This window comes from Microcebus murinus, chromosome 8 (assembly GCF_040939455.1).
Source record: "Microcebus murinus isolate Inina chromosome 8, M.murinus_Inina_mat1.0, whole genome shotgun sequence".
In the NCBI taxonomy this organism is placed as follows: Eukaryota; Metazoa; Chordata; class Mammalia; order Primates; family Cheirogaleidae; genus Microcebus; species Microcebus murinus.
In genome coordinates this window covers 1,167,494-1,238,630 of record NC_134111.1, presented here as the reverse complement: position 1 = coordinate 1,238,630, position 71,137 = coordinate 1,167,494, and the positions used below count along the sequence as shown (strand labels likewise).

At 46.8% G+C, this 71,137-nt stretch overlaps 2 protein-coding genes across 5 annotated transcripts; one reads left to right on the top strand and one right to left on the bottom strand.

Moving 5' to 3' along the window:
• Positions 1-20,443: 20,443 nt before the first annotated feature.
• Positions 20,444-26,622, bottom strand: GPR148 (G protein-coupled receptor 148). The gene is given in 6 exon segments (XM_012761048.2): positions 20,444-23,519; positions 23,522-23,788; positions 23,791-23,974; positions 23,976-24,160; positions 24,163-24,297; positions 24,300-26,622. Coding segments are annotated over 6 exon segments (1,059 nt in total). The 5' UTR covers positions 24,502-26,622; the 3' UTR covers positions 20,444-23,433.
• A 6,145-nt stretch (positions 26,623-32,767) lies between these two features.
• Positions 32,768-63,803, top strand: LOC105869343 (serine protease 40). Of its 4 annotated transcripts, XM_076005411.1 has the most exons (6): positions 37,663-37,972; positions 53,182-53,302; positions 56,711-56,905; positions 58,640-58,914; positions 60,249-60,424; positions 63,407-63,803. In XM_076005411.1, the coding sequence occupies exons 1-6, from the start codon at positions 37,939-37,941 to the stop codon at positions 63,722-63,724; spliced, it is 1,119 nt and encodes a 372-aa protein (XP_075861526.1). In that variant the 5' UTR covers positions 37,663-37,938; the 3' UTR covers positions 63,725-63,803. The 4 variants fall into 4 exon arrangements, with proteins under 4 accessions (XP_075861527.1, XP_075861526.1, XP_075861530.1 ...); XM_076005412.1 differs by lacking the exons at positions 37,663-37,972; positions 56,711-56,905 and adding an exon at positions 32,768-32,990; XM_076005415.1 differs by lacking the exon at positions 53,182-53,302 and having other exon boundaries at positions 37,665-37,972; positions 56,731-56,905.
• The last annotated feature ends 7,334 nt before the right edge of the window (positions 63,804-71,137 follow it).

The following is a 71,137-nucleotide window of genomic DNA, read 5'->3' as shown; positions in this document are numbered from 1 at the left end:
GGGTTTAAGTCTCCTTCCAGCCCTAGGTCCTGCTAAGGTTGAAATGTTTGTGTCTCCTCCCAAATTCCTGCTGAAACTCAATCTCCAGTCCCACAGTATGGAGAGTGGGACCCTTGGGGGTAATGAGGTTTCAAGGACCTTCCTTTGTGAATGGGACTAAAGCTTTAATAAAAAAGGCTTCACACATCATCACCCCTTTTGTCTTTCCATCTCTTCTTCCTTGTGTAGACACAGCACTTGTCCCCTCCAGAGGATGCAGTGACAAGGGGCCAGCTTGGACACAGAGACGGAGCCCCTCACCAGACACAGGACCTGTTGGCGCCCTAATTGTGGCCTTCCCAGCCTCCAAAACTGTGAGAGAGAGATTTCTGTTCTCACTGGTTCCCCGTCTCAGGTATTTTGCCACAGCAGCAGGATGTGCCAATGTTCCCTCCCAGACTCCTCACCTGGAGGGCCTGGGCTCTGTCCTTTCTCTCCAGTGTCCCTCACACTGGGTGATCTTCAGGTTTTACACATTGCCTTAGGGCAAAAACTGGTACCTGCTGACTTCCCAGGAATCCATCTTTCTCTTCAGTTTTGGTCTTACTCATAAGTGATCAATGACTCATTTAAATGTTTTGTAATATTGGACCTTGCTATTTAAATTGTTTTCAGAGGGAGGGTGGCTTATGTCACCATCTCTCAGAGTGAATGCACACTCTCTCTTCTTAAAACCGCCCTCCATGCCCACAGCCAGCTCTCCAGAGAGAGCTGCCTGCGCGCCCAGTAGGGTGCTGGTGTGTGCGCGCACGACTCCTTCTGTTGTGTGTCCTCAGGCCTTCACTCAGCAGCATCACTTGAGAACTTCACAACTTCAGTTGGCCCAGCTGAGCTGCAATCCAGGGAGCCTTCTGGCTCAGCAGCTCTTTAAGCTTAAAGAGGGCAGAGCCCCTGAGCCCCTGAGCTGCCAGCTGGAAAACAGCAACAACAGGGAGAACTCCAGTCTTTTCAATAGGTGTGTAGAGACATCGTTTTCACATCGCTAGGGAAATGTAAATTAGAAACATGTGAGGTAAATACCTCTATAGTCTATTAATAGATGCCCCTACATACCTATTAGAAAGACTGAGGCTTCTTGTTGTTGTTTTGGGTTTTGGCCGGCTGCTCAAGGATTCCTTCTTTGTCTTTGAAATACAATAACCACCCATCCTCAATTTCCATAATTTTCTCTTTATTTCTTTTAAAACCTTTGTTTATATCCACATCTTTTTTTTTTTTTTTTTTTTTTTGGTGTTTGTTCTGAGATGGGGTCTCACTACAATTGCCCAGGCTGGCCTCGAACTCCTGGGCTCAAGCAACCCTCCCACCTCGGCTGCCCGAGGAGGCGGCATTATAGGCGTGTGTCAGCATGCCCAGCATTTCCACTTCCTGCTCATGTTTCTTTCAATGTTCTTCTCCAGTGGTGTGTGGAGTCGTTTTGGAGCCTGAGGTAAAAGGAAAAAATCAGTAATACTGATCTTATCCTCATTTAAAATTTTGATATTTTGTTCTTTTTTTTTCATTTTCTTTTTCTTTTTTTTTTTTCACAGTGGTGTCACCATAGTTTACTGCAGCCGCCAACTCCTGGGCTCAAGTGATCCTCCTGCCTCAGCCTCCCGAGTAGCTGGGACTGTAGGCATATGCCACCATGCCTGACTAATTTTTCTATTTTTAGTAGAGGCTAATTTTTTTTCTAGTTTTAATAGAGACAGGCTCTTGCTCTTGCTCAGGCTGGTTGATATTTTGTTAATCATGGACTTTTGCATTAATTTTGATTTTAAAGAATATTTCATTAAAATATGATCTGTCTGGATGCCTGGGTGTTCTCGTGCCCTGCAGTTTCCTCCTGCCTTGCCTGTCTCATTCCCCATCCCCTTCCTTCCTTATCAGGAATGGCAGAGTATATCTGTGCAGCCTCCTATTTAATTTTTTTATGATTATTTAAATCTTCTATTTTTTTAAATCTCTGCCAGTTTCATACTCCTTCTTTTGTTATTTCACCATAATTTCCATGAGCTCATTTTTTTTGTTTTTGCTATTGTTTCACAGAGATTATTGCTTCACTTAACACTTTTTGGTTGTTTTTGTTTTTGCTTGTTTTAAGTTGACATTGAAATGTTTGACCACAATTTGCCTCTGATCCAGGGCCGTATTTTTCTGATACAAGATCTCATCTGCTTCTTATTTCTCCTCCTCTTCTTCTTTTGTTTTTTCACGAGGCTGCGGCTGGCCTATAGACTGCACTTGTGCAGGGAGGACTTGGAGAATAGTGCAAGAGACAAACCAGACCCACTGCTCCCCTTTCCTTCCTTCACCCTTACCTTCCCAGCCCGGGCCTTACAGGCTCAGCTTCCTGGGCACTTGGGGCTCAGATGCCTGTTTTACACACCTTCCTGCCTGTGCATGGTCAATATTCCTTTAGACCTGTCTTGTAGCTTGCCCAAATTTTCTCGAACAATGTGGATGGCTTATAGAGAAATTGATCAGGACTTCCCTGGAGGATGTGCAGAAAGGGCCCAAAGGTCCACAATTGTAGGTTGTGCTCTCAGACCACGGTGTCCTTTGGAGAGTTAGAAGGGACAATTGTGAGATCATCTAGTCCAGCAACTACCCCCTGACCTAAGGGAGACCGGATTCCCCTCAAGGAAATACACCTGGGCTACAAACTCACCTTTGAATTCATTGCTTTGAACCTGAAATTGGAATGGTATAGAGTTTGGGTTAATTTCCAGGTGATTTGTAACTTATTTATGTTTGGCAGAACATCTTAAAAATAACATTTTATTTATAATTTACATACACATAAATGCATACATTTATTGTGTACAACATGTCATTCTGGAATATGTATATACATCATGGAATGGCTAAATTGAGGTAATTAGCTTAAGCGCTGCTTTGCATACTTACCATTTTTCTGTTCATGTCTGTCCTCTTCTTCCCCCACCCCCTTTAGCAGTAACTTCTTCCCAGGACTCCTTTGCTGGCTTCCTCCTGACTCAGCTCTCCCCGCCGCAGCTGCTGGCAGAGGCGCTGTGGAGAGAGGCCCTGGGCTGTCCTCCAGGCTTGTGGGGTGGGGGTGGGGTCTCCAGCGACTTGTGAGCCTTCACTTCCTTCAGCCTTTTTGTTCCCTCTGGGCTTCAGACCTCCACTCAAAGGCAGCTCTGTCCTCCCCCACCACAACCCACAGTCTTTTCCTGACAAACGTGGCTTCTCTGCCGACTTCAGCATAGGCCATCACTGTCTCCCCACCCACACAGAACCCAGGAAGCCTTGCCACCATCCGGAGCTCTGGGTTTCTGTTGGCACTGACTGGCCTCATCAGTTTTGCCATTCAAGGTGTGCCTTCATGCTAGAAAAATGTGTCCTGCTGGCTGTCTCCAAGCCCAAAACTTCAGGGCTCATCCTCCAAGTCCCCCCATCTCCAGGTCAGTGTGCCCACCTGGTGGGCCTCCTTTTTGTTTTGTGGTGTGGAATTTTAGGTGTCTCTTCAATTTATCTAAGGTAGCAGCTTTGTCTCTGTACCTCTTTTACCTGGTTACTTGTGGGTGCTTTCTTAGAGAAGTTGGAAACATCCTGGCATTTTAAAATTAGAGGTTTTACAAAGGCTTTTGAACACGAGATACTGCTGAGAACGGTGTACTGCTGGGTAGGCCTTTCTGCCTTAGGTTGGAAGGAGAAATCAGGGAGAAGGGATTATAGTTGCTTCCGTTGTTTCATGTGTGGGACAGGAGAAACAATAGCATCTCATGTACAGGGTCATTGAGAGAACTAGATGAGGTGCATGTGTATAGAATCTGACATGTAGTAAGTGCTCAGTCATTGTCACCTGGTGTTATAGTTAATTGCTTTCACAACGACCTGGTGAGGTCCATGATCTAGCATCATCATATTCATTTGAGAGATACAGAAACTGAGTCCCAGAGTTGAATGACTTACCCAAAGTAACACAACTTGTTCTTAGCAGAGCAGAAGCCAGAACCCAAATCTTCTACCACTGCACCCCAAACTTACGTATTTCCACTGTACCACTCCCTAAGCAGTGAGCAGGCTATTCATGAGGATATGCAGACAGCCTTGGTTGTGCCTCCAGAACTCAGATTCTGGCCACTTAGGCCTGGGCCATTGGTCAGATTTGTAACTATATTTGCAGATGTTTTTAATAGAGCCAGACTGAGCTGCCCACCCTGGTGAGAATTGACCCGCCTGGCATTAGTTCATAAGGAAGGAGAGTCAGTGAGTGCAGACTCTAGGTAAATCCATCCCTTCCCCAGTCAAGACACCTCTAGATGCCTTTGGGTATGAGGAATGAGGTCTATTTTTATCACTTTTATTCTGTTAAATCAATACTGCATTCACATTATGATGATGTCATTATTATCCACTGATGAGCTCAACAGTGTACAATGATCATGTTTCGTTCCTTGTACAACTTTTCATTTTTCCTGGAATTAATCATTCCTTTTTAGTTTGTTTAATTTTCTATGTATCTGTCACTACTCAAACTCTTCAAGGAATATGTAAATAAACTCTCCATATATTTTCCATGTGGTCAGATGCATTGTTAATCTGTCAATTTCTGTCCTTTTTTCTTTTCGGATCTTTTCCTCCAACTCCCTCCTCTCATGCTCATGTGGCCTGGCTTGTCCTTGGGCCAGCTGGGTAGCCCGAGGCCTGGGGTTTCTCCTCATCATCTGGGGAATTCTCTTGGCTTTTCTCTTGTATTGGGTCATTTTCCTCTTTCTTGATAAATTCACTCTATTCTATCAGCTTCCTTAGGTAAATTTCTGGAGCCCTTCAATGTCTAGGATAATTCTGTCCTACTCTTGGGGTTGACTGACAGTGTGACTGAGAATTCAATCCTAGGCTGGGAATAATGTCCTTCCACAGTGATGAAGACACTGTTCCTGTTTTTTCCATTTTCATAACCTTTGTCATGTCACTTATTGACTTTGTTTCTTTCTGGAAACTTTTAGCATTATTCCTGCTGTTCTGAAATTTGCTAATAACTGTGGGGTTTGTTTTCATTTAATTTACTGAACACTCAGTGGGTTCTTTAAATCTGGATACTAAAATTTGGAAAATTTTATTGCTTTTAATAATAGTTCCTTTCCTCCTCTCTCCTTCTGGAACTTCTAGTATTTATAAGTTGGACTTTCTGAATTGATCCCTTAATTTTATTATTTTCTCTACTCCTTGATAAATTTTCTCAAATTTATCTTCCTATTCTATTTGAACTTTTAATATCTCTTGTCATAATTTTTCATTTCCAAGAGCTCCAAATAGATATTTGGAACGTTCATGGCACAACTGGTTTCTTTTCTTACAGCACCTCTTCCTCACGTCATGGGTTCTGTATCTTCAAATTTCCTTTTGCCCCAACATTATCTGTTTCCTTTCTGGGGTCCTATTTTCTCCAAAGTATTTCATTTGATCTCTGCATTTCACATTGAAGTCTCCACCCAAATATTTGGAGATTCTCAGGTTGTTGTTTTATTTAAGGGTGAGGCCTTGGACTCAGGGAGGGCCTGTGTATTAGGGGCTCTGGGCCTCTGGTGGCGCCCCCTGCAGGGGACCATGCAGCATGCCCTCCTCATCTGCACAGCAGTCTCTCCGGAGAACCTGGGGCTCCTGCCCTAAGGCTCATGGAGGCCTGGCGGGGCAGGCAGCAGCCTCAGGGGAAGCGGGTCTGCTGAGTCAGCCTTCTGCCACCAACACACTGTGATGTCTCCCTCTGTGTTGTCCTCGCTTCTGTTCTCTTTTTCCCTGTGGGTTCATCCCTTTTTTAAGTCCACTATTGCATTTTGTGGAGTATTTGAAGGGCAACGAGGTAAATGTGAGTGTTCAATCTGCTGTTTTTTTTTTTTGTTTTTTTTTTTTTTTTTGAGACAGAGTCTCACTTTGTTGTCCAGGCTAGAGTGAGTGCCGTGGCATCAGCCTAGCTCACAGCAACCTCAAACTCCTGGGCTTGAGTGATCCTTCTGCCTCAGCCTCCCGAGTAGCTGGGACTACAGGCATGCGCCACCATGCCCGGCTAATTTTATATATATATATCAGTTGGCCAATTAATTTCTTTCTATTTATAGTAGAGACGGGGTCTTGCTCTTGCTCAGGCTGGTTTTGAACTCCTGACCTTGAGCAATCCACCCGCCTCGGCCTCCCAAGAGCTAGGATTACAGGCGTGAGCCACAGCGCCCGGCCCAATCTGCTGTTTTAATTATGCGTGTGTCTCTTCCTATCCCTTGGAGAACTCGCCTCTCCCCTTCTCTGTTCCCATGATAGAGGTGTCCACCGAGAGAGGCTGAAACCATGCACCTGCCCCTGGGCACATCCTGCTGCCCTATGTGTAAGGGCTGGGGTTAATGCCTAAGAGGTCAAGGGACTTGGGCTTGTCCTGGGGTCCCCAGCTGGCATCACCTGCTGTTTCTTGTGTGACTGTGCCGGAGGGGACAAGCCCCCTCTGCCCAGAAGAATGGGTAGCAGGAGCCCTCTGGCCACCCAGCCAGGGTCTTTTGCCCCACTCAGAAGTGAGGAGCGAGAACTGGCCAACAGGTAGGAGGCTGGGTCGCTGTGGCCGAGGCTCTGTGTCCCCACAACCTGACTCCAGGCATCAGGGCACAGCCTGTGAAATTTGGGTCAGACAGCTCAAGCTGAGGCCCCTGTCAGTTGGAAGTGAGCTCACAGAATCTGGAGGACACACAGCATTATAGCCTCCCAGGCAAGTGACCCATTCCTCTCAGCTCCTGCTGGGGAGAAAAGACAAACCATTCAGGTCTATAGATTCAAGAGCAGATGACTTTCTTCAAGTGTCCTCTGACCCCTGCTAGCTTTGGCACTTCTGAGACAATCCCTGAGGCCTCTTGCCTCTTATCTCTCCGCCTGTGTTTGGCCAAACCCACCATCTGTCTGTTGCCCTGCAGGGTGCTGGTGACAGGAAGAGTCCTGGGTGGTTGTCAGGGAAGGACTCGTTGGGGAGCACGCCAAGGGAGGCATCCTTTCTCCCATCTCTGCACCTTACGGGGAAAGACCTTTTCCTGGGAAGGGGTCCTGGGCCCTCGCCACCTGTGCTGACAGGTTGGCAGGTGACACATGCAGGTTATCCTACCGGCAGGGTTGCCTACCAGGTCTGAGGGGTTGGACTTGGCTCCCTGCAGCTCCCAGCTGGGACCCTGGAATGGACACATGCAGAAGCCCCTAGAGATGAGGGGATGAACCCGGCAAACTCTGTGTTCAAGTTGCTCACAGGTAAAAGGCACAGTGCCCTTCCAAGGGGCTCGGCTGGTTCTGGAGACCAGCTTAACTCTCAAGAGACAGAGCTGGTTGCCCTGTGGCACCAGGTGTGGGGCTGGCTGCAGGGCTCAGGGCAATGTCTGCCAGCAGGTGTGGGAAGATCTCTCCAGAGGCTGGGCTTGAGAGAGGGCACAAGCAAAGACAGGGGACAGGTTAGAACTTGCGTTTTAGTTGCAGCTGCGCAGCATGGCCTCTCTCCTAGAGCGTCATCTCGCGCAGTCCACTGCAGACAAGCGTTGCTATTTGTGCATGCAGTTACATTTTCAGAGACCGGTTTCAGTTTCTCCTCAGATGTTTTCTACTCATTTGGATATTTGCACTCTCTGAACAATGGCCTGGATTTTCCTCTTTTCACCTGTGCGTCCCTGGGGTTCCTTAGAGAGCAGGGCCCAAGAAGCAATGTGTGTGAACAGCCAGGCAGGAGAGCAAGCGCGGGCAGCGGGAGGAGGGCGGCCACACGTGCGCCTCTGCGGCCTGTGGAAGGGAGTGCGGCTCAGGCGACCCTTGCGTCCTCTCAAAGACCTGACCTTGCTAGTCTCACGGGAGAAGAGCTGATCTGCTGGCTAAAGTTCATTCACCCCAAAGAGCATTAACACTCCAGTTTCCAGACTGTGCTGATGAGTCCTCAGGCTCTCAGGAAACCGTCCTGTGGCTGGGACTAGCAGGTGGTTGGGACCACTGGGGACAGCTAAGTCGTGTCTACGCAGCCCACCCTGGACCCCCGATCCCGTCCATTCGTCTCCGCGGCTACAGGTCTGCATTGCGGTGGGAACCAACGTCCTCACTGCCTACCTGAGAGCGAAGAGGCAAAGCCAGCAAGCCACACAGCCCGTAAGGCGGTAAATCCACGGTTTCCGAAGGGAACTGAGACAAGAGGGTACTTACAGAAACAAAACAAAACAAAAACTACAATCCCTGCTGCTGCACCTGGTCCCAGGACTGCAGACGACATTAATCATGTGCCTCCGCCCATGGCCTCCAGACCCCTCACGCTTGCCGGGTGGGGAGGACCCTTGCCCGGGCTCTGGCTGCCCCATCGTTCTGCGTCCCTGTATTTCATGCTGTGCTTTGCAAATGGCACGAAGTTGGACTTTATTTTTTAAATCCAGTCTGGAAATATTTCTCTTTTAATTGGAGTGTTTAGTTCATTTCATTTAATGTAATTACTACTATTTTGTCTCTCTGTGTATTTTAAGCCCTAAAGACAGTATTTTAGGTAGACAATGTTTGTATTTACCACTTGTCTTTTCTGGTTTCCTCCGTTTCTTTCTGTCTTCATGCATCCTGGAGAGCCCCTTTCTTCCAGGCTACATTTTTTTCACTACTTGTTCAGGTTTCTCGACAGACACCTCTGTTAATTTTTTAAAAATAAAATCTGCTTCATTTCTCTTTTGCTTTTAAAGCATGTTTTCACTAGATGTAAAGCTCTAGGTTTGCCTTTTTCCTTCTGCCAGAGCTTTGTGATATTACTTTATCTTCTCCTGGCCTCCGTTATTTTTCACATCTTTTTTTTGCTCCTTTTAAGGTAACATGTCTTTTTTCCTCCAGTTACTTTCAATGTTTTATTTGTCTTCCATTCTCTGCAGTTTTAGTATAGTGCGCTCTTGTTTGTCCCCATCCCCTTTGGTATTCACAGGGCTTCTTAATCTGTGGTTGGATGTCTTTCATGGATTTTGAAAATTCTTGCCTAGTATTTCTTTAGATAATGCTTCTTTCCAAATCTCCTAGTTCTGCTTCTGGGATTCCAGATACAGATATATTGGATTTTTCTTTTTTTTACTATGTCCCACATATCTCCCGTACCCTTTCTATACTTTCCATTTTTTTCTCTCACTGTGCTTCAACCTGTATGTTTTGCTGCCTACTGGGGCAGGCCACTATAACTTACCCTTACCCTTTGAGTATGCCCTGCTGCCCGCCTGCCCTGCCTGTGGTCTCAGCTGAGAGCTGAGATGGTTAGCAAGTCTCCTCCTCCTTGGTAGGGCTTGACGACAACTCTTTTTCTCCAGCACTGTGGCCACAGCAACTTCTGATCAGCTCTTTTCCTTCCAACAGTTCATTTTTTGCTTAGTTTCTTGGAATCTAGCTCTGCCCCTTGCATAACTTATGAGTTAGACCACACCTTGAAGAGGATGTGTCTGTAGACTTTGGGGCTCCCTTCTTTGTAATTCCCTTGTGTCTGCAATGTGGGTCTTTAGGCTGTTCTTTTATGCTTGGGCGCTGTTCCCTGGGGGCCATGGAAGAACCCACAGGAGATGAGCTGCACTAACTGTAGAACACACCTCATGAATTTTCCTTTTTCAAGGATTTGTAGCCCTTAATTTCTGCCTGCTTTGGTTGCTCTTGCCAATGCATTCTATGATTGTTTTATAGGATTTGTCCAGCTTGGATCAATTTTATGCCATGAGGGATAGACCTATGTAAGCTGCTCCATCACTACCAGAACCAAGTCCTCTGCATCTTGTTTTTTGCACTCAACAATATATCTTGGTTATTTTTGTATATAAGCCTCAGTTATTTTTAATGGCTTTATTATATTCCATTGTATGGATGTAGTGTGATTTATTTAAGCATTTCTCTTTTGGAGGGAAATGGGTTATTTTCCAGTATTCTGGTACAATGAATATCCTTGATCGTATTTAATTTGGACATGTGTGATTATACCTGTAGGATGAAGAGGCAGGAATGGAATCCCTGAGTCATATATATGAGTGAAATACTCACATGGTGTATATTTCTGAGCATGGTATTTAGTGCCAGACTGTCTGAATTTGAATCTCAATTCTACTTTTTATTATATCTGTGGCTCTAGAGAAGGTAGTTAACCTCTGTGTGCCTCAGTTTCCTAATCTGCAAAATGGGCAAGATGGTATGGCAAATATCATCAAGGATTATCATTATGTATATTTAAAATGTTGCTAGTTATTGCAAATTGCCCTCCCTAGAGGTTTGAACAATTTATATGCTCTCAAGGCAGGTTTATCATACTCTTGCCAACAGAAGGTGTTATTAATTTATTGAATTTTTACCAAACAAAGAAGTGAGAAATGGCATATCATTGTGGTTTTATCTTACATCTCTGTTGTTTGAGATCAATCTCCTTTTCATATGAGCCATGACTAGTTCCTTTTATGTGGACTGTGTGTATGTTCTTTGACATTTTTTAATTGGGTTATTAGTATTAAACTTACTGACTTTATATTTTAAGGAAATTAGCCCTTTTGGATATCAGTAGCAAATATTTTGTCACAATTTTTGATTTGTCTTTTTAGTTCACTTATGGTATTTTTCCCTTCTATATAATTATATAGTTTTACATAGATAAATCAATTAATATTTCCTTGTAACACTACTGGGTTCCATTCAGAAAGAGCTTCCACTATGTGACAGTATAATACATTCTACCTTTTTATGTTTAAATATTTGATTAATCTGGAATTTGTCTTTATCTGGATGGCTTCCCAGGTACCATGCTTGATTGATAATCCATCATTCCCCACGGAGATGGGAGGTGCTGTTACTATCTATGTATCATCTGTGTATCTATCTAGCATCTCTCTAATTATAGCACTCAGGGACCAGTCAGAAGAACAAAGCCACACTAATCATTTTAATAGGAAGAATTGAAAACAGGATTGTTTGAACATGTTTAAACCCATGGAAAGGACCCTGAGAGTAACACAGTGAACAGCTCTTCCCCAAGTGCTGTGGACAAAGGGAAAAGGTTGGAGCTACCAGAACGCAGGGGCTCACAGAAGGGCTTCATGTCACCGAAGTCCTGACCTGGAGGGGCAGGGGGCTGTGGGCTGATGCTGCCACAGTGGGAGAATCTGGAAGGGTGGAAACTGGAGCCAGCCATTCCTGCTAGGGAAGGGCTGTTGTCAAGCAATGACACAAGAACAGGGACCAAAACAGGAAGGATCAGTATCTTAGCACCCCTGCTGTCCTCCAGGTCTCTGTAGTGGCCCTCCTGCAGAGCCTAACAGGAGAGCAGCTAGTCAAAGAGAGTCTGCAGAGCCCCAGCTCCACACGGCGAAGAGTCCTGTAGAGACTGGGTTTTGCCAAGAGACAGTGGCTTGGTACCTGTGTGCCATGTGTCTTGGAACTATTTCTCATTCTGTGCGTCTAGCTGTTCCTGTGCCAGCACCACGTTGCTTTCTGGATCTGGTAGGGCCAGTGCCTACTCATAACTCATCTTTTTCATAATATTCCTGCTTGTCCTTGTTCATTACTTTTTTGTAAGAGCTAAACTGTTGCAAGTATTGATTGTGATTGTTTTAAATTTATAAGTTGCTAGGGAGCATTGTCCTATTTAATCTTTGGGACAGGGCTTCCTGTGAGTTCAAGTCTTCTTTTGCTACAATATTATTTAAATCCATAACTTGTAAGGACCCTGTTTCCTGGTACCAAGTTCTGTGTAAATCCATGTTCTTAGTCACAGCAACAGAATCTTCCCCTGGCTGGTTTAACCAGAGAGAAAGTGGACCAAGTGACTGAATGGGGGTTCCCAGGAGGCAGCATTGCAGAGGCCACCATGGTGCCCGCTCTGGGGTCACTGGCTCCTGATTCCATGTCCAGGTGGGGCCTCTCACTGGTCACTTGTGAGTCGTGTGCCCACTGCCAGCAGGACCAGCTGCAAGGGAGGGGAGAGCAGGATCTAGTTGCTTCAGCTTCAAACGTATCAGGAGAACCCACAGCTCACTCTCCCAGTGGCCACAGCTGGCTGCCATGAGTCCCTTGTGAGAGAGGGAGACTGGCACCAGCACCCAAGCTTCTCTGTCCCTGGACAGATGACTTAGATACATGCTACCTGTGCACCAATGGTGGCCACTGGAGAAATGCTCTCGAAAGTGGCCTGGGCTGGCTCCTCACCAGGACTGAGGGGACAAGTGGGGAAGTAGGAGCAGTCCCCCCAACCCACCCCCAAGAGCTGGCTGCAGGCCCCTAAAACTGGCAGGGTGTGTGGTCAGGAGCCAGAAGGCTGGCCCGTCAATAAACAGCTGTGGGACCTTGGGCACATCCTTCCCTCTGAGGTCCCACCTTCTGCACACTGGACAGAGGGGAGGTCATTTAGTAATTCTCTTATTGGGAACACATACGGTGAACAGTGTATGTAAACTCTTTATGCAGTTCTTAATATAACAAATCAAACAAACACCGTGCACCCACCACCCTGCTTAAGACACAGAGGAACCATAGTTCAGAACTCCCCATCACATCTTCCTTCCTCCTACGTATTAATAACCGTTTTTCAGTTATGTTAATCATTCGCTCTTCTTTTTTATATTTTCCCCACCAAATTAGTCAGCTTAGGCTGCCATAACAAATACCACAGACTGGGCAGCTAAAACAGAAATTTATTTCTCATAGCCCTGGTGCTGTGCCCTGCTTTGGCAACATGCAACAGAAGCAACGGTGCGCCAGTTCTGAGCCACGGGACCCGTCTGCTCTCTTGGAAACCTGCCATTGCCATTGCCTGTGAGCTCAGGGTTAACCTACTGGGAGCAGTGACTCCCTGTGGGGAACAGAGAAGAAAGTCCAAACCAAGGCCACTGGATTAGTATCTTGTTGCTACTATAACAAATTACCAAAAACTTAGTGGTTTAAAATAACACAAATTTATTATAGTTCTGAAGATCAGAAGTAAAAACTGGGTCTTACTGAGTAAAACTCAAAATATTGGCAGAACTATGTTCCTTCTGGGGGCTGGACAGGACAATCCATCTCCTTGCCTTTTCCAGCTTCTAGAGGCTGCTGGCATTCCTGGCTGTGTGGTGTAGGGGACTGACATATATTTTCCTAGTTTAAGAATTAAAGTTAGTGAGTAATGTACGTGTTCTGCCCAGAGTGTTTGAAAGTAATCTGTTCCGGACAAGGTCCTTGTGATAAACAAGGTTGTTGCCTAGAGGCATAACAAAGGACCTGAGCTGCAAGTAAGCAAGCTGAGCTACCCTGCCCCATGGCATTGGGGGGTCTGGTGGCCACACGATAAACACATTGTTCCTGCGATTGCTGCGTACACCCCATAAGATGGCAGGTTAGTCAATGACGGGTAAGACCCCTCAAGGGAGGGGCCACCTAAGCCAGGCACAGCTGCCGGGGTTCAGCTGAGGATCTTAGGGGATCACCCTAAGAGAAGCTTGGGATGAGAAATATGCCCCCTGCGGCTCACCTTGACCATCCTTGCTAATATCGGTCCGTGATCTATGCCTAGTGCCTAGAGCAACCACCTTGAAATTCTGAGTCAGGGGATATCTGCCTCCCTAAGGCTACACATTCTGGATTTTATGGCTATCACTGCCACGCCTGGGTGGTTTTGTACAAGGAACTAACTTTAATCTTTTAGAGTATAAAAATAAAACTGATGCGGTGTATTATTACTAGAGTTCTTGCTGTCTCAGGGATGACAGAGGTGGGAGAAAATCCGTGACCAATGCAGATCAAACCTGTATTGTTAAGGGTCACCTGTATTATGTATTCTCCGATTGCCAAGTGCCATATTTTAAATTTGTCCTCTAAAAGATTTGTTCCAAGAAGAAGGTGGATTAGAAACACCGCCAGACAGAGAGTCTCTGCAGAAAAGACAGATTCTAGCAGAAATTAGAAGAAAAAAGCAAGAAGACGAGCATACAGCAGATGAGGGTCAGAAGGAGGAGTACCTGAGACCACAGGAGACTCCACAGGAGGAGGTCACGGAGGAGAACTGGAAGCTGGGACCCCGGGAGCAGCCCGGAGACCAAGGGGAAGTGTAGGTGTATCGGCCGTTTCCCCTCCCCTGCATCCCGGACTGCTGGTGGGCTCCCCAGTGAGTGGAGAGACCTGCGGACACCAGCCTAGTGACGACCGCTGCCAGTGAGCTGTAAGCCAGTAGCGGATGAGGCACCAGGCTCCCAAATCCCTCGGGGCACTTCCGTGTGCACAGACCCAAGCTGTGCGGCAGACGCCATATTGCCTCCTCCTTCCCCCCCCCCGACCCTACCCCCAGCTGCCCAGAGAGACAATAGAGCCACAAGCCGGAGGCAACTAAAGGGAATGGGACCTTCCCTTTTGAGGCCCTACAGATGACTAAGGGGAACTCAGACTGTGAGCTTCCTACCCGCCAGCCCTCCCAGGTGCTGCTAGCATGGTGATCCCAGGAGAACGGGGCAGACCCTGAGGTTGAGACACATAGACCCAGTGTGGGCTCCCTGTGGGTGAAATGGGACCAGAACTCCTCTTCCTGCTGGAGATATATTTTGAACTCTGGGACCCAGAGGTCAGACCTGCAGACCAGATCCTGTGCACCCAGGTCTCGCATTGCCTGGGGCACAGAAGGGATATACGTGTACAGCCTACTGAGGTGTGTGTGACTTCGGAGGCAGATCAGCATCCTAGAGGGCAACCCTGCCCCCAAAGGGAGGCCGTGCACCCAGCCCAGGTGGCGTTCCTGAGCAGGGAACCTCCCCGACGGCAGCACAGCCAGGGGAGGCCTGGTGGCGTGTGGTCTGGCCTGCTGGCAGAGGCCCAGGAGTAGCCGCGGAGTTGGAGATGATGGAAAGAAGCCAGGCCTGCTCCAGACTACGAGTCTCAGACAGCCCCACCCCCACACACAGACTTTCTGACTGAACCGGGCCATTCCAGCCCCTCCCTGTCAGCTTTGCCTGGAAGCAGAGAACAGAACTTTAACCCCTGCTAACGACATTGCTGGTGCCTGAGGGCAGGCTTACCCAACCCAGCTCTGCCCAGACTCTCTCCCAGACCAGCCCTTACTGAGGGGGAGAAAAGGACACACCTCAAAGTCCCAGGGCCCCACCCACCAACTGAGGCACTAGAATGCCTCTCTACAGGAACAAGAGCTGATAACAGGACACAAACACAACAGCGTAGCCTGTTCCTCCAAGCAAGCGCCACCTACTGAAAGGGAGAGCATCCTGCACACCCTCTAAACGACACCTACTGACTCATTATACAGGCAGTGGTGGAATCTCACCCACAGACACCACCTACCGGCTTAAAAACTAAACAAGGCGTGTGAATACCCAAACAAAAACCTAAAGAAAAGAAACAAAAACTGATCGACATGGGAAAAAATCAGAGAAGGAACTCCAGAAATATGAAGAACCAAACAGAAAAAGCAACCCCAATGAGGAGCCCCAACCCCTTAGAAATGGGCACCAACCAAAATCAGGCAACCAAAAAGACAGAAGAGGAATTTCGTATGTGAATCATAAGAAAATTCGACAACCTGCAAGAACAACTCAATAACCAACACAAAGAAACCACAAAAAGACTCCAGGATCTGGAAAAAAGTTCACTAAAGAAATAGACACAAGGAAGAAAAGTTTGATTGAACTCCTGGTAATGAAGAATCAATTCAGGGAATTACAAAATACAGTGAAAAGTCTCAAGAACAGGGTAGATCAAACAGAAGAAAGAATCTCAGAGATTGAAGATAACACCCTCCGATTAAATAAATCAGTCACAGAGATAGAGCAGAGAAACAAGAGAAAAGAGCAAAGCCTACAAGAGATGTGGAATTATGTGAGGAAACCTAATGTGAAGGTCATAGGGTTACCAGAAGGGTAAGAAGACAACACTGAAGGGTTGGACAAGCTATTTGAAGATATAATAGAGGAATATTTCCCAGGTCTTGCTAAAAATCTCGATATACAAGTTCAAGAAGCTCAGAGGACACCTGGGAGATTCAATGCAAACAGGAAGACGTCACAACATGCAGTCATGCGACTGACCACAATATCAACTGAAGAGGCCCTTCTAAGAGCTGTAAGACGAAAGATGCAAGTAACATAAAAGGGAAAGCCAATTCGAATAACACCAACATCTCTAATGAGACTTTACAAGCAAGGAGAGACTAGGGCCCCATTCTCACTTTTTTGAAACAAAACAATGCCCACCCTAGAATCTTATTCCCTGCAAAACTAAGCTTCATATATGAAGGAGAAATAAAGACATTCTCAGACAAGCAAAGTCTCAGAGAATTCACCAAGACAAGACCAGCCCTACAAGAAGTACTCAAAACAGTGTTACGCACAGAACACCATAATAATAACCCACGAATATAAAAACAACCAAAACCCAAAGATTAAAGGCCAGATATTACAATGGCTCAAGACAGAAATCATAACAACAACATCCAACCCAACAGAATGAACAGTAATCTACCTTACCTATCAGTTCTCTCAATAAATGTGAATGGCTTAAACTCTCCACTCAAGAGACATAGGCTGGCTGAATGGATAAGAAAATACAGACCAAGTATATGCCGTCTTCAGGCAACACATCTAACCTGCAAGGATGCATATAGACTAAAAATAAAAGGGTGGATATCAGTATTCCAAGCAAATGGAACCCAAAAGAAGGCTGGCGTGGCAGTTCTAATTTCCGACAATTTAGTTTTTAAACCAACAATAGTAGTGAAAGACAAAGAGGGTCATTATATAATGGTGAAGGGCACACTTCAACAAGAAGAGATAACAATTTTAAATATATATTCACCCAACTTAGATGCACCCAGATTCATAAAGCAAACCTTACTGGAGCTAAGCAAGTGGATTAATAGCAACTCCATAATCACTGGAGATTTCAACACCCACTGACAGCGCAAATCAGATCCTCCAACAGGAAATTAATAAAGAAATAATGGACTTAAACAAAACTCTAGAACAATTGGGTCTTACTGACATTTACAGAACATTCTACCCCAAATCCACTGAATATACGTTCTTCTCATCAGCACAAGGGAAATTCTCTAAGATTGACCATATCCTAGGACACAAAGTAAACCTCAAGAAATTTAAAAAAATAGAAATCATACCATGTATCTTCTCAGATCACAGTGGAATAAAAGTAGAAATCAACCCTAACAGAAACTCACATTTCTACACAAAAACGTGGAAATTAAACAACCTCCTACTAAATGATTACCTCATAAATGAAGAAATCAACATGGAAATAAAAAATTCTATGAAGAAAATGACAATGGAGAGACAAGTTATCAAATCATCTGGGACACAACTAAAGCAGTTCTGAGAGGAAAGTTTATGTCCATCAATGCCTATAACCAAAAGTCAGAAAGATCAAAAATAGACAATCTAATGAAATGACTCAAAGAGCTGGAAAAAGAAGAACAGACCAGCCTCAAACCCAGTAGAAGAAGTGAAATCAACAAGATCAAATCAGAACTAAATGAAATTGAAAACAGGGAAGCTATTCAGGAGATTAACAAAACAAAAAGTTGTTTCTTTGAAAAAATAAACAAAATTGACATGCCACTGGCTAAGCTAATGAAAAGCAGAAAAGAGAAATCTCTAATAAGCTCCATCAGGAACAAAAAAGGAGATATCACAACTGATCCCAAAGAGATACAAGATATAATTTATGAGTACTACAAACCTCTTTATGCACACAAATTGGAAAATGTGGAGGAAATGGACAAATTTCTAGAAACACACAGCCTCCCTAGGCTCAATCAGGAAGAAATAGATTCCCTAAACAGACCAATCTCAACAGCTGAAATAGAAACAGCAATTAAAAATCTCCCTAAAAAGAAAAGTCCCGGTCCAGGTGGCTTCACACCTGAATTTTACCATAGTTACAAAAAAGAACTAGTACCTATCTTGTAGAAACTATTCCACAACATCTAGAAGAACGGAAACCTCCTCGACACCTTTTATGAAGCCAATATTACTCTGATACCAAAACAAGGAAAGGATGCAACAAAAAAAGAAAACTACAGACCAATATCCCTAATGAATATAGATGCAAAAATTTTCAACAAAATCTTAGCTAACCAAATCCAGACATTTATCAAAAAAATAATCCATCACGACCAAGTGGGCTTCATCCCAGGGATGCAGGGATGGTTCAACATACGTAAATCTATAAATGCAATTCACTACATAAACAGAAGGAAAACAAACACCACATGATTCTTTCAATAGATGCAGAAGAAGCTTTTGACAAAATTCAACACTCTTTCATGATACGAACACTTAAGAAAATAGGCATAGAAGGGACATACCTAAAAATGATACAAGCCATATATGACAGACCCATAGCCAACATCATACTGATTGGGGAAAAACTGAAAGCATTCCTTTTTAGAACTGCAACCAGACAAGGCTGCCCACTATCTCCACTTCTATTCAACATAGTGCTGGAAGTGCTGGCTACAGCAATCAGACAGGAAAGTGGAATTAAAGGTATCCAAATAAGGGCAGAAGAGATCAAACTTTCACTGTTTGCTGATGATATGATATTCTATTTAGAAAACCCCAAAGATTCAACCAAGAAACTCCTGGAACTGATCAATGAATTTAGTAAAGTCTCAGGATACAAAATCAATACACAGAAATCAGAGGCATTCGTATACGCCAACAACAATCAAACTGAGAACCAAATCAAAGACTCAATACCCTTCACAATAGCAACAAAGAAATTAAAGTACCTAGGAGTATACTTAACCAAGGACGTAAAAGACCTCTACAGGGAGAACTATGAAACACTGAGGAAGGAAATAGCAGAGGATGTAAACAGATGGAAATCCATTCCATGCTCGTGGATCGGCAGACTCAACATCATTAAAATGTCTATACTACCCAAACTGATCTACAGATTCAATGCAATACCTATTAAAATCCCATCAGCATTCTTCACAGATATTGAAATAGTAATTTCACACTTTGCAAAGAAGAACCAAAGAACCAAAGAAGACTCCGAATATCAAGAGCAATTCTAGGCAACAAAAACTAAATGGGAGGCATTAATATGCCAGATATCAAACTATACTACAAAGCTGTAATAATTAAAACAATCTGGTATTGGCACAAAAATAGGAATATTGACCAGTGGAACAGATGTGAGAATCCTGATATAAAACCATCCTCATATAGCCATCTAATCTTTGACAAAGCAGACAAAAACATACGCTGGGAAAAAGAATCCCTTTTCAATAAATGGTGCTGGGAAAACTGGATAGCCATTTGTAGAAGGCTAAAGCAGGACCCACACCTTTCACCTCTCACAAAAATCAACTCACGCTGGATAACAGACTTAAACCTAAGGTATGAAACTATTAGAATTCTAGAGGAAAATGTTGGAAACACTCTCCTAGACATCGGCCAAGCAAAGAATTTATGAAGAAGTCCCCAAAGACAATCAAAGCAGCAACAAAAATAAATAAATGGGACATGATGAAACTAAAAAGCTTCTGCACAGCCAAAGAAACAGTCATGAAAGTAAACAGACAACCTACAGAATGGGAGAAAATTTTTGCATCCTACGTATCCGATAAAGGGCTGATAACTACAATATACTTGGAACTCACGAAAATCAGCAAGAAAAAAAATCAAATAACCCTATTAAAAAGTGGGCAAAGCACTTGAACAGAAACTTTTCTAGAGAAGACAGAAGAATGGCCAACAAACATATGAAAAAATGCTTATCATCTCTAATCATCAAGGAAATGCAAATCAAAACTACAATGAGATATCACTTAACTCCAGTGAGAATGGCCTTTATCAAAAAGTCTCCAAATAACAAATGCTGGCTTGGATGCGGAGATAGAGGAACACTCCTACACTGCTGGTGGGACTGCAAACTAGTTCAACCTCTGTGGAAAGCAATATGGAGATACCTTAAAGCGATACAAGTGAATCTTCCAATTGATCCAGCAATCCCATTGCTGGGCATGTACCCAAATGATCCAATGACACTCTACAAAAAAGATACCTGCACTCGAATGTTTATAGCAGCACAATTCATAATTGCAAGGCTGTGGAAACAGCCCAAGTGCCCATCAATCCAAGAATGGATTAAAAAATGTGGTATATGTATACCATGGAGTACTATTCAGCTTTAAGAAACAACTGTGATATAGCACATCTTATATTTTCCTGGTTAGAGCTGGAACCCATATTACTAAGTGAAGTATCCCAAGAATGGAAAAACAAGCACCACATATATTCACCAGCAAACTGGTATTAACTGAGTAGCACCTAAGTGGACACATAGGCACTACAGTAATAGGGTATTGGGCAGGTGGGAGGGGGGAGGGGGGCGGGTATATACATACATAATGAGTGAGATGTGCACCATCTGGGGGATGGTCATGCTGGAAACTCAGACTTGTGGCGGGGGAAAGGGCATTTATTGAAACCTTAAAATCTGTACCCCCATAATATGCCGAAATAAAAAATAATAATAATAAAAAATAAATAAAAATAAATTTGTCCTCTAAGTCAAGCTCATCAATTGTGTGGTTCAAAATTTTATATCCTTATTTATTTTATCTGTTGGATCTATCAATTAGGAAGACAGGGGTCTTAAAATTCTTCTTTATGAAGGTTGATTTGTACACTTCTCTTCAACATTTTGTCATTTTTTGCTGTATAAATGTTCATTCTCTAATATGTGTGTTAGTTTTCTCTCCTTTGATAGGTGAGAACCTATGTCATTGTGTAGTGACTCTGTGTATTCTAGGAATTCTTTTTTGCTTTGAAGTCTACTTTGTCTCTCCTACTGGCTTTCATTTAGTGAGTATTTGCTTTCTATATCTTTTTCTCTACTACTGATTTTTTTACTTATAACTGTTCTCTGTCATTTAGGCTAATCTTTTATAAATGACAATATTTGGTTTCCACCATCAAATTTTAGTGCATTTAAATTTATTACTTTAGTACATTTATATTTGCTATTTGGATTATATCATATTATTTTATGCTTTCTATGTGTCCTGTGCTTTCTATGTTTTCCCTTCTTGCCTTCTTTTGGATGATTTATTTTTTTTCTCTTACTCGTTTAATTTGTTCCCTAGATTACTAGGGATTTGTTCCCTAGATTAGAGAGTTATTATCTTCTTGTCTGTTAGCAGTTGCCTCAGACATTTAACACTTATTTCTAACAAAGTCTTAGGTTTTTACAGTAACTTCAAAATGCTTTAAGTACAATTATACCCTTCCAACACACATACTACTATTTCGAATACTTTCTTTCTAAACCCCCAAATCAGACATTTTTATTGCTTTTATATAAATGTGTAGACAATGATTATTTCCATTTATACACATAGTTTCCAGTGTTTCTCTCACAATTTCTTCATACATCTCAAACCTTCCATCTAATATAATTTTTCTTCTGCCACAAATATATCCTTAAAGTTTCCTTAACGTATATTGTTAAGAATATTGCCTTTCAGCTTTTGTGTTCTATCAATCAAGGTCTTTATTTTGCTCTCTGGAGAGACTGTATTATTGTGTATAAAATCCAGGTTAATGGCTCTTTTCTCTCAGCACGTGGCCAGTATTGTCCCAGTTGCTCAGGCTTCCACTGTTTTCTGAGAAGTCAGATGTCAGCTTCACTGCTGTTCCTCTGTCGTCCATCTCTGCCTGCTTTACATAGCTTGTCTTTCTATTTGGGTGGTTTTCCACAGTTTCACAAGATGTGGCTCAGGTGAATTATTTGTCATTTATCTTTTTTTTTTTTTTTTTTTGAGACAGAGTCTCCCTTTGTTGTCCAGGCTAGAGTGAGTGCCATGGCGTCAGGCTAGCTCACAGCAACCTCAAACTCCTGGGCTCGAGCGATCCTTCTGCCTCAGCCTCCCGAGTAGCTGGGACTACAGGCATGCGCCACCATGCCCGGCTAATTTTTTATATACATATCAGTTGGCCAATTAATTTCTTTCTATTTATAGTAGAGACAGGGTCTCGCTCTTGCTCAGGCTGGTTTTGAACTCCTGACCTCGAGCAATCCGCCCGCCTTGGCCTCCCAGAGAGCTAGGATTACAGGCGTGAGCCACCACGCCCGGCCTGTCATTTATCTTATTTGTGACTGGTTGGGTTTCTTGGATTTGAGATTTGATTGTTCAAAATTTCTGAAAAACTATCACTTTCATATATTTCTGCTTCCACATTTCCTGTATTATATTCCCAAATTATATGTACGTTTAGTCTGTACCATGGTAACCTCAGTGACTCTTAATCCTTCTTCTATATTCTTCATTTCTTTGTCCCTCTGCGCTGCATTTTATTAATAAGTAATTTATCAGGGCCTATCTCCTACTTTGCAAATTCTCTCTCCAATTCTGTCTAACATGCTGTATAATTCATATTAAATTCAACTCATCTTTTATAATTCTAATATTTTTTATTTCTAGGAGTTTTTATTTGGTTCTTTTCAAATATTCTTAGTTATTTTTAAAAAGTTCCCTGTTCATATTTTCATGTCATTTTTCATATCTTAAAAACATATTGAACCTTTTTATATTAAGCTAGTGTCAGGTCATTCAAGGAGGTGTGGTCTGATGCTGCTGCCTTCTTGTTCCTTCTTGCTCTCATTCACGGTGCCTTATTTCCCTGTGTGGTTCTGTGAGTTTTGACTGTGTGCAACTTGTTTCTTTGAGGTCTTTATTGTAGAAATTCTCTGAGGCCTGAGTTAAAGTTCAGATCTTCCAGGAGACCCACACTAGTTGGAGTGAGGTTTTTGGACCCCTAAAATAGTTTGAAAGCTAGCTCTAATGCTATGTGAAGGGTGGCTTTTACTTAAGAATTCTCAAGGAATTTTCTTCCTCTTCTGCACAGCACCAAAGTCAAGGCAAGCAAGTTCCCTTGCTACTCCCTTTCATAAGTGTTGTTATCATTTATCTTTATTCTGAGAATGTAACCTTTGGGGATTCAGCTTTATAGTGGCACCTCCCTGTCACTCACACTGTAGGTGGGTCCCAGCTTCCTCTCCTCCCTCCCACATCCTTAGCAGCTGCCCAAATAGGGACTCATGGTCTCCTTGCTCACCTCCCAGGTCCCAGCTGCCAGTAACAGCTTGTCATCAGTGTGGCTGTCAGCAGTGATGCCCCCACAGTGGACATGGAAGGTGTGGAGGGAGACGCTGGGAGGTACAGACCAAAGCTTCACCCCACATAGACCAGAGGCCTCCTGGGTCGCCTTTACTTGCCTCCATTTCCAAGTAGAATTTCAGTGTCACTAGAAGAGAGCTTTCTCTACTTCAAAACTGTTAAAAGGTGAAAACAATCAGCTGAGGTTCTCTTAAAGGGCGAGTTCCACAATTGTATTCCACATTCTAAGGAGTCAGCCATAATTGGATGCTGACACATTCAACGTACAACTTTTAACCTCAGCCTCCCAAATTGTGCACTTGGAAGCTCTGGGACGTGGTAAAGATTGCCTTGTGCCTCCTGGATGAGAAGAGGGCCCTGAACACCCCAGCAGCTGCCGGTAGCGGAGCAGGTACAGGTATGGGAGCATGGCTCGGGGAAGCATCATGAGCACCTCGCTGTTGGCCACCAGGAGCCATTTGTGAGTCCTGGCACCAATGTGGTGGTACTTGGTCAGCATGACATCCAGGGAGAACATCACCCCTGTGCTCATGCACAGTGTGATCAGCACTGAGTGCATAAGCAGGGTGCCCCTGGCCAGGGAATAGCCCTTCGTGCAGATGTCTGATGTCCTGGCCTCTGCATAGATCTCCGGAAGCAGTAGGCAATGAGAGCCATGCAGAGGAAGAGAAGGCACAAGATGGAAATGTGGGTGATGGTGAGGAGGGGGGCACAGCCCTGCGTGCTCAGGCTCATCAGCAAGATGCACGAGATCCCACGCTCCTCCTGCTGGACATCCTGCCACTTGCTGAACCAAAGGAGAAACGTGGGAAAGAAAAAAAGCCACCAGCCAGATGAGGGCCACTGCCTTCCAGACCTCCCCACAGGACACGAAGGAGAGGTAGCGCAGAGGATGAGCAACTGCCAGGTGGGTGTGCAGTACGGTGGCTGTGAGCGACAGGATGGTGCTGGTCTGGGTGGTGAAGACCGCGTCTGTGACGCTGCTGCGGGAAGTGCGGCCCAGATCCAGCCACTCAGGCTGCTATAGGAAATGAGTGTGTGGAGGAGAAGGCAGGCCAGATCTGAGAGCAGGATGTTGGCCAGCAGCAGGTAGTGGGGGTCCTGTTGTAGTTGCTGGCTCTGCAGTATGGTCACCAGCAGCAGGGTCTCAGGGCCAGTGTGGCCATAGCCAGCAGGCTCGAGGGAAGGCAGAGTGAGTGCAGCACGCAGCTGGGCACTCTGAGCTCCCTGAGGTCCAGGGAGGTGTTGCTGGCTACCTGGGGCATGCAGGGTATATTGCTGGCAAGCTGGGCCGGGGCTGACCAGGCTGTAGTGCCCAGAAAGCAGGGTGCCAGCTTGCCCTCCATGTGTCCTGGCAGGAGTGGTCAGCTTTGTCAAAGGTTGTTGGTTCTGCACCTACCCAGAATATTGATTCCCCTCATAGCAGTCCTGAGGGTGCTACTCTTCTGCAGAGATGCTAGGCTAAGGCAAGTCTCAGGAAAGACTGTTTAACAAAGATAAAACCAACAATGTGAAATTCAGCTCACACCTAGCTTCCTGCATGCACGCATGTCTCTGCGGCTCTGCAGCTGCACATATGTGGGTACATGTAATGGATCAGCCCATTGCCACCATTTGGTAGTCACTGACCTTTGCAGAAGTGTCTCCCATCTCAATATCCCCCAGACCTGCCTGGCTGGCTCACAGAGAGTGTGTGATGAATGCTCACCACATTGGATGGAATTCAAGGTTGGCCTGCCCGAAGGGAGGGAGCAGACACAGGGGACTAGCATTGCCTGGCTATGGACCCAGCCTGGCCTCTGACCTGGGGGCTTATGAAATAGGGCCAGCTGGAAGTGCCTGGGCATGCTCACAGTCTTCATCACAAAGCCGTGGGTACAGCTTCCAGGCCGGGGGTGACACTGTGTGTGTTTACTACACCCCTTCCACACAGGTATCCACATGGGAGAGCACTCTGTGGCCACAAAATCTCAGCTGAGTTGTGGGTGCCCTGTGTGGTGGTGAGGAGGTGGCCTGGCAAGCAGACAGCCCACAGGAGCTAGCGGTGAGGAGCAGAAGCAGGAAGAGAGGAGTGGGAGGCAGGCACCACCACAGAGTTGGAGGGGGTATAGACAGTACAGTGTGCTCAGGTAGGGCCCAGAACAGGGTGGGGGGCTCTGCCTCAGGTGAGCAGTCTCCCCCTCTCCAGGTGCTGTCTGGTGGCCTTGAGAAGTTTTGTTCACCTTCCTACACTCCAGTTTCCTTATTTGTGACACATGGATGCTGTCCACATGACCTCAAGGAAATGTTGCAAAATCCCAGTGGTAAAGGACTTAGCATGGTGCATAATCTGAGGGAATGTTAGCCCCCCCCCCCAACCTACACCATCCTATGTGGCTTCAGGTCCCCTCTGCCCACAGTCCCTCTTGTTAACACTGCAGAGTAGGCTGCTCTGACAACCACCTGACCTTGGCAGGCTGACTGGTCCACAAGGTAGGAGCCACATAGGAACCTTCCTAAGACCAGGCAAGATATTTTCATGGTCAGAGAGAGGCAGGAACATCAGACACTGGGTGAGAGAGGAGTTTCCTCATAACATGAATGCCACCTGGACCAGATCAGCACATAATACACCAGAACTGACCTCCTCCATTGGCCATGGGACGCTGGACCACTTGGATGTAAACCTGCCACCTCCCTTCTCTCTCGATGTGCTGTGGTGTCCTCATCAGTGGATTTTATCCTTAGATATGTGGTCTTGGGACAATTACTTTATCCCTCTGGGCCTCCAGGTGCCCAGTGAGGGTCCATGATGACAATGCACCTGTCTCAGAGGACTTGCGGGTCACCCTTAGGTGCTGATGCTCACTGCCTGGCAGCCTCTTTACTAAGTGTGTTCCATAGACTGCCTCTGTTCCACACATCTGGGACACAGTGGAGGTGACAGAGGAACCCCTGAGCTCACACACACGACAGCCAGGCCAGGGGTGTCATGGGACCCAGGGTGTTTGGCCCCAGACTCATTCCTCTCACCTACAAGGCCCTTTCTCACATGAGCATCTTTCCTCCCTTCAGAGCTGGCCAAAGGCCCCTGTTGTCCAGGAGGGTGCCCCCAAGTCCACCATAGCCCTGAGGGCATGCCGACCATAGTCCTGAGACCGCATCTTCCTCTGAGGGTCTGTTACAGCATCTGCCAGAGCAAAAGCGCCGGTGGCCAGATGGCAGACTAAGGGGGAGGGGGCGTCTGAGAAAGCACAACTCGCTTTTCAGAGAAACCATGATGCCCCTACCCAGTCTGCCCTGCCATGCCCTCCCTCAGGCGTCCCTAGCACCTCTGAGATCCCCTTACAGGTCTAACTGGCCCGGGAGAGGGAGTAGAGCCCTTCCCAGCACAGCGCTCTGAGCAGGCGCCCTGGGTGCTGCAGACTGAGGGCTGGAGGCTCTCTGCTGTCCAGCCCAGCAGAGTGACCCTCACTGGCCCCCGGCTGTCAGCCTTGCCCTGTCTGGCCACCTTAGAATGCAGATTCCCTGGGAGAAGAAAACTTGTTAAATAACCCCTGGGTACAAATTAGCTGGGAGCTAAATCCTTGTGGCCAGTGACAGCTGATAAGCAACAGCTCCGTGGAAACGAGAACTCCCATAAGGAGAGAGCTGTGGAGTGTCATAAAGAGCCTGCCCTCCACTGAGAATTAGTTTATTACTTTCAAAGGACATAAAACAATCTCTAGCACTGTGAAGGTGCTGCCCTGGAGGGAACATCAGTTTGGTCTCACTTGCCTGGGTGCTCTGTCAAGGCTGCCCTTCCTGGGAGAAACGCAGACTGGCATAGATGTGGGGTCACACAGGGCCAGCCCCAGGGCCACAGAGTGGCCACCATGACACTAGCCCTTCCTGGCTAGTGATCCTGCAGTCTTTAACTGCTCCACCCTATCCCCTTACTCACTACGGTCAGGACAGCCCTGCCGGCATTGTGGGTGCCACCAGCAGGTGGGAGCACAGCTTAGAGCAGTGAGCCTGAACCTCACTTCGGAAGTCGAATCCTGGCCATGCGTGGCACTTCAAAAGCCTGAGGATGCTAGAGCGTCCCTGCCCTCCAGGAAGCTAGAGATAAACGGGAGCTGTGGGAGGGCCCAACGCAAACAAGTTCAAAGCCCAGAACAGACAGGCCCACAGGTCCTCCCCGAGATGCGGTGACAGTGACCATGCTCAGCCCTGTTGTGAAGAACTTTCTGCATGCAGGCACTGGGCACATTGTCTCACAGAAATGCCTCACTGCTCTGCAAAGCTGGCATGACAGGTTGCAGGTGGGAAACTGAGGCCCTAGGAGGTTAAGCACTTTGCTTAAGGTTATGTTTCAAGAGAGTTCAGTATTGGCCGGGCGCGGTGGCTCACGCTTGTAATCCTAGCACTCTGGGAGGCCGAGGCGGGCGGATTGCTCAAGGTCAGGAGTTCAAAACCAGCCTGAGCGAGACCCCGTCTCTACTATAAAAATAGAAAGAAATCAATTGGCCAACTAATATATATATAAAAAATTAGCCGGGCATGGTGGCTCGTGCCTGTAGTCCCAGCAACTCGGGAGGCTGAGGCAGTAGGATTGCTTGAGCCCAGGAGTTTGAGGTTGCTGTGAGCTAGGCTGACGCCACGGCACTCACACTAGCCTAGGCAAGAAAGCGAGACTCTGTCTCAAAAAAAAAAAAAAAAAAAAAAAAAAAAAAAAAAAAAAAAGAGAGTTCAGTATCAGTAAGAAGCCATCTTTCCTAAGACATGCGGAGTCCCTATTGCTGTGTCCCCAGAGTTGGCCGCAGGACAAGAGTTCCTTACTGTGATATCATAACGAGGCTGGGGGTCAGGGTCTGGGCAGTGGGCAGTGGCAGAGGCAGCTGAGACAGACCCTCACCTCACACAGCTGTTCCCACAGGCAGCCGGCAACCAGGACTACCAGGTCGAAGAGGATGATCTGAACAGGGGCTCCTGGTCTCCTGGTAGCAATATAATGTCCCTCAGCAACTGGCCATGTCACCTGACCAGGCTGCAGGAGTGGAGGACATCTCCACCCCCGGCCCTCATCACTGCATGTCTGAGTGCGTGCATGTGTGGCAGAGGTGAAGCACAGAGAAATAACATGGCAACTGCTGTGTGCCAGGTGCTTTTATACATTTTGTTCCATCCTCAGGAACCCTTCAGAAGATGAAGAAATAGAAAATGTGAGGTCAATTAATTTTCCCAGGACCACCTAGCAAATAAGTGGCAGAGCACAGGCAGTTCTCACTCCAAATCCTGGGTTATTTCCATCTCCACTTCAGCAGTTTCCTGGATGGTCTTCCTGCTTCTGCCTTCCTGGCTGAACTTTTCATCATCATCACACTCACCCCATTATCATCATCATCATCATCATCATCCTTATCATCATTACTGTCACCATTGTCATAACCATAGCCATCATCATCCCAGCACCATCATCACCATCATAACTACCATCCTCACCATCAAGCATCCTCACCATTGTCACCATCATCACTATCATTATCACACCATCATCACCATCATCATCATCTTTATCCTTTTCACTACCATCATCGTCACCATCATGTCAACAATATGTTGCTCCTGTGTTAAATGAATCTCCCCAGTGTTTCTCATTGCTCTTATAGTAAAAACCAAGATCTTGGTCCTGATGCACAAGACCTAGTGCAGCTATCCCGTGCCTCCCCCCACCCCCTTTTCAATCCTCTGTCCTCCAATTCTCTCACCTCCCTTCTACTCCTTAAAGAATAAACAACCATTGGTGCCTAGGGACATTGCCACTCGCTTCACATGGTTCACTTCAGCTCAGCAAGATCTCAGTTCAAAAGACTCTCCCTATGTAAAACGTCTTCTGACCCTTAGAATAGACCTCAGCTCCCTGTTTTATACAGCCACACCTCAGAGACATGGTGGGTTTGGCTGCAGATCACCACAGCAAAACGAATACTGCAATAAAGTGAGTCGTGCGAATTTTTGGTTTCTCAGTGCATATAAACGTTATGTTTATCCTCATAAGTGTGCAATAAAATGTCATTGAAAACATGCAACATACCTTAATTTGAAAATCGTTGCTTAAAAAATGTTGACAATCACCTGAATCTTCAGTGAGTCTTAATATTTTTGCTGGTGGAGGGTCTTGCCTGCATGTTGATGGTGCTGACCAATCATGGGGGTGGCTGCTGAAGGTTGAGGTGGCTGTGGCAATTTCTGAAAATAAGACAACAATGTTGTTTGCCACATTGATTGACTCTTCCTTTCATGAAAGATTTCTCTGCAGCATGTGATGCTGGTTTGATAACATTTTGCCCAAGTAGAACTTCTTACAAAATTGGAGTCAATCCTCTCAAACCCTGCCACTGATTTATCAACTAAGTTATGCAATATTCTAAATCTTTTTTTGTCATTTCAACAATTTTCACAGCATTTTAACTAGGAATAGATTCCATCTCGAGAAATCACTTTCTTTGCTCATCCATAAGAAGGAATTCTTCATCTATCCAAGCTTTGTCATGAGATTGCAGCAATTCAGTCACATCTTCAGGCTCTGCTTCTAATTCTAGTTCTCTTGCCATTCCCACCACATCTGCAGTGACTTCCTTCAGTGAAGTCTTGAACTTCTCAAAGTCATCCATGAGGGTTGGAATCAACTTCTTCCAAACCCTTGTGAATGTTCATATTTGACCTCTTCCCATGAATCATGAATGTTCTTAATGGCACCTAGAATGGTGATCTTTTACAGAAGGTTTTCAATTTACTTTGCCCAGATCCATCAGAGGAATCACTCTCTGTGGCATATAGCCTTCTGAAATGTATTTCTTTCTTTTTCTATTTTTTTATTGCCTCATATTATGGGGGGTATTTCTTAAATAATAAGACTTGAAAGACAAAATTACCTTTTGATCCATGGACTGCAGGAGGGATGGGAGCTGCATGGGGGGTATGTTGGCTGTGGCAGGAAGGTGAGTGGGAAGCAATTTAAACTACAGAGTGACAAGACCAAACCCAGCATCTGCAAGGACAGGGGGGCATTCAGGTGGCCAATGGGCTGCAGGAGGCCTGGAGGCAGAGGGAGGTGCCTTTTATGATGGGCCAGAAGCAGGGAAGAGGAATGCTCTTCCAAAGGCAGGTGCTGAACCGATCAGGAATATCAGAGATATGATGCTTTTCCAGAATAGTCCTTGAGATCCCAGAGATCTTGAGCATATTGAAATCTTTAGAATTAGCAGATTTTCAATCCATATAAAAGAATATTGGAATGTTGGCGGCATCTCCCTTTTAAACATGTTTCTTTTTAAAAAATAATTGAGTCATATGTATTGCTAAAGATAAACTAATTCTGAAAGTTCCCATAGCCCCTACAATCTCCCTCCACCTACCCCCTCTCTCCCCTTCTCATTCAGTTCAGTCCAGTGGCTGTCCTGACCCCATGCTGACCTCCTTTCCGGCTGGGGTGGCCTCCATGCTCCAGTCCCGCCTCACGTGGTGGCTGCTGGCTCAGCACGGTGCCCAGGCAATCCTGGGATGGGTGAATAATGAATGATATCACGTGGAGGTGGGCTGGGGCCGGGGCCGCTGGCTAGGAAGACCTGCCTCCTGCTCCTTGGCAGCTCCACTCTCCCACACACACACTAGCATCTCTAGCACCCTTTCTCCTCAAGGGAGTCAGAGGGACTTTTTATTTATTCACTCACTTATGTAGTAAAGTTAATTTTATTAGACTTTAACATAGAGGTAAAGCCTTTGAAAAGCCTCTTTAGTCTATGCCCATATTTCTCTTCTGACCACTACTGTGTCCATCCTCCTCCTGAAGTTTTCCAACAGTCCATAAAGTCTGGTTAATAATTGAAATAACCCCAGATGTTGTCCCGGTCTGCAAATCCTATGGCTATCCTCCCTGCACTGTGGCAGCTGCCCTGTTCTGCTCAGCAGGCCCCATTGCCCACCCATAGTCCCCCCTAGCTGGGCTCTGCCTGGACACCCTTCCCTTCTGCTGCTGCTCTGGGTGACTCCCCTGCCCTCCTCTGCAGGCTCACGCTCCTCTCAGCGCATGGGTCACCTCCTCTGTCCTTTATTGCTTTTATTGTCCTTTATTGTCACATTTGGAGTTTATTTTGTTCATTTATTTAATTTTAAAGATTAATTTACAGCAATTCATTCTTTTATTAGCACTGTGAACTATTTGAAATACTGAAAAACACAAAAGGATTAATAGATTCTCATAGACACACTATCCAGAATTTTAAAATGTTGACATTTTGCCATATTTGCTTCCAATTATTCTTATATAACATCTTTATATTATATGTGACAAAATATAACATATTTTATATAAATATATATATACATTTTTAATATAGCAAAACATTAGACATACAGTTACAGTTCTCTTTGCCACCATCCTCTGGCCTATTCCCTCCCTTCTTGCCTCCCACCCCAGGGGCAGCATCCACCCTGAATTGGTGTATATTCCTCCTGCTCCTGGTTTTGAACTTTCACTGAAAATACATGGTTTATGAACTATATATAGCACTGATGTCTATGTTTGGTATGTCACTTCATTCTGATGCTTGCATTTTTCACTCAATGCCCTACCTTCTAGACCAGTGCTGTTGCCATTCACAGATATAGTTCCTTCTATGGAAATGCTCCACAGCTTTCCATTCTCTGGCCACCCCACCACTTACTTACCCTCTGCTTCCTAGTGGACTTTGGTGCTGTTTCCAGTCTGACAAGCTGCGTGGTGACCTGTGATGTTTTTCTAGACATCAATTGCTTCCCCACAAGGAGTCGCATTGTCAGCAGCGTGAGATGCACGGAGCTGCCCTCCGCAGAGTCCACCCTACGCTCCCCAGCACGGTGTGCGAGCGCCATGCCCGAGTGACCAGGGCGCCCTCGGAGGAGCCTGGGGCCTCCAGGGTGGGCCTGTCTGTGCTGTCTGGGTGCTGTGAGGTTTGCTAAGCTCATTCAGACACCACCTTAGAGGTGGGTGCCGGCCAGGGACTGTCAACACTGAGGAGCACGCAGGTCCCTAAGAAGCTGCGTCTCCCCTGCCCAGCCAGATGGCAGGGCAGCCATTTGCGGACTCCATCACTGTGGCACCGGCATGTCTGATGCCAGCGGGAGGGGACAGCCCCTCTTCCCTCTTCTCCTGTCATCCACACCTGCCACTTTTGGGAACCTGCTCTCGAGGCAGGCACTCAAGGTTTCTTCTATAATACCTGAGACAGGAAAGGGATCCTTTGCTTTCAACATCAGTGACCTGAGTCCTCTGGAACTACATTCAAAGAGCAAAGGGCTTTCCCTCTCTCACACAACACACAGGCGGGGTGGGGGCGTCCTTCATTCTTGAAATGGAACGCAGCGCTGCGCACTCAGTCGCACCTGCAGCCTGCACACCTGGCGAAGACCCGAAGGCAGGAGCAAGGCCCACGGCCCCTCCACACCAGACCCGCGGGCGCGCTGCGCGCGGGTCGCAGGGGAGCAAGCTCCGCCCAGCCCTGCCCCTCGGTTCCGCCCCAGCCGCACAGCACGTCGCTGGGATGGAGGAACTAGACGAGGGTGGAGCCGGGGCGGGGGCGGCGCGGCGAGCGCGGACCGGGCGACACACTCGCGAGACGCAGCCTCCCCCGGAGGGAGCTCCCCCAGCCTCCGGGGCGGTGGGAAAGGTGAATGACACACCCACAGACCGCACAGGGGAGGACAGTGTCGTTCAAAAGTCTCCACAGAGGGCCAAAAGTATTCCCAGAGAGAGCGAGTTTTCATTTACCAGGGGAGGAGGAGCCCCGAGAGGCCTGGGGCGCTGCAGGTCTCGAGGAGGATGTGGGGGCCCCAGGTAAACTGAGGCTGGGGTGGTGGGAAGAGTCGGTACCAGTCCAAGGTCTGGAGCGGTGAATTCAGGCCCTGGGTTGGGGATGGGGGATGCGGGCGGCTTGGTGCTGCCCCTCGCCGCAAGACCCAGCGCCTGGCTCCTGGAAAGGGAAAGGGAAACCGCGGCCGGTGGCGACAATGCGGTGGGAAGGGACAGCGGGTGAGGGTGAGTGCAGGTCGGCAGCCCGCCGGCAGACAGCCTGCGTGCGCAGCAGCCACTAGAGCCCGCCCGCCCTGCCTGCGCGCAGGTCCCGGTGACGCCGGGTGAGGCCGTTTCCCCGTGAGGCGTGAGCGCAGCCCTCCGAGCCCGGGCCCCAGCCCGCCTGGCTCTGCCTCTGCTCACAGCACCGGGCCGTCGGCCCCCTCCAGATGCCCCAGCTCAGGACCCTGGCGACCACTAGTCCCACGTCCAGGCTGAGCGCGCCCTGCCCTCTGCTGTTAGGGACCGGCTTCTTGCACCCCGCCAGGCAGACGAACAAAGACACCAAGGATGCAATCACTCAAGAGGAGCTTTATTTTCTGGCTAGCCAGGGTCTAGGCCCTAGAGTGCCAGCGCAGTGGCCGCTTTTACAGGCAAGGACCCTGACCAAAGCTGGGGCTCCCCTTTTATCCCCCCTCCCTCTTGAACACCCGCGCTGCACAAGCTGATTGTGCGTGTTAGTCTTTAAAATGATTGGTGGACTGGTAGCCCGCCGGCGGCAAAGGGGGCTTTCTCCCTTATCTGGCCCCATACCTATGCGTCCAGCTGCAAGCAAGCGATTCTCAGAAGCAGAAATATGTGTTTAGCCAATAGCTCTACTTTTGGGCCCCAAGCTAGCAGTTTCCAGGAGCCGATTACTCCTCCCCTGGGCCCATTTTCTGTTATCCGGGCTCGCACAAGTGAGCCAGCAGCTTTGGGGTGCAATCAGGCCCTTACATTCCCCCCTTTCTTTAGACCATTGACGAGCACTCTTGCTCGTCCCTTGTGTTTAGCTTTTGGTATTGTTGCAACACTAGAAGCTGTACAGTGCTAATCCGCTCTTTTATGAATGCCACTAGTCTATTAACTAGACAAGGCCCAAACGTGAGGGCTAAGAGTATTATAATGAGTGGGCCCAATAGGGTGGATATCAGTGTAGTTAACCACGGGGAGCTGTTAAACCAGGACTCAAACCAGCCTGCTTGCTGCTCGTGTTCTCGTTTGCGACGGGCAAGTCCTTTCTTGACCTTAGCCATGGATTCTCTAACAACTCTCGTATGATCCGCATAGAAACAACATTCTTCTCTAAGAGCAGCACATAGTCCTCCTTGCTGGAGGAACACTAGATCTAGCCCCCTCCGGTTTTGGAGCACTACCTCGGATAGGGAGGTTAGTGACTTTTTTAGGTGTGAGATGGACTCTTCTATTCTCGCTATATCTTTATTTATGGCTGCTCTTAGGCTATGAAACCCCTTTTGCTGCATTGCCAGGGAAGAGATACCAGTTCTTGCTCCGATTGCTCCTAAGCCAAAAAGAGTAGCTAAGGTTATGGCTGTGATGGGCTCTCTTGTTTTTAAAAAAATTAGGTTAGCAGCTTTTTGCCCTATCATACTCTCGTACATTGTCTCTTCAGTGTGGTATATTATTCTTGGGAACACTAATATCATTATACAGTAATCTTCAGATTCATTGAAAATAGACATACTAAGGCAAGGAGTCAGACCGGTCTTGGAGCAAACCCACCACCCACCTGGCCCGGGGATAACCCACTTTGTTTTTTTAGATAGGCTTAGCGTCCTGTTACCCTTGGCACAGAGTGGTGCATGGCTGGGAGGCACTGTTCTTAAACGGGTACCTTTACCAAGAACTGACTGGAGGGTGAGTCCGGGGCCCTTACGATCCCACTGGCACGTTTTAGGGGAGTCTTCTGAAGACAGGTTAAAATAAGTGGCCAGCCCCACCGCCTCATAAAAAGGGGGCCTTATGTCATAGCACAACCAACAGGCCTGTGTGGCATTGGGACTTGTACGGTTTAGTGCATTATATGCTGCTGTCAGCATTTTCCATAAGGGATCTGTGAGCTCTCCATCGGGCGATGGGCCTCGGGGACTACTTGTGCTAGCCATTAGTTTGTAGAGAGTCCCTTTGCTGGAGGTGGTCTGGGGTGCTGCCGGGCTGGGCCTGGCAGTAGCTGGCCATGGATGTAGTACTTGGTTGGGTCTTACTGCTGTTGGGAGCGGGGTAATTTTAAGTTTGATATATATTAGTGAGCAAACGTGCGGTCTTTGGTAGAGACATATTTCCCATGAGAGTCTTGTTATCTACCGCCTATCTTTCTTTCTCTTTTCTGTAAATTTTACCCTTATTAGGTTGCAGTCTCTGGCATACCTGTTTTTAGTACAAGGTTGGACATAGGACATGTTAATGAGAAGAGGTTGTGCCTGCCATTTTTATTCCCCATTATTGGTGGTCATACACTACTATTTGGCACAATAATAACTTCTAATACCCCCACACTGACGGTTTTCTTGAGGGGGCCGGAATTCCGGACAGGCATAAAACCCATTCCGGCTCATAGAGGTTCGTTCTATATTTTCCCTCTATGGTCCAGTTACCCAAGTACTGGGGATTGGGGCAGCACCAGGGCCTCTTGAGGATATCGCTATTGTCTGTGCTGGCTTTTCTAGGGGGTTGACTTTTTCTAAGTTAAAATATAAGTCCGGCCACCAACTGTTTAAGGGGGCCACCCCAGAGGTCACGTTCTAGACCTCATGGGTTTCTTGATTGACAATTTCCCATGTCAGACTATGGGGTTTGTGGGGATTGAAATTGTTTATCACACTTACAACACCCCCACCCATTAACAAAATGCTCTCAAGGAGATATAAAACAAACCCTGCATACATTTTTGTAGTGAGGTCTAATCGCCAGGTGCCACAGCCCCAAGTCTGAGTCTAGACAGTATAAGCAGTAGTCCAAGAGGAATAGGACTCAGCTGGCTTCTTGTGGCGCTGCTGCTACTCAAGTCAGCCTGACCTTCAGTGGGTTCTCTGGGTCCACCGTCGCTCTCCACTGGCTCTGGCACTGTTCTAGGTCGTTCTTGTTGGCTGGTCTTACGTGGGAGTGGTGTATCCAAGTTGATATGCCGTCTACCTTGAGAGCAGTGGGGGTAATGAGAATAATTTGATGAGGTCCCTTCTACCTGGGCTCTAGGGTTTTACTATTATGTCTCTTTACCCACACCCAGTCACCCGGTTGGTGCAGGTGATAAGGGAGGTCAGCATCTGGTCTTGCCGCATCGTATACGGCCTGAAGTGCTGGCCATATCTGACTGTGGACATGCTGTGAGGCCTGTACAGCTTGTAATATTTCTTTAGGGTGTTTTGGAAGTGCCCCACTGCATTTTGGCCTAGGCACCACTGGTGGGGGAGTACCATACATAATTTTAAATGGAGTTAGTCCCAGATGGTAGGGGGTGTTTTGGACTTGGAACAGGGCGAAGGGAAGGAGGGTTACCCAGTCTCTGCCAGTTTCTAGTGCCAATTTAGTCAAAGTCTCTTTTAGTGTTCTGTTCATTTTTTCTACCTGTCCTGAGCTCTGGGGGTTATATGCACAATGTAACTTCTAATTGATCCCCAGGGTTTGGGCTAATTTTTGATTTATTTGACTTATAAATGCAGGTCTATTATCGGAGCCCATTCTTTCTGGCACCCCGTATCTAGGGATAATTTCTTCTAATAACTTTTTGGCTACAGTTAGGGCAGCTTTATTTTTAGTAGGGAAAGCCTCGACCCACCCAGAAAATGTATCTATCATGACTAGTAAATACCGGTATCTGTATTTCTCAGGTTTTACTTCTGTGAAATCTACTTCCCAGAACAGTCCTGGCTGCCTCCCCCTTTCCCTCGTACCTGTGTGAGTCCCCTTGGTTTTTCCCGGTTGGATAACCTGACAAGCTTGGCAGTCATGGACGATATCGGCGGCCACCTGTCTCTGTGACTTGAACCTCAACTGAGCAGTATCCAGCAGCTGGAGCATTTTGTTTTTTTCTAAATGGGTGGTCTGGTGTAGATGCTGTAACACATACCGTCCCAAAGCTTCTGGCATTATCATGCGATGCTCTTTGTCCCATATCCATCCGTCCTCGCCTTGGTGTGTATTTTTCTGTTCTTCGGCCCAGGCTTTGTCTGTCTCTGTATAGGTGGGCACTGGGGGTATCTGTACCATTCCCGGAGGCGGCAGGCCGGGGCCCGTGTGTAGGACGCTTAGTGGCATGCCCTCGTACGCAGCCTTTTTGGCTTCTGCGTCTGCCTGCCTGTTTCCTTTTGCTTCTAGGGAGTTCCCACTTTGGTGTCCCGGGGTGTGGACTACCGCCACTGCCTTTGGCAGTAGGATGGCTTCTAGCAGGTGGAGAATCTCGGGCTTGTGCTTGATCTCTTTTCCCTCTGCCGTGATGAACCCCCTTTCTCTGTAGAGGGTCCCGTTTATATGCACCGTCCCAAATGCATAGCGACTGTCGGTGTATATAGTCAGCCTCTTTCCTGAGCCCGGCGGAGTGCTTCTGTCAGCGCTATCAGCTCTGCCTTCTGAGCAGACGTTTCCGTGGAAGGCAGGCCGCCCAGATAAGCTTGCCCTGGCTATCGACTATGGCCGCCCCTGCATACCCGTGTCCCTCTCGGACGAAACTGCTCCCGTCCCTGAACCAGATTAGGTCGCTGTTCGGAAAGGGGCGGTCCTTCAAGTCTCTCCGGGCCATCTGGGTTTCAGCCAGGATTTCGAGACAGTTGTGCTCGGGTGCTGCTGATTCTGGAACAGGCAGGAGCGTTGCCGGATTCAGGGTGGCGGGGGCCTGGAACTCGATGCGAGGTGCATCCAGCAACAGTCCTTGGTAGTGAGTGAGCCTTGCATTTGTGATCCATCGCCCCGGAGGCTGCTTTAAAACCCCTTCTATGGCATGCGGAGTAGTGACTATCAGTCTCTGTCCCAGGGTAAGTTTATCAGCATCTTTTACTAATAGGGCCGTGGCCGCGATCACTCGTAAGCACGCCGGCCATCCGGCTGCCACCGGATCTAACTTCTTTGACAGATAGGCCACTGGTCTCTTCTAGGGCCCTAGGGTTTGTGCGAGCACCCCCTTTGCAATGCCCTTTTTTTCATCTATATAGAGGTGGAATTCTTTGGTGGGGTCAGGGAGCGCTAGAGCAGGTGCTTTTAGCATGGCCGTTTTTAGGACTTGGAAGGCATTTGCCATTGTCTCAGTTTATTCCCATGTTTGCCCTGTTTTGCATCTTTTATATAAAGGGCGGGCCTTTTCTGCGAACCCCGGGATCTAAAGGCGGCAGTAGCCTACCGACCCCAAGAATTCTCTTAACTCTTGGCTCGAGGTCGGAGTGGGTATTTGTAACACAGTCTGCTTCATAGCTTTAGTCAGCCACCTTTGGCCCCCTCTTATCTTATACCCGAGATAAGTGACTTCATCTCTGCAAATTTGGGCCTTCTTTGCACTGGCTCTATACCCCAGCTCGCCGAGTGTTTTAAGTAAGTCTTTGGTACCTTTTAGGCAAGTCTGGGGGTCAGGGGCAGCCAGCAGCAGGTCATCCACATACTGCAGCAAGGTTACCTCGGGGTGGTTGGCATGGTACTCACTCAGGTCATCCCGGAGGGCCTCGTTGAAGAGGGTGGGTGAATTTTTGAACCCCTGAGGCAGCCTGGTCTATGTCAGTTGCCCATAGACCCCTCTCTCTTCGTCCTGCCACTCAAAGGCGAAAATCTCTTGACAGCGTGTCGCCACAGCCAAACTGAAGAAAGCATCTTTTAGATCTAGAACTGTATACCAGGATAACGTGGGAGAGAGTGAGCTTAGCAGAGTGTAGGGGTTTGGAACAGTAGGGTGGATGTCCAGAGTCCTTGCATTGACTTCTCTAAGATCTTGTACTGGTCTATAATCTTTTCCTCTAGGTTTTTTTTACCGGCAACAGGGGTGTATTCTAAGCTGACTGGCATTTTTTGAGAATCCCACTGTCTAGGAGTCTCCGAATGTGGGGTGTTATCCCCGCCTTTGCCTCCCGGGACATGGGGTACTGTCTGACACAAGCTGGCTCAGCACCTGGCTTTAGTTCGATGTAGAGGGGCGGCCTGTGCTTGGCCCACCCCGTACCCCCTGTCTCAGCCCAAGCCATGGGAAATTCTCGGAGCCATTGATCTATACTGTCTCCCCTGCTCTTTGTGGGCTGGTACAGTCTATATTCATCCGCCTGTGTTAATGTTAGAACCTGGGTGACCCGGGGGCCGCTGAGGGGTCTGCCTTCATTGTCAGTTACCATTATCCCCCCTCTTTGAAGTGAATTCGGGCCTTGAGCTTGGTGAGTATGTCTCTGCCTAGTAGTGGTGTGGGGCACTCAGGAATGACCATGAAAGCGTGACTCACTTGTCCTGTTCCCAAGTCTAGTCTTCTCTGTGTGGTCCACTGATATAACTTAGTTCCAGTCGCTCCCCGCACCCAGCTGGTCTTTTTAGATAATTTCCCTTTATCTTGAGTTAGTACAGAATGTTCAGCCCCGGTATCTATGAGGAAGTCTACTGGATTCCCCTCCACCTGTAGAGTTACCCTGGGTTCGGGGAGGGGAACCGAACCCCGTCGCCCCTAGTCATCCTCTGCTTGACCCACCACCATGACCCCTTTAGATCCCCCCAATCCCTGCCCCCCTTTCTTCTTGGGGCACTCTTTTGCCCAGTGCCCATGTTCTCTACAACAGGCACACTGGTTCTTGTCAAGCCTCTCTCTCTGGAATCTGGGCCCTGCTCTGTTCTCTGATCTTTCCTCCCACCTTCTCTCTCTCTCGGCTAGCAAAATTTTAGCCATTTCTTTATTTGCTTTCTGCATCTCTCTAGCCTGAAATTTCCTGTCTTCTTGTCTTATCCTCTCTGTCTTTTCTTCTGATGTCTCTCTATTATTGTAAACTTTTTTTGCTACCTCTAATAGGTCCTGTAAGGTTTTCTCTCCTAGTCTATCTATCTTTTGCACTTTTTGCCTTATGTCTGAAGCAGCCTGATTCACAAAGGCCATCATGACAGCGGCCTTACTTTCCTCTGAGGTGGGGTCTATGGGGGTGTACTGCCGGAAGGCTTCCATGATTCTTTCTAAATATGCTGCCGGGCTTTCTTCTGGGCCCTGACGCACATCTCCTACCTTGGCCAAATTGGTTGGCTTTCGCGCCGCCATGCGGAGACCGGCCATCAGAGTCTGGCGGTAGACCCGGAGACGCTCCCTACCTTCAGCCTCATTGTAGTCCCACGGAGGTCGTTCAAGGGGGAACACTCGGTCAATGGTCTGTGGGTTTGTTGTAGGTCTACCATCTTCTCCTGGGACCAATTTCCTTGCTTTCCCCTGTATCCTTTCTCTCTCTTCTGTGGTGAAGAGCACCTTAAGTAGCTGTTGGCAATCATCCCAGGTGGGCTGATGCGTGAAGAGAACAGAGTCTAATAGGTTAATTAAATCTTTAGGGTTATCAGAGAAATTAGAGTTTTGGGCTTTCCAGTTATAAAGATCACTGGTGGAGAAAGGCCAATATTGGTAATTCTGTGTCCCATCTCCCCCCCGGGGTCCGACTGCTCGCAAGGGGAATGTTTTCACAGGCTCCGGGTCGGGGGTTCGACCCGTGCGCTGTCTGGTGCCATAGGCTGGCCCTTCTTCCCCTCCCACAGCACTTAGTTGGGGCGCTGTTGCCTGGGAGATCGTGGGTGCTGTCCTGGGGTTATAAGGAGGAGGGGCATCAGGCTCGGTCAGCCCAATCAAATCTGGGTAAAGGTTGGACTCCGGGAGCACCTGGGTGGATGGGGAGCCCTGCTGTTCTTTCTTAGTACTACCTCGCATAGTGAGGACCTCGGAGCACCCCTGGGTGGATGGGGAGCCCTGCTGTTCTTTCTTAGTACTACCTCACATAGTGAGGACCTCAGAGGACCCCCTAAAGGGCGGCACGAGTGCTTGCATCTAAGGTGGGGGATCTCGCACTAAATCCTGCCAGACTATAATGTATGGAATCTGGTCTGGGTGCCCAGGGTGCCCAAAGACTTTCTCTTTTACTTTTTTTTACCATGACTCTGTCAAAGGATCCCTCTCTAGGCCACCCGACATCAAACTTGGGCCATTCAACTTTACAAAGGGTGACTAGTTTGCCCCTCCTGATTTCCAGGGACAGACTACGGGCCCTTCCCCTCACGTCCTTAAAGTGACCTGTTAGGAGAGAGAGAGGCGTTGTCATGGCTTGCCCCATGGTTGTGGCGGAGTCCTAGGGCGCGGGCCCCCCTCAGGGCTTAGGCTGGGGCAGGATTCCTCTGAATCTACTATGGGCAGGTGGCGGTACCGGCCCTGGCCTAGGGCAGAGGCCTCTGGGGTGAGGATCCGACAGCAGATGACACAACGGGGACCTTTGGCCAATGCTGGTCTGCCCCGGATCGTGGCTCTAAGGTCCTCCTCTGCTCCTCTTCGCAGGTTTCCTAAATTGAAAATCTTGCTCTCGAGACCCATGCACACTCTCACTCTCCCCGGTGGTAACAAACAGTGATGACAGACAAAACGTGATGACAGACAAAACAGACAACAGAAGCTAGACAGATTACAAGAGACAATGCCCTAACCTTGTCCGGACTTCCTTTCTCCGAATTCCTCCTGGCCCCCGCCTCTGGCGGCGAGACCAGTACCGGAGTCCTCCCGGAGCCAGAGGACGTCTCCGTCTGGCTCTGACCGGCGACCCTCCAGCGCGTCCGCCTAGGTCCTGTGCCGGCTTAGCAATCCCGGGAATCGTTCCTCGTCCTACTACACACTCGGCTAGTCCGGGTGTGGGGTCTCGCTCACTCCTCCCTCAGCTTTGTGTTCTGCTCAGCGGATTGCAGGGGAGCCTTATCCCGGACGAGCCCCCAAATGTTAGGGACCGGCTTCCTGCACCCCGCCAGGCAGACGAACAAAGACACCAAGGATGCAATCACTCAAGAGGAGTTTTATTTTCTGGCTAGCCAGGGTCCAGGCCCTAGAGTGCCAGCGCAGTGGCCGCTCTTACAGGCAAGGACCCTGACCAAAGCTGGGGCTCCCCTTTTATCCCCCCTCCCTCTTAAACACCCGCGCTGTACAAGCTGATTGTGCGTGTTAGTCTTTAAAATAATTGGTGGACTGGTAGCCTGCCGGCGGCAAAAAGGGCTTTCTCTCTTATCTGGCCCCATACCTATGCGTCCAGCTGCAAGCAAGCGATTCTCAAAAGCAAAAATATATATTTAGCCAATAGCTCTACCTTTGGGCTCCAAGCTAGCAGTTTCCAGGAGCCGATTACTCCTCCCCTGGGCCCATTTTCTGTTATCCGGGCTCGCACAAGTGAGCCAGCAGCTTTAGGGTGCAATCAGGCCCTTACACTGCACTCCCCTGGGAACGGCTTGGAGCAGGGCAGGCGGCGGCGCCCTGACACGGACAGGCGAGTCGTGCGCTCCCCGTGCGCGGCCGGGCTTTCCGTGGCCCCAGGCTCCTCGGCTGCACACTGAGAATGCTCATCGCTGTGAGCTGACGTGGGAGGCGCTGGGCGTCTGCCCCGGACCCGCCGCCCTCAGAAGCTGCCCAGACGGTGGGTGCGAATTCCCTGCAGCCCAGCCTCTCCACAGCCCTTTTCACCTCCCGACTTTCCCAGAAGAGAATTCTCCTGCAGCCTCTCAGGGTGAGGCCGCCTTTGTCCTCAGACCCACCAGCCTGGTGTGCCCTGGCCCTCCCAGGGTCACCCCGCCTCCTGTGCCACCCGCGCCCTCACAGCCCTCTGCAGCGTCTGCAGCCTCCTCTCCCCACCCTGCTCACTCCCACGGAGCTTCCCCACAAAACGCGCAAGCTTATCCTCCACACCTTTGGCCATATGGGGAGGGCATCTTACTTGTTTTGTTTTCGGTTTTTTAAAATTGTAGTAAAATATACATAACATAAAGTTACCATTTTAGCCAGTTTTAATTGTACAGTTCATGGCATTAAATACATTCAGACTGTTGTGTATCCATCCCTACCCTCCATCTCCAGAGCTTTTTCATCTTCCCAAACTAAATCTCTGTACCTGTTAGACATGAATGCCCCATTCTCCTCCTCCAGCCCCTGGCAACCACCATTCTACTTTTTGTCTCTAGGAATCTGACTACTCTAAGGTGCCTCATATAAGTGGAGTCATACTGTATTTGTCCTTTTGTGGCTGCCTTGTTTTACTTAGTTAATCCATGTTGTACCATGTGTCCGAATTCCATTCCTTTTCAAGAGTAATAATTCCTCCTCATTATATATGTATACCATCTTTTGTTTAGCCATTCATCAAACTCTTGGCTGTTGTGAATAATGCTGCTATGAACCCGAGTATACAAATATTTGTTCATGTCCCTCTTTTCAGGTATTTTGGGTATATACCTAGAAGTGGAATTGCTGGATCATGTGGTAATTCTATGGTTAATTTTATAAGGAACTGCTACTTCTTTTAGGAACTGTCATAATTCTGTGTTTAATTTTTAAATTAAATTCTATTTTTTTAATTAAAGAAATATTTTAGAGGCAGGGCCTCACCCAGGCTGGAGTGCAGTGGCCTGATCATAGCTCACTATAACCTCAAACTCCTAGGATCAAGTATTTCTCCTGCCTCAGCCGCCTGAGTAGCTAAGACTACGCAGGTGCATGACACTTCACCCAGCTAATTCTTTTTTTTTTTTTTTTTTTTGAGACATAGTCTCGCTTTGTTGTCCAGGCTAGAGTGAGTGCCGTGGCGTCAGCCTAGCTCACAGCAACCTCAAACTCCTGGGCTCAAGCGATCCTCCTGCCTCAGCCTCCTGAGTAGCTGGGACTACAGGCATGCACCACCATGCCCGGCTAATTTTTTATATATATATCAGTTGGCCAATTAATTTCTTTCTATTTATAGTAGAGACGGGGTCTCGCTCTTGCTCAGGCTGGTTTTGAACTCCTGACCTTGAGCAATCCGCCCGCCTCGGCCTCCCAAGAGCTAGGATTACAGGCGTGAGCCACAGCGCCCGGCCTCACCCAGCTAATTCTTCTTCTTCTTTCTTCTTTCTTCTTTCTTCTTTCTTCTTTCTTTTTCTTCTTCTTCTTCTTCTTCTTCTTCTTCTTCTTCTTCTTCTTCTTCTTCTTCTTCTTCTTCTTCTTCTTCTTCTTCTTCTTCTTCCTCTTTTCTTCCTCTTCCTCTTCCTCTTCTTCTTTTTTCTTTTTTTTTGTAGAGACAGGGTCTCACTATATTGCCCAGCCTGGTCTTGAACCTTAGCCTCAAGTGATCCTCCTGCCTAGGCCTCATAAAGTGCTGAGATTATAGGCACGAGCCACTGCATTGAGCAAATTTTATGTCTAATTATTGAATTCTATGTTTTATTTTTTGAGGAACTGTGATTCAGAGCATCTGCACTGTTTTAGAGTCTCAACAACAGAACACCGGATTCCAATTTCTCTCCATCCTCACCAACAGTTGTTACTTTCTGGTTTTTGATGGTAGCCATCCCAATGAATGTGAAGTGGAATCTCCTTGTGATATTTATTTGCATTTCCTTAATGATTAATGATGTTGAGCATCTTTTCATGTGCTTATTGGCCATTTGTATATTTTCTTTGGAGAAATACATATTTATGTCTTTTGCTCATTTTTGAATTGTGTTGTTTGATTCTTGTTCAGTTGTAGAAGTTTTTAAAGATACATCCTTATCAGATGTATGATTTACAAATATTTTCTCCCATTCTGTGGGTTATCTTTTTCACTCTGTTGATGGTATCCTTTGATGCACAAAGTTTTTAATTTTCATGAAGTCAAATTTATCTGTTTTTTATTTATTTTGTTGCCTTCGGTGTTGGTGTCATATGAAGAAAATCATTGCCAAATCCAGTGTCATGAAGCTCTGTCTGTTTTCTTCTAAGAGTTTTATAGATTTAGATCTTACATTTATGTATTTAGTCCATTTTGAGTTAATTTCTATATATTGGGTAAGGTAAGGATCCAATTTATTCTTTTGCATGTGGATATCACAACACCATTTGTTGAATGCCTATACTTTCCCTGCTATCAATAGTGTTGACACCCTTGTCAAAAATCATTGAACATATATGCGAGGGTCTATTTCTGGGTTCTCTTTTCTATTCCATTGGTCTGTATGTTTGTCTTTATGCCAGTAAAATACTGTTTTGATTACTATAGTTTTGTGGATAGTTTTAAAATTTAGAAATGTGAAATCTCCAAAGTCATTCTTCTTTTTACAAGATTGTTTTGGCTATTCAGGGTCCCCTTAAGATACTATATGAATTTTAGGATTGACTTTTCTATTTTTGCAAGAAACACTGTGAGGATTTTGATAAGGATTGCATTAATTTTTACATCACTTTAGGTGGTATCAACATCTTAATAATATTGTCTTTCAATCCATAAACATGGGATATCTTTCCATTTATTTTTGTGTTGTTTAATTTCTTTCAACAATGTTTTCAATGTACACATTTTTCACCTCCTTGATTAATTTTTGGTATATTGTATTTAATTTCCCTTTGTCTCAAGATAATTTGAATTTCCATGTGATTTCTTCTTTAATCCATTGATCATTTAAGAGTATGCTAATTTCCACATATTTGTGGATTTTCTAGTACTTTTGTTATTGATTTCCAGTTTTATTCTATTGTGATAAGACAGAACACTTTGTATTATTTCAATCTTTAAAAAATTTATTGAGACTTGTTTTATAACCTAACACATATCTATCCTAGAGAATGTTCCATGTGCACTTGAAGAAAAATGTTCATTCTGCTATTGATGATTGGTACAATGCTTTGTATGTGTCTGTAAGGTATAGTTGGCTTATAGTGTTGTTCATGTCCTCTGTTTCTTCACTGATCTCTTTCTGGATGTTCTATCCATTTTTAAAAGGGGGGCATGAGGAAGTCTTTATTTGTCACTTTAATTCTGTCCATTTTGCTTCATATTTTTGGGGGCTCCCTTATATGCATATATGTTTATAATTGTTATATCTTTGTGATGAATTGACACTTTTATCAATATATAATGTCTTCTTTGTCTCTGTAACAATTTGTGATGCAAAGTCTATGTTTTTCTGATATTAGAATAGCCACCGAACTCTCTTTTGGTTACTATTTGCATGATATAGCTTTTTCTATCCTTTTACTTTCAACATCATTGTGTCATTGATGAGACTCACTTTAAAGTGAGTTTCTTTTAGGCCACATACAGATAGATCTTTTCTTATCTATTCTGCCAATCTCTACCTTTTAAATGAAAATTTTAATCCATTTACACATAAAGTAATTACTGATAAGAAAGAACTTACTTCTGACATTCTGTTATATTTATTTTATTTTCATATCCTTTTTATTCCTCAATTTTTTATTACTGACTTATTTTATGCATAATTGACTTTTTGTATACCACTTTGATTCCCTTCTCATTTTCATTTATGTGTATATTTTAGTTATTGCCATTTTTTTTAAGAGATGAGGTCCCTCTCTGTCCTCCAGGCTCGAGTGCAGTGGCACTGTCATAGCTCACTGCAGCCTCGAACTCCTGGGTTCAAGCAATCCTCCTGCCTCAGCCTCCTGAGTAGCTAGGATGGCAGGCATGAGCAATCACACTCAGCTAATTTTTAAATTTTTGTAGAGACAGGGTCTTGTTATGTTGCCCAGGCTTATTTTCTTAGTAGTTACCTTGAGGGTTGCAATTAACATCTTAAGCTTATACAGTACGGTTTGGATTAATACCAATGTGCCTTCAACAGTATATAAAACTCTGTTCCTAGACAGCTCTGCTCTCTTCTTTTATATTATTATATTATTGTCATATATCTTTTTATATTATGTGCCATTAAAATTGATCTATCATTATTGCTTTACACATTTGTCTTTTAATTTATATAGGAAAAAAAAAGCAGAAATACAAACCAAAAATACAGTATGTTGACTTTTTAGTTTACTTACATAGTTACCTTTGTTCATGTTCTTTCTTTCCTTGTATGGCTTCGAGTTTCTGACTAGTGTCTTTTCATTTCAACCTGAAAGACTCCGTTTAGCATTTCTTGTAGGGATGTCTGTTTGCGATAAATTCTCAAAGCCTTTGTTTGTCTGGGAATGTCTTACTTTCTACTTCATTTTTGAAGGATAGTTTTTCTAAATATACAAATCTTGGTAGACAAGAAATTTCTTTGCTTACAACAGTTTAAATATGTCATCCTACTGCCTTTTGGCCTCTGTGGTTTCTGATGAGAAACTGTCTGTTAATCTCATTACAGATCTTTTGTACATGATGAGTTGCTTTTTTCTTGCTGCTTTCAAAATTCTCTATTTGTCTTTGTCCTTTGACAGTTTGATTATAATATTTCTCAGTGTGAACCTCAAGTTTCTCTTGCTTGAAGTTCATTGAGTTTCTTGTCTGTGTAGATTCTATTATCAAATTTGGGATGTTTTCAGCCATTATTTCAAGTATTCTTTCTGCACTTTCTCCTCTCTTTCTGGAACTCCAATTATATACAGTTTGTTGTATATGCTTATTATTTAACCACCTCCCAAAGGCCCCACTTCCTAATACCATCACATTGGTGATTAGGTTTCAATATATGAATTTTGGGGGAATACAAACATTCAGATCATACCATATTTTCTTCCCCAGCCTCCTCTTTCCCATGCTTTTTGGTCTGTCTGTTCCTTGTCTCATCTTTTTTCCCTTGCTGGAGGTAGCTCCTGCTAGTATATGTGTCTTTAAATGCTTTTGACAAATGCCACCCAGGAGGCCACTCTAGCCCTGAGAATGTTTCAAATCCCTCCAGGAGCAACCAAACAGGTCAAAACACACAAGCACAAAGGAATTCTTTGAGAGCAAGGTCCATATTCTGACACCAGCAGGCTGCACCCAGAATGCAGGCTGCTGTCCCATGGCCAGCACCATGCTGGGGCATGGAGATGGCAGGTCAGTATGTCAGACCACAGCATATGAGAACCAAAATTTAGCAGCTTCCTTCTTCATTAATTATTCCCCTGGTTGTTGTAAATTTTTTATTAGATTCCAGAGTACCAAAAAAGTAGTTTCTGACAGATTTTTGCCAGTTAATCATTGCCTTAGTGGAGGAATTAGAGAGTTGAAGTTAAGGATCCGCTATTTTTAGTCTCTTTGTGTTTTGCTGTTGACTTTGTTCATATTCTTTTTGTAATTTATTGCTGATTATAATTTACTGTAGTTAAAGACTTTTATCCTTTGGCACTTCTCCAACTTATTTGAAAGGAAGAAATTTTTTCATTGTAATGAAGACTGAAAAATACAGTTGATACTTGAACAAAATGGGTTAAAGTCCACTCGTGGATATTTTTTTGCCTCTGCCACCCCTAAAACAGCAAGACCAACCCCTCCTCTCCCTCCTCTTCCTCAGCCTACTCAACATGAAAATGATCATGAGGAAGACCTTTATGATAATCCACTTCCACTCAATGAATAGTAAATATATTTTCTCTGCCTTATGATTTTCTTAATAACATTTTCTTTTCTCTAGCTTACTTTATTGTAAGATATAATATATAGTACATATTACATAGAAAATATGTTAATTGACTATTTATATTATTGGCAAGGCTTCCAGTCAATAGTAGGCTATTAGTATTTTTTTTTATTTCGGCATATTATGGGGGTACAGATTTTAAGGTTTCAATAAATGCCCATTTCCCCCCTCCCCCCACAAGTCTGAGTCTCCAGCATGACCATCCCCTAGATGGTGCACATCTCACTCATTATATATGTATATGCCCGCCCCCCTTTCCCCTGCCCAATACCCTATTACTGCAGTACCTATGTGACCACTTAGGTGCTGTTCAGTTAATACCAATTTGCTGGTGAGTATATGTGGTGCTTGTTTTTCCATTCTTGGGAAACTTCACTTAATAGTATGGGTTCCAGCTCTAACCAGGAAAATATAAGTGCTATATCACCATTGTTTCTTAGAGCTAAATAGTACTCCATGGTATACATATACCACATTTTATTAATCCATTCTTGGATTGATGGGCACTTGGGCTGTTTCCACAGCCTTGCAATTATGAATTGTGCTGCTATAAACATTTGAGTGCAGGTATCTTTTTTGTAGAGTGTCATTGGATCTTTTGGGTAGATGCCCAGCAATGGCATTGCTGGATCAAATGGTAGATTCACTTGTATCGCTTTAAGGTATCTCCATATTGCTTTCCACAGAGGTTGAACTAGTTTGCAGTCCCACCAGCAGTGTAGGAGTATAGAATTTTTTTATTTCCATCTTGATTTCTTCATTTATGAGGTAATCATTTAGTAGGAGGTTGTTTAATTTCCACGTTTTTGTGTAGAAATGTGAGTTTCTGTTAGGGTTGATTTCTACTTTTATTCCACTGTGATCTGAGAAGGTACATGGTATGATTTCTATTTTTTTAAATTTCTTGAGATTTACCTTGTGTCCTAGGATATGGTCAATCTTAGAGAATGTCCCGTGAGCTGATGAGAAGAACGTATATTCGGTGGATTTTGGGTAGAATGTCCTGTAGATGTCAGTCAGACCCAGTTTTTCCAAGGTTTTGTTTAAGTCCATTATTTCTTTATTAATTTTCTGTTTGGAGGATCTGTCTTGTGCCGTCAGTGGGGTGTTGAAATCTCCAGAGATTATGGAGTTGCTATTAATCCATTTGCTTAGATCCAGTAAGGTTTGCTTTATGAAACTGGGTGCACCTAAGTTGGGTGCATATATATTTAAAATTGTTATCTCTTCTTGTTGAAGAAGTGTGCCCTTCACCATTATATAATGACCCTCTTTGTCTTTCACTACTTTTGTTGGTTTAAAAACTAAATCGTCGGAAATTAAAACTGCCACACCAGCCTTCTTTTGGCTTCCACTTGCCTGGAATACTGATCTCCACCCTTTTACTTTTAGTCTATATGCATCCTTGCAGGTTATATGTGTTTCCTGAAGACAGCATATACTCAGCCTGTATTTTCTTATCCATTCAGCCAGCCTATGTCTCTTGAGTGGAGAGTTTAAGCCATTCACATTTATTGAGAGAACTGATAGGTAAGGTAGATTACTGTTCATTCTGTTGGGTTGGATGTTGTTGCTATGATTTCTGTCTTGAGCCATTGTATTATCTGGCCTTTAATCTTTGGGTTTTGGTTGTTTTTATATTCGTGAGTTTTTATTATGGTGTTCTGTGCGTAACACTGTTTTGAGTACTTCTTGTAGGGCTGGTTTTGTCTTGGTGAATTCTCTGAGACTTTGCTTGTCTGAGAAGGTCTTTATTTCTCCTTCATGTATGAAGCTTAGTTTTGCAGGGAATAAGATTCTAGGGTGGGCATTGTTTTGTTTTAAAAGAGTGAGAATGGGGCCCCAGTCTCTCCTTGCTTGTAAAGTCTCTTTAGAGAAGTCTGGTGTTATTCGAATTGGCTTTCCCTTGTATGTCACTTGCTTCTTTTGTCTTACAGCTCTTAGAAGGGCCTCTTTAGTTGATATTTTGGTCAGTCTGATGACTGCATGTCGTGACGTCTTCCTGTTTGCACCAAATCTCCCAGGGGTCCTCTGAGCTTCTTGAACTTGCATATCGAGATTTTGAGCAAGGCCTGGGAAATTTTTCTCTATTATATCTTCAAATAGCTTGTCCAACCCTTGAGTGTTGTCTTTTTCCCCTTCTGGTAACCCTATGACCCTCACATTAGGTTTCTTCATATAATCCCACATCTCTTGTAGGCTTTACTCTTTTCTCTAGTTTCTCTGCTCTATCTCTGTGATGGTTTTATTTAGTTGGAGGGTGTTATCTTCAATCTCTGAGATTCTTTCTTCTGTTTGATCTGCCCTGTTCTTGAGACTTTCCACTGTATTTTGTAGTTCCCTGAATTAATTCTTCATTTCCAGGAGTTCAGTTAAACTTTTCTTCATTGTGTCTATTTCTTTAGTGAACTTTTGTTCTAGGTCCTGGAGGCTTTTTGTGGTTTCTTTATGTTGGTTATTGAGTTGTTGTTGCAGCTCGGTGAGTGTTCTTATGATCCACATACGAAATTCCTCTTCTGTCATTTTGATTGCCTGATTTTGGTTGGTGTCCGTTTCTAGGGGGCTGGTGCTCCTCTTTGGGAGTGTGTTTTCCGTTTGGTTCTTCATATTTCCTGAGTTCCTTCGCTGATTTCTTCCCATGTTGGTCAGTTGTGGTTTCTTTCCTTTAGGTTTTTGTTTGGGTATTCACATGCCTGTTTAGTTTCTGAGCCGTTAGGTGGTGTCTGTGGTTGAGATTCAACCTGGCTATTAGTATTAATAGTTAAGTTTTAGGCCAAAATTATATGCAGATTTTGGACTATACTAGGGCCGGCGTCCCTAATTGTCTCAAGGTTCAAGGATCAACTGTATTCCTTTTAAACTGTTTATGGCTTATTTAGTTCCATTTATCTCTGTTTCTTCTTGATTGGCATACTGTGTGAGGTAAGGATTTTATGTACCCTCCATATAAAGTTTGTTACATCATTTAAAATGTCAGACTGAGAGGAAATTGCTACTATATTTAGAGCTGAGAATGTTTCTAATCTAGGATATGTAAGGAGTTTTCACAAATCCATTTTTTAAAAAAGACAGGAAGCCCCAAAGGAAAATAAGCAAATTGGGATAGGTGATTTGCAGAAGGGGTGATTCAGCAATCTGGGTGAAAAACCCATAATAAATGCTCAGCTTAATTAGTAATCAAAAATCGCATATAAAAATGACAGTGAAATACCATAGGATACCCCTCATTGGCAAAAAAATAAACAGTCTTGTAAGATTAGGTACTAAAGAGGATGTGGGAAGCCTGCAGGCTAGCTGTACTGGTGAGATGATAAATGGGCACACTGAATCTGGAAAGCAAGCTAGACATATGTGGTGAAATCAGCACACTACTGGAAATACACTCCAGAGAGTTTCTCCTGGAGCAGCGCAGGTAGAAACATACAAAGACATTCCACACAGAAGGGCATAAGCAATAAATTGCAGAACTTAGAATTAATTGAAGTATGCATCTAATTATTGCAACATCTGTAGACTTCCCAAAACAATATTGGTGAGTAAATAAGAAGCAAACAGGGAACATGGACAAAAAGTTATGTAAGCAAATTTGAATTAAGGAGTGTCTATGCAACGGAGCAATGAAATTACAACCAAGGATGGAGGACACCCAGAACGCAGCCCTGGCCTCATGAACAGAGGTGTCAGTGACTGAGGGCTGTTCCACTGTGTGCAGATTGATTGTATTTGTCTTCATCACGTTTTGATCTCTCTTTCCTATTCATGCAAAGGAGACAATAGCTTAGCCAGTTTCACATAAATTTTGTGTGGTCTTAAGCTTAAATTTTGCAAGGATAAGTGTGCATAATTATTTCTTTTCAATATTTTTATAGAAAGTCTCTAATATTTCAGATGAATTCAGAACAATGTTTTTAAATTCTTCTCTAAAATATAGCAATTGTGATTGCAGCTATAGTTCATAATAATTATCAATTAATTTATGAGTAAATGACCTTCACAGAAAAATTTAGTTGTTTCATATATATCTGTGAAGCACTATAAATGTTCTTTTATGGATTTTGAAGATTTCCTGTCAAGGTTAAGAAAACATTAAAAAGTGAGAAAAAGGAAGGGAGGAAGGGAGCGGGAGAGGGAGGGAGGGAAAACAAACCAAAATACAGTTTAGAGAGTATAAAAGGATCAAGTATTTTTAGAAAGGTAGATAAAAGTATATAACTTACAGACACAAACATTGTTCCATATGTGTGACCTTGAGGGTCTTGTGCCTATGTTTATTCTGATTCTTTTCATAGTACTTTAACATTGCTAATTTACTTTTCTGCTTCTTCTGTTAGAAATTTGTTAGAGACTAAGACCCTCCACATTCCAACGACTTGTCCTGACTTGTCCTACGCACAGAAAATAGCCTAAGATAAAAATAGCACCCAGCCCTCCAGCTATAGTTCCGAGAAAAATGCATTACAGCTTTCGGTGCCATTGAGATGCTGATTGGGGCTATTAGCCCACACCCAAGCCTCATCATCCCCCCACTCTATTTTTCTGTTTCTACTTCCTTGTTTTCTGTATATAAAACCTACTAAAAATCCAAGTAAAGTAGACCTTGACAACCCTTTGCTTGGTCTCTTTTCTTTCTCTCGCCCATCTCTTTCAGGCACGGTCCCCCTCGCCCCCGCGAGTAACAAAAAGTCCCGCGAGTCAAGACAGAAATTGAGCTTTTTGAATGAAAGTTTTATGTTGCATCAGCAGAATCTGTCTCCGGGAGACTGTGGCAGGTAGAAGTCTAAGACAGCTCTCCATGACCCACATCTTGTTTAATTCCTCCCTGGATGGGGAGGGATTGTGAATATGGCGGGCTCTCACTCTCATGATTACATTAGTTATACCACACTTTAAGAAAGGAAGATTATTGTTTGAGGAAGGATGATTGTCCTTCGTAGGCTTGACCAAATCATCGGATTCTTTTATATCTGGTTATAGAAGTCACAGACTAGAGAATCCAGAAATTCAAAGCCCAGGGAAGATTTGATATATAGGATCCTGCCACCAACCCTGGGAGGAGGAAGAAGGCCTGTGGCAAGAATGGCCTCCAGAAGTTATAAGTGGCTCCCAATAAGCAAATAGGCACCTCAGTCATTCAACTGCAAGGAATCGAATTTGGCCAACAACCTAACTGAGCTTGAAAGCAGATTCTTCCAGAGCCTCCAGTGAGCATGCAGCCAGTCAATACCGTGAGCATGAGACCCTGAACAGAGAAGCAAGCTGAGCTGTGCCACACTCCTCACAGTGGAAACTGTGATAATACATTTGTGTTGTTTTAAGCCACAAGGTATGTGCTAATTTCTTGCACAGCAATAGAAAGCTAATAGGAATTTTGCTTCCAGGAATGGGCTGCTGCCATAATAAACACTAAAATAATGTGTCAATGGACCAGGCACAGTGGCTCATGCCTAGCACTCTGGGAGACCAAAGCAGGAGGATCACTTGAACTCACGAGTTTAAGATCAGCCTGAGCAAATGCAAGATTACATCTCTACTAAAAATAGAAAAATTAGCTGGGCATCGTGGCATGTGCCTATAGTTCTAGCTACTTAGGAGGCTGAGGCAGGAGGATCGCTTGAGCCCAGGAGTTTGAGGTTGCTGTGAGCTGTGATGACACCACTCTGCCAGGGTGACAGAGTGGGACTGTGTCTCAAAAAAAAAAAAAAAAAAAAAAGTGTCAGTGGCTTTGGAACTGGGCAGTGAGTAGAAGCTGGAAGAATTTTGAGGAACATCATAAGGAAAACTTAAATTGCCTTAGAGAAAGCCTACATTTCCTTGGGCAGACTATGAGTAGAAATCTGGACTTCAAGGATGCTGTCAATGAGGGCCCAGAAGGAAGTGAGGAGCAGGTTTTTGGAAATGGAGGCAAGTGAGGTCCTAACTAAGGATGTCATGGCAGAAATTGCATGCTGTTGTGTGAGGAGAGCAAGCTGTCAGTGGATCTTGCACACATGGCTGAGGAGACTTCTAAGCAAAGCTTTTGAGGTGCTGCCTTGTTTCTTGCTGGTTATAGCAAAGTTTGAGAGGAAAGAGAGCAATTGAGGGGAGAACTGTTAAACAAAAATGAACTAGGACTGGGTAGTTTTGAAAATTCTCAGCCTCTCCAGATATCAGAAGATGGTAGAAGTCAGAGAGGGTTGCTGAAACCATGGCAGAGAGAAAAGGCTGAGACAGACCAAGATGTCAGAATAGCCAAAGAGTTTTGAGTATTTCTCCCAGGTCTCCTCAGTCACAACAGAGGGCTGCTAGGAGGCTGTCATCCCAGCAGGAGGGATTACCTCAGACCTGTGCATGTGGCTTTGTCTAATGAAGTGAAACCTGGTGAGACCCACTGACGAGGACCATAAGCTTCGGAAACACTCCCAGCTCATACTAACAGGAACAGAGAAAGTACGTAAGGAAAGTGGGACTTCAAAATTCTACTTGCAGAAAGCAAGCTGACAGACTGACTCAGATGCAAACATGTGCTACTTGCTGTAATAAAGGAAGGATAGTTAAGAATTTCCAAGGGACCGAGCTGAGAGCCACAGAGAATTTTTTCCCCAGGCCTTAAAACCTAGTGGAATTTGCCCAGTAGGATATAAAAACTGCCAAGGACAAGGAGCTCCTCCTTACTGCCACTCTTCCCCACAACCTCTTTTGGACAGGAATGTCTACAACTGTTATCCTGTGCCCAGCCCATAGGAGCTGTCATCCATTTCATAGGTCCACAGGTGGGGAGGGGGTGCGCCACAGCTGTACTTGATGGATTACAGCTAGGAATCTCATGCACACCCCATGTAGAACATTTAGATGATGAGATTGTGGATTTTGAGCTGATGGGATAAAGATATTTAGATTTAGATGATGAAATTTTGAATTTTGAGTCTATACTGTAATGGGATTAGACTCTTGGAAACCTTAGGTGCAGTGAATGCATTTTGCATTTGGGAGGGACATGAGCTATTGGAGGCCAAGGTTGGGCTGTGGTAGGCAGAACTCCTGGCGCCAGGCCCTTATATATTATAATTCCCTCCTGTCGAGTGTTGGGGGGGGGGACCTGTAAATACAATGGGCTATCCCTCCCATGATTATGTCATGCTGTGTGGCATGCGGGAGTTTAAGAAAGAAATACAATATAGTCCTTGGTGGGCCTGACCTAAGCATGTGGGCTGGCAGGGTCACAGAGTGCATTGACTCTGGAAAGCAAGCTGGAAATATTCGATGGCATTCCTTAAGCATCTGCCCTCTGACCATTACTGTCTGTTTCTCAGCATACTCCTCGACTGCCCTAATGTCTCCCACATCAACCTGGGGGCCTGGCGGGAGGGGCTCTGGGGCTCCCGCGGAGGCTGCCACAGCAGACCTGGGCTCCCGCGTGGAGGCTCCCCACGCCCAGTCCGGTGCTCCTGGATGGAGGCGGTTTCCCGGCGATCGTGATTGGCCGCGTGCCGCACTGTTCGCTCCGCCCGGAACACAGGCGCTGACCGCTGGATGGGGGGCAGCGGGGCGGGGCGCTCAGGCCGAGGCTGGAGGGGGGCCTGTGTGCTGGTGGCCGCCCTAGTCTGGCTGGGCTTCCTGCCGGTGCATGCCCAGTCCAGTGAGTGATCTCCCACCTCTCTCGGGTCCCTCCCCTCCATCTGCCCGACACCTGCTCGGAGAACCTCCGTGGAGCCAGGCTTGTCTCCTGGGGCCCTGGAAGGGGGTGTGGGAAGCCTGGCCTCCGTGGCCGAGGCTGGAGGGATCTGGCGTCCCTCTACCTGGGGGCCTGTCCTGCTAGGATCCCACACACCGTCTTCATTGGAAGGATGGCCAGGCCCAGGAGCGTTGGGCAGAGAGATGGTCTGAGGAGGGAGGGCACAAACCTTCATCAGTGGTCCTGAGCTGTCTGGTGGCTTCTGGAAACCTTCTGGCACTGCACGTTCACACAGGCCTGTGCTCCTTAAGTAATAAGGCTGGGAAGAGCCTGACCCCTTGCCCCCTCTGCCATCTCCCCTGGAGTTGCTGTGGGCTGCTGTTCTCTCTCCCCCTCATCCAGTGGGGCTTTGTCACAGGGGCCTTGGAGATTTCCCAGGTGCGAAGTGAGAGGAGGTGGGCCCTAGGTCTTGTCAATGCTGACAGTGGGGCCACCAAGGGCTGGGTCCTTAATGCAGAAGCCTCAGGGCTGGGGTTGTCTCCACAGATTGTGGGAAAAGTGCAGCCATCGGAGGGTCCCGGGGGAAGATCTTTGGTGGCCAGAAGGCAGGGCCTGAACGGTGGCCATGGCAGGCCAGTCTGCTCTACGAGGGCAGGCACATCTGTGGAGCCGCCCTCATTGACAGCAATTGGGTCGCCTCCGCAGCCCACTGCTTCCAAAGGTGTGTCTTCCCTCCTTGGGGCCCCCAGTCGCTGCGAAGGTGGGCAGGAGAGAAGAGGGGAGGGTTCCCGGCCATTTCTTTGTGGGCTTTGCCCTGGGATAGCTGCTGCCCCCTTCTTGAACACCACCGCACACACTACCTGGAGTGTCTCCCTGCTCATGGCGTGCCACTCTCCTGACCATCACCTCCTAGGCAGAGCACTTGTACCTCCCCACTTCACTCTGGGATGCCCCATCCCCACCCACCCCACTCTGGTCAATCTGCCAGGATGATGTGGTTGTCTCCATTACATGCATGTACTTTTCAATAGCTAAATCCAAATTAATTCACCTTAGCTGTGGTTATTAATACAGAAAAACAGACGTTAGTTTCAAAGTGACCACCTCCAGTCCACTCATTATCTGCCATAAACCTTAGGAACCAAACCAAACTCCTATTCCCACACAAGATGGGCTTTGCTTTCTCCATCTTGCCCAACTCTGGTCCCATGCAATCTCAGTGGACCTCAGTCTCCCCTTGTGTAAATAGTAGCGAGTATGTCATGTCCCTGGCCACACACTAACACAGGCTTCCCAGGGCCGAGGGAGCAGTGGTCAGAACCTGTGTGAACAGACTTCCTGCCCCTCCAGCCAGGGCTTTCCACAGGCCACCAGGGAGTGCTTACTGGAGGCTCCCCTGGGTCCTGGCTCCCACACACTCTGGCCTGTTCTTGTCTGGAGGTACCCTGGAACTCTGTGTCTAGTCAGCATTTCTAGAGAAGTGTGCCTGGGAAGAGCTGTGGGCACCACTGTCCCTGCAGCCCACAATGAGGGATGAAGCAAATGGCCTCTGTCCTGGGGCCATCCTGCAGATGGGCAGAAGACTGGGCTGCTGTGCCCAGAGGGAGTGGGGAGGACATCAGGCTCCAAGCCAGGCAGCCAGGGCTGTGGCATAGCTGGCTTTGAGACCCCCTTGTGGGTTCCATTCATTTATTCAACACCCCTGAGTGCCAGGCCCCATATAAGGTGTACTGTGGGGGACATAGAGGTGCAAGACCCACCCTGAAGCTTTTCATCCTGTCAGGAAAGTGAGACCCTAGCCCAGCTCCCATGGCAAACCCTGAAAGTATGTCAGGGAGTTGCCATGGAGCTAACCGGAGCAGGGGCTTGGAGCTGGAAGGGTCTTGGGGGACATAGATTCAGGTATATGGGCTCTAGGAGGAGGACTACACAAGCAGGAGATAGAGGTTGGAAAGTCACTCGTGTTCTGGAAACAAGGAGTTCAGTTCCAGGTACTCTACAATTACCTGTGGAGCACCTGTTGCCAGGTGGAGGGCAGCCCTTGGAGAGGACATGTGAGGGCCAGGGAGGAGGGATAGGTCAAGCTGGATGGAGAGATGGGGTCTTTGAGAATCACTGCAGGCTATGGGGCCTTAGGAGTGTTCTAGTGAGAGCTGGGAATGAGGCATGTCTCCTCTCCTCTAAAACAAAGACATGCAGTTTGATACGTCCCTGGTGTTTCTTGCCAGCATGAATATTCTCTACTCCTTTGATTCTGGGGCATGCTGGAAAGCCATTGGAAACCTTCTGAGGACAAGTGTCATGAGGTGTGACAGGCAGTCAAGCCCACCTCAGGAGACAGGCTAGCCAGTATTAGGAAGGGAGAGAGAGATGCCTGGAAAGAAGGTGTGGTCTGGTTGCCAGCTAGGCGGTGGGGCCGGGGCTCAGCCAGCACTCAGAGGAGCCTCCCTGACAGGTCCTCTAACCCATCTGACTACCGGATCCTGCTTGGGTACAACCAGCTAAGCCGTCCCACAGAGCACAGCCGGCAGATGACCGTGAAGAAGGTCATTGTCCACAAAGGCTTTGACAAGCGCCACCGCATGTCAGACGACATCACCCTACTGCAGCTACACCGGTCTGTTGATTTTTCCCCTCATATCCGCCCCGTCTGCCTCCCAGAGTCCAACATGAAAATGCCAGAGGAGACATCTTGCTGGATAACTGGCTGGGGCATGATTACCGAGGACAGTGAGTGGCACAGGGCAAGTGACCAAGCTCCCTTCCAGTCCCTCCCAAGCTTCACATGACTTGTCATGGCTCAGAAGGCCTGAGCATCTCCAACTTAGGGATCAGGAACATGGGCTCTCTGACTCTGTGGTCCTGAGCAGCACTGATTCCACCCTGACTCCAACGTGTATTTATGGCTGGAGAACATCTTCCTCTGGGAGCCTTGCTCTCACTCCTTGCTCAGACTTGCCCATTCTTCCAGCTTGCTGGGCTTATCTGTTTGTAGACTCAGAGAGGAGAAATGTTGAGCAAAGATTTTTGCATGAGGGTGAATGCTTTTGATTTAGGAAAATATAACAGTGAGTGAGGAAAAAAGTAGCATGAAGATTTGGCCTGACTTGTAGAGTCACGATGTGGCAGGTACCTCAGCAGAGGCACTCGGGAGAGGACTTTCTTTGACGTGCAGGCCAGAGCCAGCCTCCTGCTCCTGGCCACTGAATGTCACATGACTCTAGTTATTAGAATAGCCAGCCCTCTGAAGACAACCTCCTGGCATGCTCAGTCACTCTCTAAGAACCTGGGCAAGGAGACTTCTCCAGGACCGGTGGCAGGGGGGAGCTGGAGCTGGGAGGAATGTCACTGGCTGGAACACCAGCCACAGAACAGAAGCCACTGACATCACTGAAAGACTCAGCCTCCAGTTGTCCTTCCCTCTCTGAGCCCTCACCTGACCACAGTTCCTGGGCCTGGCCCCAGGCTGAGGTCTACCCTATACCAGCAGCCCCTGCAGACACATGAGGGCCCCATAGGACAGGGGTGAGCCATCGTCCAAATGCTGCTCCTAGTGGGAACCCCAGGCCAGACCTGTGAGCGAACTCTAGAAACAACCTAGGTGTCCACAGTTGCTCCTTGAGGCAGGGCCATGTCTGATTCATCATCCTGCTCAAGCCCACCTAGTTCCTGCTAGGCATGCCCCATCGCTGCTCCCCACCCCCCAGGCCAGCATTCCCAGCTTCCACCCTCCCTGCCTCCGCTCTGCCTCTAAAAACCAGCCAGAGGGTTTGTTTGTGATACAAAGAGGACCCTTCAGCTGTGTCCCAGTGTGCTAGGGGTGGGGGGACAGCCCAATTCCAGGCCCTGGCTCTGAGGTCCACCTGTTCTAGGCCCTGAGGTAACTCTTCCTCCCTTCCTTGCTCCCATGCCACACCTCCCTCCCTCCAGCCGCCCTCCCACCACAGGTCCCTCACTCTTGGGCTCTGGAATCTTCTCCCTTCCTCTTTGCAGCCTCCCATGCAGCTGGGGAGGGAGCGGGCTTCTCTCCAGGCTGCGCCCACATCTGACCCCTCTTCCTGCAGCTTTACTGCCTCCGCCCTTTCAGCTGCAGGAAGGAGAGGTTGGCCTCATACCGAATGAGTTCTGTAAAAACTATTTCCCATCTGAAGATTCCAGCAGCAGCTCTAGCAGAGCCTATGGTATCCGTGACGATAATGTGTGTGCTGCGGACCTTATTAATGGCAAGTCCATCTGCCGTGTAAGTACACCCCGTCCTTCCCTTGGTTCGGCTGCCTCTCTTCTCCTGTGCTGTCCCTGTCCTCCCTCAGTGTCGCCCCTTCCTGAGCCAAGCCCAGCCTGATGTGTCAAAACTGGAAGGACAGTAGCCCTTGCAGAGCATGGGTCCATCTCACCTGTTTGCCTCGTGTTGTTTAAAAAAACTTGTTGGAGCACAGCATACACAGACGAGGTCATGCTTTATACATGTACTGTTTGATGAGTTTTTAGAGATCGACACACTCATGTATCCAGCACCCAAAGGGTCCCACCACGCCCCCTTCCTGACTCTGACTCCCCCAACTGGCTTCTACTGTGACTCCATGTGGGGACTTTATCTGAATGGAATCACGTGGAATGTGGGGTTTTACCTCATCTCTTCAGTAAATATTATGTTTGTGAGATTTACCCATCTGGTTTGCAGTTTGTGTTGTTCATTCTTACTGCTGTATGGTAACCCCCGTGTGGACACATGAACTTTACTCACCGTTCTAGTGTTGGTGGAATCTGGCAGTTTCTGTTGAGGCCATTGCCATGCATTGCTGTGACCCTCCTGGTACACGTGTTTTAGAGAACAGGGGTTCACACTTTAGTTGGCGTCGCCCTGGCAGTGAAATTGCCTTGCTACGAGATGTGGGGGTTTGTCTTTTGTGGATACTCCGAGCAGCTCTCCAGCCTGGCTGTGCCGACTTGCACTCCTGCTGGCCGTGGGTGAGAGCTCAGTGTGCTCCACACTGCTGCCCGTGCTTCAGATTGTCTGTTATTTTCAATTTAACCATTGCATGTGACTTTTAATTTGGTTAATCTCTCCAGAGACTAATCTTATCTTCATGAGCATTTTTCATATGTTTATTGCCTTTTTGTAAAGTGTCTATGCAAGTTTTTATTTATTTTTTCTTTTTCTTTTATTTTTTATTTTTTTATTTTTTGGGGGGACAGAGTCTCACTTTGTTGCCCAGGCTAGAGTGAGTGCCGTGGCGTCAGCCTCACTCACAGCAACCTCAAACTCCTGGGCTCAAGCAATCCTGCCTCAGCCTCCTGAGTAGCTGGGACTACAGGCATGTGCCACCATGCCCGGCTAATTTTTTCTGTATATATTAGTTGGCCAATTAATTTCTTTTGGGGTCTCGCTCTTGCTCAGGCTGGTTTTGAACTCCTGACCTCGAGCAATCCACCTGCCTCGGCCTCCCAGACAGAGTGCTAGGATTACAGGTGTGAGCCACTGCGCATGGCCAGATTTTAGCCAATTATAAAGTTTTCTGCCTTTCATGTTGAATCATAGGAGCTCTTTATATATTGTAGATGTGAGTCCATTATTGGAGATATATATATATATATATATATATATATATATATATATATATATATATATGTTATCATGAATGTCTTCTCCACTCTGTGTACTCTTTCCATGCATGGTGGGAACACTGAGGCCCAGAGGGGAAATGGTCATCCCAGAGGGCCAAAGTGGAGTGTGGAGAGGCCTTGCCCTCCTCAGCTGAGCCCCTGGTGACCTCCTATGGCCTTCTTTCCCTCTCTCTTCCTGCCCTCCTGCTGTTCCCCCTCCTTGGCCATCCTCCACAGCTTAGAAACATTCTGCCCAGTTCCCATTGTAGAATGCCCTGCAGGCACCCTTGATGCTCCCCGCAGCCTCCCACCCGCCCTGATCCCAGCTCCCCTCCCAGAAGGGCTCACCCCAGGGTGTCTGCACATGCCCTCTCGTGCCTCCTGGATCCTGTTCTTGCTCCACCACTCTGGCAGGCCTTGGTGCAGCATCCTGGTGTCTCCCACTCTCTGCCTTGAGGGGCCTCCTTGCTGCACCATACTAAGACCTCACCACTCGCTACTCAGCCTGCTTCTCTTGCCTTGCTCCATTTTTTCTGTAGATGGAGAGAAAGGGTCAGGTGTGGCAGGTCCTGTGTGCTGACCACTTCCTGCTGGCCTTTGCCAACCCTTACCCTACAGTCATGTCCTGATGGTCTCCGTGCCCTGCCACTGGCCCTGCCCCTGCAGTCCCAGAACCATCCATCCTTTCAGAATCTGCACCAGGTCCCTTGCCGGCCTGCTGAGCATCTTCCATGCACCCTCCTGAGGCCGACAAGGGCTGTGGGCTAATCACAGTCAGACCTTGCTTCTCCCTCCAGTTTTGGCTCAGAGTTGTTCTCCAGTGGTCCAGTTAGAGCATCCCATCCTGGGCCCTTCCCACCTGCTGCATGTCCCTGCTCCACACGCCATGTCTCTGGATGTGTTCAAGTGGACGTGTCACCTTGGCATCTCCTGCCTCGATATTGCCTGTACACAGAAGGCTTGGTCATGTTTATTCGACAGATGGCAGTAGGGGCCTCCTTTTCAGCCTATGCATGGCAGGTGTTCTGCCCCTGATGGCAAGGACCTCCCCACCCTGGAGCCCTGCCACACTTGCAGTCCCCAGAGCTCTCCTAGGACACCCCACCACCACTGCCATGCACAGCACAAGCAGTGCCTCTTTTCCCCTAAGCATATCCCACAAGTTGGCCTTTTCTAAATAATCTCAACCAAGAAATGGAGGGGACACTAGAGACCTTGATAGGTCAAGAGCAAAGGTGCCAAGGGGTGTAGTGCTGGGCTGATGATTCGGCAGCACCTTGCCACCCCTGGCACCGCAGGCGGTGCCTTCACCTCCCTGGGGTTCGGAGGGCAGAGAGTGGATGTGTATTCCTATGGGTCTGTGACCGCCAGCCTGCAGGGCTGCCCAAGGTCCTCGGGAAGCTTCCTGGAGTGTGGCTCCTGGGCCCCATCCTTGAGATTTTGATCCAGGAGGTGCCCCTTTGTCTGGACCTTCAAAATCTCCCAGGTGACTCTGATGAGAGCCACCTGCTTAGGCAGCACAGGCACCTGGCACACACTTTGCTTCCCACACCCCATCCTGAAGAAGGACAAGGTTCCCTTCCATCCTTTGAACAATGTGTGTCCTCTTTGTCCTCAGGGAGATTCCGGGGGCCCCCTCGTCTGCTGGCTGAATAGCACCTGGTTCCTGGTGGGGCTGTCCAGCTGGAGCCTGGACTGCCGCATTCCCATCAGTCCCAGCGTCTTCGCCAAGCTCACCTACTTTGCCAACTGGATCAAAGAGAACAAGGTGAACACACCAGAGCCCGAAAATGCCCCGACTCCTCCTGAGGAGAAGCCCCCAGCCCTGGGCGGCAACCTGTCTTCTCTGGGCACCGTCCACAGGCCTGGGGTCTGCATGGCCCTGGTGTCCTCACAGACCTTGCTCCTGCTGCTGGGTTTCCTCAGAAGCCTGTGACATGTTTCCACCTCTGGGCTCTCCTGTCCTTCTGAGGCTGTCCCTGTCCAAGGCTGAGAAAATAAAAACAACCAAAGGAGCCTCTTTCTCCTGTTTCTTGACTGTGGGAGCAACTCCCATGCCCCACTGCACTTCTAGCCCCTGGGGCCAGGGAGGTTGTGTGGGCACTTAGTCACTCTCTTCAGGGAGCTGGGCCCCACAGACGCAGGCCCCACTCCTGCCCTTGAGGCATGCAGTCATCCAGAAACATGGGGCATGGGCCTCGCCACATGGAGGAAACTGCCTGTCCTGGAGCTGGGTGAGTCACACCAGGTCAGGGATGAATAAAAGTCTCCGAGGCCCACAGGTCCCAGGGGCTGTCTGTGGGAGGTTGCAAGTAGACTGTGAGGTGCCCTGATGACCACACTAAGTGCCAAACTCTTGGATCAGCACTCAGCCTCCAGCCCTGTATCCATAGTGCTGCCCTCTCCCCCTGCAGAGGCCTGGGCCTCAGCCCTGCAGGCTGCTCCAGCTTGGGGTGGTTGAGGCTTGGCTGACCCAGGACTTGTTGGCTGAGTACTGAACCCATAAGTCAGAATCTCAGCTATTCCCCACAAACCTGTCTGGGTCAGGTTTGTATCCTAACTAGTCAGTGGGACTTTCAAAGGACCTTGCACCACAGCTGCCCATTCTCCTACCTGAACTCTTGATAATAAAGAAGCAGCCCACAGTCATTGTGGGGCCACTGTGCACCAAGTACCATCCATATGTTCTGTGTAAATTCTTTCTAATCCTGTTGTCACTCACATAGCCCAGGCCCTTAACAGCAGGAGCAAGCGAAGTCTCGTGTGTACAATCAGCAGAATCTCAAGGGCTTGAAGCCCTCTGATGCCAGTACACAGGTTTCGTTTCCAAAACAGGGCCTGCCCTTCCTTCTTACCAGGGAAGAGCCATTGAGCCAGACACCTGTGCCTGGCACGGCATCTGGCCTCATGAGCTCAGCAGTGTCTGGGAGTGAGAAGAAAGTATTCCTTCCCCTGCTGGTAAGCTCAGTTATAGAGCTCCATGGTGGGATTGCTGGGCCCTGAGGTGGAAGTCAGCACTTGGTCAGTACATAAGTGACTTAGGCCAGGGCCTTTACCAGTGAGCTCTATGCAGGCCCAGGGAGGAGAAGAGTCTGTTCAGGGTCCTTCTGTGCCAGGGACAGCTGGGTGAGAAGCCAGACTCCTGGCCCCATGCCCATCTGCAATACCACACACTTGGTTACCCACAAATAAGTCACCTTTACTGGAAGATGCCAGGACAAGCAACTTGTACAGGGCTGCGGGAGTCAGAGGCTTTAGGGGCCTTGCATGATGTAGTTCCTGTCTTCTGGTATGAGAGATGCCAGGGAAGGTGTTTCAGATTCAGCTGTGAACCTGGTTCAACAACTTCTGGCACTGGCAATACACATTCCAGGGGCGAGAAAGATGGAATACATTTCTGAAATCCTGAAGTGAGCAAATTCAATGCAGGAACCAACATTTAATTATTTTTGAGCCATATAATCCTTAGTTTAGGTGTATGTTTTCAAGATGCTCAGTAATAGACATGGGAGTTTCTTAGTTTCTTCTTTTTTTTTTAAAGGCAGGGTCTTTCTGTCACCCAGGCAGGAGTTCAGAGTGCAGTGCCATGATCACAGCTCACTGCAACCCAAAACTTCTGAGCTCAAGTAGTCCTCCTGTCTTGGCCCCCCAAAGCCGTGGGATTATAGGCATGAGCCACTGTACCCAGCTCAACATGTGTTTTGTGTGCACTTAAATATTTGTTTAAATGAAGAAAATTAAAAGAGTTCTTTCATTTTATAATTATTCCTAAAACATTGCTTTTGCATGCAACACGGACAAATATTTAAGAACAATACTTGGGGTCCTTTGACATGTGCAAAGCCACATGGGTAAAACCGATGTCTGTGTCTGGTAAGAGCAAAAGCCACTTGCTGATATATCGGGAGTTCACGATGTGCCCGATCAAGATAGGGTCCCCTGGCAGACTGTGTTGCAAGAGATGAGAGAAACAAAGACAAAGACACAGAAATAATAGTTAAGAAAGTGGGGAGGTCAGGGGACCACCAGCACTCCAGTGCCAAGGCGGCAGTTACTGAACACAGCACTTGCTTTTTATTCTCTTTGCCATGTTGCAAAATACAATGATTTCATGTGAAAAAATCATGGGATACAATGATCAAAGTTTTTGGAACTCCCCCCCAAATCATAAAGTGTCCTAGCTAATTTCCTTTTCTTTTCTAGAAGTGAAAAACACATAATTCTTCAGTAGGTACAACCCTTGTGATCAAGGTAAACTGATTTTATCCCAAGCCCAAACTATGTACATGGATATCAATCTTTAATGTCAGTAGCTGCGACCCATTTGATCAAGGAAAAAGTAAACTACATGCTTTCCGCTAGGAGATTGGTTTTACATTAACGGAGGCATTGTTGAGAGAAAGGGAGAGAAGGAGCATGGCCCAGGGTGCAAACACTATGGAAGCCTTGAGACCCTTCTCCTGGGCGGACATACTGCAATCCACCTCTACAGCCGTCAGAAGTTTCCATGTCAGGCCGCCCACGTGTTTTCATGCATGAGACCCCTCAGGCTCTGAGGTTGGAGCTTGCTTTGCTGTACTCCCAGATCGCTGATGTATGTCCCCTAAGTAGGCAGTCAACGTCTGCACTTATTTCAGGCTTCTGCTCTGGCAATTCCTTCACCTGCTCTCCTCTCACAGCCTCAGGCAGAGCACCCCTAAGTCCCAGTGGTCTTACTCCCATCACTGATAGAGCTTTAGGCCCAGTTAGACATGACTCTGATGTGATATGACTGGAATTTAAAGAACTAGAAATAAAAGACAACCACTTAAAAATGAAAACTAAACTGCCATAATTAAAACCAAATCCCTCTGAAAATAGATAAATCTAAAAATCATTAAATAAAAATTAACAACTCTAAAATCAAATGACTGACTATAATAAAAAAAGATAACCTGTGACAAAAATAAACAATAAGAAATCAAAAATCAATGATTATAAGAATCAAATACCTAAGAATAAACAAAAATAAAGTAGTTCTAAAATGAAATAATTTAAAAATACCTATTGTCCCGGCCCGCGGGACCTTCTGTTACTCGCGGGGGCGAGGGGGACCGTGCCTGAAAGAGATGAGCGAGAGAGAGAAACGAGACCAAGCAAATGGTTGTCAAGGTCTGCTTTACTTAGATTTTTAGTGGGTTTTATAGGCATACAAAAACAAGGAAGTCAAAACAAAACAGAGTGGTGACGATGAGGCTTGGGTCTGGGTTGATTAGCCCTAATCAGTGTCTTATCAGTATCTTGTTTTTGACTGATTACTCATCTCCAACCGGAACATTTGCAGTCAACACATCCTGGAGCATTCCGTGGTCAGCACGTCATGGACTGCGTTCTTCTCGGAGCTATAGCTGGAATTTTCCAGGGCGAAGTTCGTGCGTAGGACGAGTCATAGGGGAGTTGAGGGTCTTTGAGGGTCCTTGCCTCTAACATCTCCCCCTCTCTTTATTAATATGAGGGAGGTTTATATAAGTGGGTGGAGAGCCTGTCTTAGGCTACGCGATGTGCTTCCGCGACCAGCACCCCAAATATAAGATCTGGCGATTAATGTGAAGGTGAGGCCTCTGTCTTAGGCTATGTAGGTGGCATCCAGCTCCGGCACTTCTGATTATGAAGTGTGCCCCCGGGCATGGACCTACAATATTCCCGTCATGGAGTTACCTCACAGCTGGCGGGGTGTGCACCTGGTACACGGCATCGCGATAATCCCGTCATGGGCGTCTCCACAGCCTTTGGAACCAACTGCGTTCCATGTCTGAGGCAAGGTCTGAGAAATTTAAACCCTCTGTGGCTGAATGGGGAGACTCTGTATGGAGGTCTTCTCTGGAGCCTCTTTGTTCTAGCCGTTGGTAAAACACGGAGACCGATTTTTGTGTGGCTGCGTCTACCTGTGACTGCCATGTATAGTTGTAGATCTGATGGATGTTGGTTGCGATGGTGCTCTTGATCACGACTAGAATCAGGCATAGGAGGGGCAGCGCCTTTTTTCGGGGAGTCATTGTAGTTCTGGAAGAGAACAGAATTAAGAATTCTTCTCAGGGGATTCCCTGGGTGGGTTATATAACTTAATCGCTCTCTCTGGTAGCCATCTGGCGTTTCCTGCCTGGGTATCATAGATGCAGGCATGTCCTTTTCCCCATATGAGGACAGGGTCAGGCCCCAGCCATTTGCCTGTAAGCGGCTCTTTCCACAAGGCCTGTGCATAAGTATCTGTGGTGGATGGGTGCCAAAGGCGGTCGGCAGCCGTTTTACTGGCAGTGTCAAAGGTGAGAAAGTTTAAAATGAACAGGGCATGATTAAGTAGGGTTTTGGAATTACCTGTTAAAGGGTACAAAATTCCTCCTCCCGATTGTAGTTTGGAAAAATTCCTCCTCCCGATTGTAGTTTGGAGAGCGTATTTTTTAACGTCTGATGAGCTCTCTCTACAATACCTTGGCCCTGAGGGTTGTATGGAATGCCTGTAATATGCTTAATGCCTAACTGAGCACAAAAACTTTTGAAATTGGAGCTGATATATCCCGGGCCATTGTCAGTCTTAATAACTTTAGGCTGAGGGAGGGAGGTGAGACAGGCTATAACATGGCTGATAACGTGGCGGGTGGCCTCGCCTGTTTGTAGGGAAGCAAAGATAAATCCACTGCAAGTATCTATAGAGACATGTACATATTTAAGCTTTCCGAAAGGGGGGTAATGAGTGACATCCATCTGCCAGAGCTCCCCAGGGATCAGGCCGCGAGGGTTGACTCCTAGGTGTGGCTCAGGGAGAAGGGTAAAACAAGCCCTGCATTGGCGGATGATTTCTCTGGCCTGTTCTCTAGTAATGGAGAATTTAAGCCTGAGGGTATGGGCGTTGGGATGGTGTAAATCATGAGCCTGGCGTGCAGCGCAGACAGGATCAACAGTGATATTGTGAACAGCGCCTGCAACGCGAGTCGCCTGATCAACAAGATTATTTCCAGCTACTAGAGGCCCAGGAAGGCCAGTGTGGGCGCGAATATGGCCTATAAAAAAGGGCGCAGAACGGGAGTGAATGAGTCTTTGTAGTTGCTGGAACATTTGAGTGGTATTGTTGGAGGGCCGAATATGAGGCACAGTTTCTAAAGTGGCGACAGCATGAGCAACATAAGAACTATCAGTATACAAGTTAAATGGTGACTGATCTACGTATTTGAAGACTGCGACTAAGGCTGCTAACTCAACCAGTTGAGCAGAGGAGAATCTGGTGGGAAAACTGCGGACCTGGCCATTAATGCTATAGGCCGCGGTGCCTGAGGAGGAGCTGTCGGTAAAGACTAAGACGGCTCCTGGAATGGGGGAGACTCTTGTTTTTTTGGGAAATATTACAGGTGTCCGATAGAGGAACTGAATTAGTTTATCAGGGGGGTAATGATTATCTAGTTTGCCCTGGAAAGACGTACAGTTAACTGCCCAGTCATCATCATTCTGTATTAGCCACTGAATTTGGGAAGCATTGTAAGGGAGTATTATGATATCTGGATCTTTTCCAAAAAGCTTAAGGGAGTTTTCTCGCCCCAATCGAATAATTTTAGCTACTAAGTAAGGGTAGGTGGGAAGGACTTTAGGGGAGGAAGCCGATAGATGAACCCAAAAAAGAGGCTTGCCCTGCCAAAAGAGTCCCGTGGGTGAAAAGGGGGTGGGGAGGACAATGAAGTACAGGTGGGAATCTGGGGAGAAGTAGCCAATGGCCTGGGCATTTATGGCCTGCTCGACTAAATCGAGTGCTTGCTGCCCTTCTTTAGTTAGGGAGCTGGGAGAGGTTGGGTCAGTATCTCCCTGCAGGATGTCAAATAGGGGTTTTAACTGTCCTGTGGTGAGTTTTAAATATGGGCGAAGCCAATTAATGTCGCCTAGAAGACGCTGAAAATCATTAAGGCATTGAAGAGAATCTTTTCTGATCTGTACTTTTTGGGAGAGGACCTTGTTGGGGAATAATTCAAAACCTAGGAACAGGTGAGGGGGGCAGACCTGAATCTTTTTGGGGGACAGGCGGAGGCCTCGAGCTTGTAAGGCCGAGACAACCTGCATAGTAACTTGATGTAAGGTTGCCTCGTCGGCTCCGGCTAAAAGAATGTCATCCATATAATGAATTATATATAGTTGAGGATGTTGAATTCTAAAAGAATCAATTGTCTGAGCTACATATTTTTGGCAAAGGGTAGGGCTGTTGGCCATGCCTTGAGGCAATACTCGCCACTGGAAATGCGGGGAGGGTCCTATACAGTTTACTACTGGAAGACTGAAGGCGAAGCGCTTACAGTCCTCTGGGTGCAATGGTATGGAGAAAAAGCAGTCTTTTAGGTCAATGACTATCTTATAGTAGCCTCTGGGGATAGCTACGGGTGAAGGCAAACCAGGCTGGAGTGCCCCCATGGGAACCATTGTTTGATTAACAGCCCGCAAGTCTTGTAGTAGCCGCCACTTGCCAGTCCTTTTTTTAATGACAAAAATGGGGGTGTTCCATGGTGAAGTAGAGGGCTCTATGTGTCCGGCAGCTAATTGTTCCTGCACCAACGCTGTAGCTGCGGCTAGCTTGTTAGATGGGAGGGGCCACTGATCGATCCAGACAGGTGAGTCACTTTTCCAAGTGATTTTATCTGCCTGAAGTGCAGGGGGATCAATGGCCCTTACAAAAAATGTTCTTTGAACCCTAGTCCTGATCTGTCTGACTTAGGCAGGGTGGTTAAGGGTGCTCTTAGTCCCTGACCTTCTTTACCTAAACCCTGTCCTGGGAGGAATCCCTGTGTAAGCATTTGGCTGGCTACAACTTCATTGGGGCTGCACATAATGACATTCATTTGTGCAAGAATATCACGCCCCCATAAGTTAACAGGCAGGTTTGGGACTACAAAGGGTTGGGTGGTGCCTTTGTTTCCCTCAGGGTCTTCCCATGTTAAAATTTTTGAGCTCTGGAGAGTATTATTAGACTGTCCTATACCTTGTAAGTGTGTAAGTGAAGGCTGCAATGGCCATGATTGGGGCCAGGCGTCCTGGGCAATAACTGTGGAATCGGCGCCAGAATCAAGAAGGCCTTCAAAAAGTTTACCATCTAACTTTAACCGCAGGGTGGGTCGTTTTTTGGTGATAGCTTGGACCCAATAAAGATCAGAAGAGCCAGGGCAGGAAGCACCTCGGTTAGAGGCGATGGCTGGGAAGGATGTATTAAGGGGCAAGGGCAATGCCTGAGCTAAGCGCTGTCCCTTAGAGACACACACAGGGCCGGTGAGCGCACTGGCTAAGATGTTGATCTCCCCGGTAAAGTCACTATCTACTATGGAGGGGTGGACTATGAGCC

Excerpts from the sequence above, each read along its gene's own strand:
- LOC105869343 (XM_076005411.1), top strand. The coding sequence starts at position 37,939 with ATGCGGAGTAGTGACTATCAGTCTCTGTCCCAGG. Across the intron at positions 56,906-58,639 it reads GCAGCCCACTGCTTCCAAAG|GTCCTCTAACCCATCTGACT; the intron begins GTGTGTCTTCCC and ends CCTCCCTGACAG. Across the intron at positions 60,425-63,406 it reads ATGGCAAGTCCATCTGCCGT|GGAGATTCCGGGGGCCCCCT; the intron begins GTAAGTACACCC and ends CTTTGTCCTCAG.